Here is a 72,089-nt window from a genome sequence, read left to right on the forward strand (position 1 = left end):
AGAAATAACACCCTTTCCCCAGGCCAGTTTATGATGGTGAACGGGTTACCTTGTCCGGTACAATGATGATTCATGCAATGAGAATGGCAATCTGAGTTTCGCTGTCATGAACAGTAGCAAGATTCCAGTGAGTTTCATCAGAGAATGTGTTTTTTCTTTTATATAAAGAGCGTCATTTCCCAGCACACATGTAACTGCATTACAATTACTCTTTACAACCCAAAGAAACATAAATCCACTTTTCAAGCTTTCTGTGGCCAATGAACAGACCACCTTGCTGAACCTCAGCTGAGCATCCACACAAACAAGAGAATACAAATTTTTTTAATCCCTTCCTTACTTTATTAAATTGTAAAGAAAAAAGTCACATTTCTTCCAGAGAGAGGTAAGGTTACATAATAGACTTTATAAGCCATTGACTCAGTAAAAGAACTAATTATTAAACTCAAAATAGCTTATGAAACAACTGTAAGTTTTGGACCTGAGGAAAATATAAGAAATGTGTTTTGGACTACATACCACATGATGTACACTCTGTTCAAGTATTTCTTCAGTACTCATTTTAGATTCTGAGTAACTCCATGCTACTACCACTAACCCCATAGAAAACTTGGAGCTGCTGGACATTATTAAGACACAGGGTTTTTATTATTTTTCTCATTTCTGCCCCAACCATCTTTCTATGTCACTACTCAGTATTTTTTATGTACCACTCCACCAATGCCATTTAATGTAATAATACAATAAGATAAATTACTGCCCTATTTATGAAAGCTAGTCAATCCATTAGTTGAGTAGCTTGAGAAGATAAGAGGAAAAGGTAAAACAAACACCAGCCAAAAAAAAAATGGGACTAGGAGCACTTATCTCGACCCTGCTACTTATTCACTGTGATATTAAATAATGGTTGTCATCATGAACTTTAACTTCTTCAATCTAAAAATAGTGATAATAATAATTTCTTTGTAAAATTCTTACAATTATTTTCCATATATATAAATAAACTAGTTGTGAGAGATATGTGTAAACAGTGAAGTGCCAAGTAAATAGGTATCTCTGGGCTTCTGGAGAAGTAATTTTTACTTGAGGAGGAAGAAGACAGGCAAGAATTTCCCACCTTTATTCTTCCAAGGTTGTCTTCTAAAAATGCAATGTATCTTCAGTGTTAAAAATAAATCACCATTGTTGCTGCATCAAAGCTGATATTTGCAGAAGTCCTCTACTTTGGACTAGCCTGAGACTCCATAGCAGAGTCAGGCACCACAACATCCTGATTCCCAGGGCTCATATAAGACTGTAACTATTGTGGGATGTGTTCTACCATCCTTGTTTCTTAGTTTGCCCTGACAATGCCAATAGTGCCCAGCAGTGACTTATTTGTCCCATAGTATTCCCAGCTTTGAGTGAGTGGTTGGTTAACAATTTAAGAATTACTTTTTCTCACTGTAGATGATATTTTTCCCACAGTTATTATTTATTAAGGTGCCAGTATCACATTACATAATATTAAGCCATAGCCTTGTTTATTCCTTATTGCTTTAATCATATAGCAATTTCTATAATTCATATTTTATGAATTTAAAATAACTGAAGCATGGTTGGATTCAATTACTTGCATCAGGTTACATAGCTAATAATGCTTGAGCAGGTTTTGAATCCAAACATCATACTCCAAGTTTAAGCTCTTCTAATTGACACAGTATTCCCCATTTTCCAAGATTATCACTGATATTTAGTAAGTATGGTCTCAGATTGAGTCTACAATTGTCAGGAATAAGAAATTTGACTAAAACACTCTCCTAAAAGACATCTTCTATTTTGAAGTATGTAAGAGAATACTGTTGACTATAATCACAATGCTGTGCATTAGATCTTCAGAACTTATTTAATCTTCAAACTGCAACTCTGTAGTCTCTGACCAACTTTTCCCCAGTGTCTCCAACTTCTGGTAACCAGCATTCTACTCTGTTTTTATGAGTTCAGTTTTTTAGATTTAACACATAAATGATATCATACAGTATTTGTCTTTCTTTGTCTGACTTAGCTCACTTCACATAATACCCTCAAGTTCCATCCATGTTGATGCAAATGGCAGGATTTCCTTTTTCTCATGACTGAATAATATTCCATTCTGTATATATACTACATTTTCTTTATCCATTCATCTATTGACAGACACTTGGGTTGTGCCCAAGCCTTGGCTATTGTGAATAATACTGCAATAAATATGAGTGAAAATATCTTTTCAATATCTTGCTTTCATTTCCTTTGGATGTATACCCTGATGTAGGATTGCTGGAATATATGATAATTCTATTTTTAATTTTATGAAAAAACTTCATATTGTTTTCCATAGGGGCTGCAACAATTTACATTCCTACCAACAGTGCATAAGGGTTTCCTTTTCTCTATATCCATCTCAACACCTGTTATCTCTTGTCTTTTTTATAATATCCATTCTGACAGGCGTGAAGTAATATCTCACTTTGGCTTTGATTTGCATTTTCCTGATAATTAGTTATGTTGATCATCTTTTCATGTACCTGTAGTTCATTTGTATGGAAAAATGCCTCCTTTGGGAAAATGTCTATGTAGTTCCTCTGACCATTTGAAAAATCAGATTATTTATTTTTTTGCTATTGAGTTTTATGTTATTTTTCTTGGATATTAACTCCTTATCAGATGTATGATTTGCAAATATTTCTCTCATCCCATAGGTTGCCTTATAATTTTCTCAATGGTTTCCTTTTCTGTGCAGGAGCTTTATAGTTTGATATAGTCTTACTTGTCAATTTTTGCTTCTGTTGCTTGTGCTTTTGGTGTCATATCCCAGAAATCACTGCCAAGACCAATGTCAGAGAGTTTTTCACTATGTTTTCTTTAAAGAGTTTTACAGTTTCAGGTTTTATGTTTAAGCCTTTAGTATTTTTTGAGTGAATTTTTGTGAATGATGTAAGATAAAGGATAAGAGACTAGCTCTTACATTATCTCACTATAAAAATAAATTATAATTATATGACATGACAGAGGTTTTATGCTATGGTGATAATAATGTTGCAACATATAAATGTATCAAATCAACACATTGTACACCTTAAACTTACACAATGTTGTATGTCAATTATATCTCAGTAAAGAAAAAGATATCATCAACTTATTAATCTAACCTCATTTCTCATATTTAGGTCCTCAGTTTTCCCCTTTGTAAAATCAGATCCTTACTATTTTGTACTAACCTCTGGTAGAGTGAATGTTACCTATTTTAACAGCAACAGTAGATCAAAATCATGACTACTTCTGAAATAATAGAAAATTTAAAATAAATTTAAATTTTAGGTGTCAGTGCTGTCACAAATGAGAGACCAGAACCAGATCTTCTTAATTATGAAGCCTGATAAATGGTTCTAAATTGGAAGACTAACAGTTTGTTTCTAAATAAATTGATCACAAGATAACTCTTGAGCTGACTAAAATTCAACATTACATTATTGGAATAATTTTAGTTCTATTTCCATAGTAATAGTTTTGCACACAAGATAATGCTTTAACTATCCAATAGCTTGTATTGTTTGTTGCATGTGACAGCAGTATTGCCTATGAACAACTCATGTGTCTGAAGTACTTGAGCTTTTGAGTAAGGATCAAAGCACCATCATATATCATCATATCTATCATTCTGTTCTTGAATATGATCATTATGTAGAATCACATATAGTTAATTCATCTTTTTTTTCTTGACGTTTTTATCAGAAATTTAGTAAGCATCATCAGGCAAAAATATTCTATAGAAATGGGTATTGAAGACCAGGTGAAACAGGCAAGTATAAATACAGTACAGATAACATTTGAATTGATTAAAATATTTCACAAATAGCAGTACATTTGAAACGAAAGTGAAGACAGTATGGACAAGCTCAATATGAGGCAATAGTGAAAGATAAAATCTTTTCACTACTTTTGCCATTTTTAATGGAAGTATTCTGCTGTAAGCAAAGAATAGGAGACTCTTTCACAACTTGTACAAATCAAATATATTGCTTGAATGTGATGTTCATTTCCAGCTTCTATTCCTCACCACGTTGAAGAAAGGTAACTAAAAGAGTTAATGGTCTGAATATCTTAAAACAACTTAGAAGTTAAAGAAACTCAAAATGCATATCGTATGGCTAAAAATAAGAACAATGGGTCTGAAGAACGAGTTTCTTCAAATTATGGAGGAATTATTCTCTGTGCCTTTTGAGAACAGAAATAGACTTCATTAGTTATATGAGGTTATGTGGAAGCATCATTTTTACACCAAAAAAGAAAGAAAAACTCTGATTCTTACCTTCCTGTTCCATAAGAACTTAACTAGTTCCTTTACATAAATTATGACATTTAACACTCTAATAGTTTTATAAATATATAGTCATATTTTTATAGATAAGAAAGTTGTAGTTTAGAGACAGTAAGTAACTTTTCAAACATCACACCACATCTAATTACTGGAATTGAGTCTGTACTATCTGTGCAATGTTTTGTTTTGTTCTGTTTTAAACTGTGTCAAGCAACCTCCCTATAGACTCTTTCATAGTCTGAGGATTATTATGTGGATAATATTATTTTTTCCTGTTAGGTCTAAAAGAAAAATCAAAAGCCCTTTGGATTGCTTCAGTTTTCAAAAAAATTCCTTTGGCACTTAATTTTAGTTGTTTGAAAATATCTCACAAACATACAAATTCTCATATTGAAATTTAAAAATTTTGGGAAAAAACTCCTCAAATTTCCTTACATTGTACAGGTTTCCAACTTCTGAAACAGATGAATGAGGACACTAGTTGAAGCCCATTAGACTCTCCCTGATTCTACAGTAGGTACTGTGTTTCATTAAATTATGTTCATATCATGATAACTTAAGTAAAAAAAGTAACTAGCCCTATTGTCGAATATAATATATTTGTTTATTATTAGTATGTTCTTTCTTTAAGTAGATAGCTTATATTATGCATTTTGCTTTTAGTTATCTAAGTTAAAAATCTGAGTTTATTCCTTTATTTATTTTAATTCCGAGTCTGCAACCTAATCCTGGGGACTGCCAACAATGGTTTACAAGAAGTCTATAGTCAGTATTTGCTCAAATAAAAAACCAAACAAAAACAAGTCCCAAACCCAATACAACATGCATCAGAGGGTGTTCTCCAAGGTCTCTGATTCTTCTGTTAAATATTACATGTAATATAATATGTGTGTGTATGTGTGTGTGTGTAAAATAGGGTCAAGAAAGTAAAAGGAATATAAAATCTGTTTTGATCAAAAAAGAGGACTTTAGTCAGCTTTACGCAGCTATATTCATTTTGCAATTCTTATTGTTGACTGACTAACAGGATCAACTTTCGTCGGTTCTTTGTAAAAGGGTAGCTAGGTTTGCAAACAATAATTGTCTTTAAATACATGGCTTTCTAAATACCATCTTTAAGTTTGTAATTTAGAATGAGCTCAAGTTGTTAATTCAATAACTTACTTGATCAAGGAGAGAGGAGTCTACTATAAAACTGCTCATGCAATTCCAATTAAAACAATGTGACTTAACTGTGAGAACACGGTAACTGAATCATGTGATACGTCATCCTTGCATAGGTCTGATCCAAAATGTCTTGAAAAAAATTGGACTAAAAGTAAACTAATTTAATGATTTATGAATATAGAGTCTGAATGTATATTTTTTTGCTTCTGAAATGCAAAGATACAGGAGGATCAACACTGTATACATTAAAAGCAACCTTAGATTAAGTGATGTACTTTCTGAGCATTTGTCTTGTCTTGATAAGGTATACCTCAAGGGACTAGTGTACTTCAGGAAACAAAATACATTGCATATTCTATATAAAATTAAGCTATTCTAGATAGCCTGCCAGTCACATAAGTTAAGTCACCATTTACATTTGAGTTTGTGAATAAATGATACCCATGCTTAGAGCTATGAATCCAGTAGATTGTATTATGCAAATGGAAATTGTATTATGTGATACATATATCACTTTTTAACTATCAAAGACATTAGGGTAGAGCTTATCCTGATGGTTGATATAAGGTCCACAGGTTTACTGATAAAAAAATAAAAACAGCTATTTTCATCTAAAAAGATAGTAGCCATCAAGTATAAATCCATACAAGCTATTGAAACACAAAAAAAGTTGTGTATTTAGGGCAGTATATGCTATACCTAAATGTGGATTAATAGCAAACAGTGACATAACCTGTTATAATTATTATAAGAACATATTTATACAACAAAAAATATTCTTGAAAAATCATTTGTTGATTAATTTTAGTTATCTTTACATCTAAATTAAACTATGTATGGCAATAATGTTTGGCATATTGGCAACTTTAATTGTGGTAGAATTCTTAAATGGCTCCCATGATCTATACCACCTGGTGTTTCTCCCTTGGTTGTACTACATAACACGGCAAAAAGGATTTTCCATATGTAATCAAAGTTATTTATCAATTAATCTTAAAATAGATTATCTGAGTAGGGCTGATCTAATTACATGATACCTTTCATAGCAGAGAATTTTCTCTAGCTGGTCACAGTTGAGAAAATTAAAGAAATTCAAAGCATGAGAGGCATTGCTGTGAGGGAGATTCTTTGTTTCTGAGATGGAGAGAGCCAAAGGGCAAGGACCTGAAAGCAGCCTCTAGGAGCTGAAAGAGGTCCCAGCGGACAGCTAGCAAGAAGAGGGGGACTTCAGTCCTAGAACTTCAAGGAGCTGAATTCTGCCAACAAGTTAAATGAGGTTGGCAAAGGATTCTTCCTTAGAGCTTACAGATATGAGCCCAGACTGGCAAAAACCTTGATTTAGGCTTTGTGATATGCTGAACAGAGAATCCAGCCACACCATGATGGATTTCTGGCCTACAAAACTGAATTAATAAGTGGGTTTTCTTTTTAGCCACTACGTTGTGATAATCTGTTGCACAGCAATAGAAAACTAACTCACTGACTCGTATCTACTGAGTCTCAATTAATTATAACATAATGTCTATGTTATATCTGATTATCTGAAAAGTCAACTTGCCTAATTTGTATTTTGAAAGAGATATTCAAGCAAAGTATCCTTACAATTCTGAAAGAGGAACAAAGATTAATAGAATAAGATTCATCAAGGTGGGACACTGACTTAAACTTTGAAAGAAAGAAAAAATTTAGTAGTGTAAATGACACTCTAGGGCATAGGCAAAGGCATGGTCAGGAAAGCACAGATTGTGGTCAGGGAATAAAAATCTAAAGTCTATTTTATTAGGCATTTATATAGGCAGCCTTGGGAGATAATGGTAGAAATCTTGGGTCATGATATAAAAAGCTTTTAGAAACAAGTAGAAAAGTCAATAATTGACTCTGAAAGCAATGGGGAGTCAGTGAAGATTACTTTTGATTTATTTGAGGCTGAATTAAATCTGTTTAAGAAAATCATATAATGTTTTATTTCATGGTTCAAAAATGAGACTTACCAATATCCAACCTTCTAATCTTATTTAAAAATAAAAAAATTCAAATTATTACTATCACACAAATACATAAAATAGTTATGTGTTTACTGACACTCACTAATAAATTATAAGCAACTTGGAAGAGAAAAGTATCTCATTTATATTTTATCCCCAAATAACATAGCACATTATCCCCAAATAACATAGCATAGGAGGTGACCAATTATAAATGTTTGCAGCATTAAACATTCTTCATGGTTTGACAGTCATCAAAATACTGGCATTCAACAAAATAAGCTTAACTCAGGAATGAAACTAAACCAAGTTTACACCTTTTGTAAAATTTCTCAAGGCTTTTTGATATCTTGCAGCCATCTGGGTGATAATTATAAAGATCAGTTCTCACTTATTAGACCTTAAAAATGCATATATGAGATTTTTTCTGTTTTCAATTCTTCATGCATTTGGAGCTCAGCAAGAAATCTTTGTGCAGGGTACAACTAGAGTCAGACCTGTACTTAACTAAAACTTTCAGATTTACCTTACTATGCTAGGTATTTAATTCATTTAAGATGCTTTGTATGTTTATGATTGAGCTAGACTATTCCAAGAGTTTTCTACTGAAAATACCAGCTTGCATGCTGTTTCGAAAACAGTTCGTCTGTTATCCCTAAAGGTGTTTTTTGTACTTGTTCCACTTTTGTGCATTGTTTTTCTAGCTGTTAGTAGGCTGGAAGAATGGTAATTCTGTGCATCAAAGCTTTCCAGGGAAATTGGTATCTATTTTACAGTTAACATAATTCTTAAGATATTTTCAAATCTTCTGTCCTCTTGGCTGTATTGTACAAAGGATGATACAAGACCAAAGGACACAAACAGAGAAGACAAGATCAAATACGGTAACTTGATATTTTCAGATGAAGCATAAATCCAAAGCATTAAAATAGTTCTTCAAATGCAAATTATAAAATCTTCCAGGAGTTGTGTTGCTTCATTAACTTTATTACATAATTGCCATTATCAACTAATTAAATAAATAAAGCAAGCCAACAAAACTTTATTAAGCACTTTTTATCCTGGGGAACTAGAGTACGACACATTTTCAAATATGTAGATATATATACTTTTCTTTGTTGTAGCTTAAAATTATTTTCAAATAATTATGATGACACCTCTAAATCTTTTATCTAATTTTACATCTTCTGATGGTGAAAGCTTTCATGTTTGAGAGAGTTTAGTTTAGTTTGTTGAAGATGTAGCATAGCAAAGAAAATGAAAGGTAGACTTTTTGTTTCCCTATTTATCCATTGTGTCTCCAGCACTACAGCAACAGGCCAACAAGTATGAATGAATCTCCCAAGAGGATCATGCTACCCAGTGCTGGGGTACTTTACAGAAAATACAGGAAGTTGTTCATGCCCTCAAGGTATCCACACTTAATTCTGACTCATTGCTTGTTACTTGTTTGAACTTGAATGAGACACTTAGTTCAGGGTGACCCATAACTTGTTTGAACTAGGTGCCATCAGGTCCAATATGCATATTTTACAGATGATACAACACTCATTTATAGATGGGGGTGGTAGCAGAAAAATGGGAATAAATTTAATGGCTAAAGGGTAGTCTGCTAGACATTAAGCTTCCAGCTTAGAATCTAAAGCTGTGCTCAACTTCCCACGTCACACTTCTGAGTCTGAACTCAGAAGAGAGAATATTCAGCCCCACAATGCACAGAATTACTCATTTCTAGTACATATTAAAACACACGCGTGCACATACATACATACTATTCCTTACTCACTCAAAAATGAAGTTCAAGGAAAGTCAAATCATAGTATATTCTGTATGATATAAGTAAATGCTACTGAGAAGGAATAGCCTGGAGGATTTGAGGAAGAGTGTACATTCTTTTCAGGCCTAAATTCCAACAGAGTCATCTGGCAGCTATAATGAGATCCCTATGAGAAGTACAGGGTGCTTGCATGGCATCTAGTTTGAGCTCAGTAAAAAATGAAACTTCTTGAAAGAAGCTTTTATGTCATGTTTGGAAGCCCAGTGGGTGATGGAGTCTGACAGGAGCTGTTAAGAGTAGCTGACTGTTATGAGGATTTCTGTACTGAGTTAACTTATTGCTATCATCTGCTTCCTAAACTCATTTGCAGTCACCAGCTGTCAAGGGAAGGTTTTACATTTAACAATAGGAAACATGCATCTGGACACCAGATTTCTTGGAGTTTTTACAGACATCTATCATATACCTTTATGAAGGAGAAGAATCAATTCAGTTTTAGCTGTAAAATTGTTTCAGAATATTTATTCTGAGTTTGTTTTTTAATGTATGGGCTTATATGTATGTCTGTGTATGTCTGTATATATGTATACAGTTGTGTGCCTACGATTTTAGTTTTAGATAACTCCTCCTCCAGACCATAAATTGTAATTCTTTATTTGTCCTGGAATAAAGTCACTGATTTTTTTTAAGTAAAGCTAGAGACTGTTATATATGAATGATAATAGTATAGTATATTGAGTCTTCCATTCCTGGGTAACAAGTGAATCAGCAGTTGTGAATTTTCTATGTAATTAAAGTAAATTCTTTAATATACACAATAGAGGAGTGGGTATGGCTCAGTGGGAGAACACATGCCTAGTAGCATGCATGAGGTCCTGGATTCAATCACCAGCATCTCCATTAGAAAAAATATAAAAATAAAATTTAAAATCTTCAATGTACTTTAATGTCCACAATTGCAATTTAAATTTTTTCATGGAAAATACATTATAAGAGATCCTTGATGTTCTTATGGAATAGATCTTAATACCAGTGTAAATCTTATTATTTGTTACCACATTGGTAAATAGTTAACATATCTAATGTAGTAAGGTGTACTATAAATCATTTTTCTATGCATAACAATTAAAGAACAACAGCGCAACACTGCGTGTGGATGTGGATAGTGTCTGGGCTTAGTCCCTTGCTCTGCCTCTCCCTTCACTTGTTAGTCTTGTTTACAGTACGTGTTTCAGTGAAATGCCAAACCGTTACATGGTACTGAACTTTATGCTCACCTTTAAATAATAAATTACACAAATATGAAAACTAAAGGAGTTACCTACCATGGCTGTCTCTAGTTTCTTTTCAATAATTTCTTATTTTTGAATCATGTAGAAGTTTGAGGTTACCAGGACATAGCCTTTAAAAAAGCAAACTGTTGTTAGTCCAAACACACTATGAATTGAACATTTTTCATATGGGCCATTTGGGAAAAGAAGAGCCAAGGAGTACAGTATTTTAACTATATTCCTAAATAATTAAGATGTTTTAAAGAAATTTAGTATAAGATAGTCAGATAGGTAGGTGTATTACTTAAATTATGATTATACAAAACAGTATTTCTGAGTCTTCCATAGGAGCCAAAAATAAGTTTTAAAAATGCTTGGTAATGCATCAATGAACAATTACCATATATTTATCAGGTACTTAAGTATATTTAATAAATACACGTATTAAAGTAATTTAAAATTAAGTATCTTATTTAAGTATATTTATTAAGTATATCATTAAGTGTACTCTATATACTAATTAAGTATATTTATTTAAAATATATTAAGTATATTTATTAAGTAGTGATTATGGCTCCATAACATAGTGGTTAATAAAATAGCTTTGGGTCAAATGGATATGAATTCAAATTTTGATTTTAGTACTCCCAGGCTATATAGCACAATATGTTAATTAACTTCTCTAGCTCTCAGTTTTCTTAGGCAAATATGGGGATATAATTGTACTCTCAAAATAACGTATATTGGAAAGTGTTTAGAAGTGTTTACAAAATCATATGTACCAAATTATGGTAATTTCAGAAGAAATTATTAAATAGTAGTAGAGAAGGATTCTAACCTTGAAAATCTTGCAGTTTGACAAAGGAGGTAAAATTATATAAAAGAAACAATCTACTATTTGCTTATAAGATATATGTGAAGATGATAATAAAAACTTAGCATCTGTTCTTCTGCATAACTTCCAGCCTCTTTCTTTTTAGACATAGCAATTTTCTCTTTGAAAATGGCCTTAATTCTCAGACCAAAGACATATTAAGAGAAACTTCAACAAAGGAAAGAGAATATGAGTATATGATTTCTCTACATTTTCTTCCTTTTTATTGAGTTATAACTGACATATAACATTACATTAGTTTCAGGTGTTACACATTATTTGTATGTATTTCAGATGATCACCTTAAGTCAATCTAGTCAACATCTCCAGCATACATAGTTATAAAAAATTTTCTTTCTTGTGAAGACGACTTTTAAGATCTATTCTAGCAAATTTCAAAAGTGGAATATAGTTATTATAAACTACTGTCACCACGCTGTACATTACATCCCAGTGACATTTATTTTATAACTGGAAGTTTGCACATTTTGACCCCCTTTACCAGTTTCACTCACCCACCCCCTGACCGCCCCACCTCTGGAAACCACCAGTCTGTTTACTGTATCTATGAGCTTGTGTTTCCTTTGTTTTGCTTTTTAAATTCCAATAAATTAGATAAATGAGATCATAAAGTATTTGATATTTGTTTTTCTCTGTCTGACTTCTTTCACTTAGCATAATGTCTTCAAAGCCCATCCGTGTTATTACAAATAACATTTCCTTCTTTTTCTGGGGCTGAAAAGTATTCATATATATATATATATGCCATATGTTCTTCATCCATTCACCTATCAATATACACTTAGGTGGTTTCCATACTTTGGCTTTGTAATTAATGCTGCAATGAACATGTGAGTGCATATATTGTTTCAAATAACTGTTTTTGTTTCCTTCAGATAATTACTGAGACGTGGAATTGCTGAATCTTATGGGAGTTCTATTTTTAAGTTTTTGAGGAAACTCCATAGTGGCTGCAACAATTTCCAGCCCCATCAACAGTGTACTAAGTTTCCCCTTTCTCCACATCCTCACCAACACTTATTATTTCTCGTCTATTTGATAATAATCATTTTAAGAGGTATGAGTGATGCCTCATTGTGGTTTTAATTTGTATTTCCCTGATGATTAGTGATGTGAAGCACCTTTTTATGTTCCTTTTGGCCATCTGTATACCTTCTTTGGAAAAATATCTATAAAGATCCTCTGCCCATTTCTAATCAAATTATTTTGTTTTGCTGTTGAGTTGTATGAGTTCTTTATATATTTTAAATATATGCCCCTTATCAGATATATGATTTGCAAATATTTTCTCCCATTCTGTAGGTGTTGTTTACATTTTGTTGATGGTTTCCTTTGCTGTGAAGAAGCTTTTCAGTTTGATGTAGTAATTATTTGTTTATTTTTGCTTTTGTTGCTCTTGTTTTTGTTCTTAAGTCCAAAGAAATTATTGCCAAGGTGGATGTCACAGAGCTTACTGCCTATATTTTCTTCTAGGAGTTTTATGGTTTCAAGTCTTATGTTCAAGTCTTTAATCCATTTTGATATGACTTTTGTGTTTGGTGTAAGATAACGGTCCAGTTTCATTCTTTTGCATGTTGCTGTCCAGTTTTCCTAACACCATTTATTGAAGATACTGTTCTTTCCTCATTGTATATTCTTAGCTCCTTTGTCATAAATTAAGTGAACAGCATAGTTCTGCTCATAGAGTATGTTTATAACATATGGTTGATGTTATTATTTTACTACTAAATAGACTAATTTTTTGTGTCTAACACTCTGACTCCCAGTAAGACAGAACTCTTGTTCATTACCTCACCACAATTAGTTGGAGTCCTGATCTTTTTTTATATCTCTTTCCAGGCTAATTCTGTGGATAGCTGGATTCTGGTTCCCAATGTCCTGCAATTTAATGGCATCATGTTGTTTGTGGACTTCTCACAAGGTACCATGGATGATTTTGATGGCTCTCTCCTGCCTGAACAATTTTTACCATGATGTTAAATTGAAGTTTCTCAGCTATGACAAATTACTGAACACAGGAAAGTCTTATTTTCCTCGTTTGTACCCTGAAAACAATACTATTAATAGGTCATTTTGGATGAAAGATTTATCACCCAAATATTTCACAATGTCTGACACATATGGACTACTCAAAATATGACGGCTATAATTATTTTATTATTATATATGTATGAAAATTATAATATTGCCTAAGTCAAGCTCAGGCCCCACACATCCCCTTTTTCCTCAAGCCTTAGATGATTTAGCTATCATCGCAGAGGCAAATTCAACATTTCAGTAACTTTCCTTAGGCCTTATTCTAATTGATTTTGCATATTTGGAATTGATCTATGATTCTGGTGGTACAAAAGATACTTATAATATGGTACTCCAGCACAGTAATTGCCCCACCTTGGACCAATCTGAATTTGTTAAAAAATAATTTCACTCTGAAACATACTTTAGATCTTTCATTGCCAATCAACTTTAAGTTTAAACTATATAAAAGACTCAGAATATTCTACCCATGAAATTCTAATATATTCACCTTCATGTATTCTTAAATTTTCTGTTATTTTGTAGATGACTAAATACAATCTCTGGAGTTCTGAGAGAAGTCTCATTCTGAGAAAATGTGGAAAAGAAGCAATACTTATCCACACATGTGGTTCTTCGTTTGAGCTTAGGGTAAAACATCTGAATTGTTTCAGTGTGTGTTCTATAGAGGCCTAGATTTTGAGGCAAAGGAATATATTCTTTGATCCTTTTTATGTTTCTCTTTGCCAGAATACTTGATTAAGAGCATTCATTATCTGGGGTCAGGTGTTTTCCCCAATTCATGCTGCACTGACAAAGAAGAATTAAAAATGAAATGCCTGAGAAGAATTATTTCATTCCTTCTGAGGGCATATTTTTATGACTATATTTTTTGGCACTCTTAATGAGATCATCTGCCTGTGATTGCAAACAGAAAATGAAAACAATGATAAAATTTAAACCCAAATATATTTAAAGTGACAAAAATAATTGTTTAATGTATATCTTTAGGTCTTCTTTTCATAGCTGAGTGAATTGAGCTCTCTTATACCAAATTAATATGATTGAAGACCTAAGTAGTTATTCTTATATATCACTAATTAATCAGGATCATATTAAATATGACAAATCTCACTAGTGGGATTCAATGTCAAGATACAGAGACTTCAAAAATGTTTGGATTCAATTGTTATCACCTACAATAAGGCTGGCTCTTTACAAATATATTCAGTGTGCTGAAGCTGCTCAGTGAAGTTGTAGTTTGTCAATCAAATTATGTTAATTTTATATAATATAATATTGCCTATTAAGAAAAATTTACCTAATACAAAAACCTTTATATCTTTTAAACTTTGTCCCCCTCCCGTGATGTCCAGTCCCAATTTCAAGGAAATGTGGCGAAGTGAATTAAACTGTAAATTGTATTTACATTGTTGTCACATGGGTGGTTATCACTTTAACTAACTAACAAGGTTTCCTCTGTGCATTGTCAGAACTATTCTAAAATATTCTAATTTTAAGTAATGGTAGGTCTTCAGGAACATATTCCTATATTTTATGTGTACATTTTTCAATAAAATATCCATACTACTTATTGCATATGTAGCATAATTCTTTTTCTTATAGATTGAACTATGTCTTGCCAAAAAAAAAGTGCTGAACTCCTAACTCCAGTACCTCAGAACGTGACTTTATTTGTAAATAGGGTCTTTACAGAGGTAATCAAACTACAAATGAGATAGTTAGGGTGGGCCCTAATACAATATTATGGTGTCCTTATAAAAAGGAAATATCTAGACATGGACACAGATACATAGAGGGACGATGATGAAGAGACATAGGGAGAATACCGCATGAAGATTGAGGCAGAGATTGGGATTATATTTCCCCAAAACAATGAATGTCTGGGGATGCCAGAAGCTAAAACACGAAAAGATGCTTTCTTCCCTACAGTTTTTAGAGGGAGTGTGGCTTTACCAAACCTTGATTTCATAGTTCTAGCCTCTAGAATTGTGAGATAGTAAATTTCTATTGGTCTAAGCCATCAGGTTTGTGGTATTTCATTACTGCAGTCATAGGAAAATAATACACCTCTCTTCCTTCACTTCCAAGGATTCAACCAACCACAGATCATGTAGCACCATAGTATTTTCTATTAAAAACATCCACGCATGAGTAGACTCCTGCAGTTCAAACCTATGTTGTTCAAGTATCAACTGTACTACTATTTTGCCTTTTACAGATGAAGATGCAGGAGCACTCAATGATTAAAAACAACGTGCCTTAGGAAACACAAAAATTTCTTGTGTAAGCTACTTCTGTTTGCCTTTCATATTAATGTTGATTAAACTTTGCCTGATCTGTTATAGACCACTTAAGAATAAATGTGATTTGCCCGGGAGCCAGGTTGCTTGATTAAAGTGATTACGATTTCTCAGGAATGAATGTCTGAACACGGGAGTTCTGTCGTCTTATTATTGTTCACATTATCCATTTCCTCAGAAAAAGGGGCTTCTGGAAAGAACTGAAGAAGAAAAAGATCAGTCACTTTTCTCTATCCAAGAGGCTACTTCCTCCTGCCCCTACCTATGTTTTGATATATCCTGGAGATAATGGTAAGACAAGCAGTAAAAACTTCCTCAGGACTTAGTGGGTAAGTACCTTTCTTTCTATACTTTGATGTTAAATTTGATTATCAATTCAGCATAGCATGCCAAAAAGTTTCATTCATTCCATTTACTCATTTTCAATAGATGCTACAATAATTGTCATAATACACCAATGTGCTCTAATATACCCTTTTTACATAGCTGTCACACATTAATAATGATTTAAAACCAGTAGAAACTTATTACAATGAATAATTCCATTCAACCTAGATTTCCAAGTTATTGACAAATCAAAATTGTAAAGAATCTGAGATTTTACCCTATTTTCAAACAAGAATTTTGTCTACCATGTTGTTATGAACGATAGCAGAAGACATAAAACTCCTTGGTCAGAGGCAAAGGATCCTTATTTCTCCCAGAAATAACAGTAGTCTGAGTACTAACATATTCTTGCACAGATTCCCCAGGCCCCAGTTCTCACAGGGCTACATGGAAAGGACCAAGTGACAGGTGCATACACAGTGAGTTTCATTACAAGACAGGAACAGTGACTTTAGAGAAACTGAATGTTTTATAATGGGCAGTAAACATGCCTACCCTTTTGGTTCAACATATGCAAATCAATCAATGCAATACATCACATCAACAAGAGAAAGGACAAAAACCACATGATCATCTCAATCGATGCAGAAAAAGCATTTGATAAAATTCAACACTCATTTATGATAAAAACTCTCGCCAAAGTGGGTATAGAGGGTGGGTAACATATCTCAACATAATAAAAGCTATATATGACAAACCTACAGCCAGCATAGGACTCAACGGTGAAAAATCAAAAGCTTCCCGCTAAAATCTGGGACAAGACAAGGATGCCCACTATCACCACTCCTATTCAACGTAGTCTTGGAAGTCCTAGCCACAGCAATCAGGCAAGAGAGAGAAATAAAAGGGATCCAAATTGGAAAAGAAGAGTTAAAAGTGTCACTATATGCAGATGATATGATACTATATATAGAAAACCCTAAAAGGTCCATACAAAAACTCCTAGAAATAATTGAAGAATTCAGCAAGGTAGCAGGTTACAAGATTAACGTTCAAAAATCAGTTGCATTTCTTTACACTAACGATGAATCAACAGAAAAAGAAAGTAAAGAAGCAATCCCCTTTAAAATAGCACCCAAAGTAATAAAATACCTAGAAATTAATCTAACCAAGGAGGTGAAAGAATTATACACAGAAAACTATAAACCACTGATGAAGGAAATTTAAGAAGACTTTAAAAAATGGAACGATAACCCATGCTCTTGGATTGGAAAAATCAATATTGTTAAAATGGTCACACTGCCCAAGGCAATCTACAGATTTAATGCAATCCCTATCCAATTACCCAGGACATATTTCACAGAACTAGAACAAATCATAATAAAATTTATATGGAACCATCAAAGACCTAGAATTGCCAAAGCATTACTGAAGAGAAAGAAAGAGGCTGGAGGAATAACTCTCCCAGACTTCAGACAATACTATAGAGCTACAGTCATGAAGACAGCATGGTATTGGTACCAAAACAGACATATGGACCAATGGGACAGAATAGAGAGCCCAGAAATGAACCCACAAACTTTTGGTCAACTCATCTTCGACAAAGGAGGCAAAAATATACAATGGAATAAAGACAGTCTCTTCAGCAAATGGTGTTGGGAAAACTGGACAGCAGCATGTAAAGCAGTGAAGCTAGAACACTCCCTTACACCATACACAAAAATCAACTCAAAATGGATCAAAGACTTAAATGTAAGACAAGATACAATAAACCTCCTAGAGGAAAATAATAGGCAAAACATTATCTGATATACATCTCAAAAATGTTCTCCTAGAACAGCCTACTCAAGCAATAGAAATAAAAGTAAGAATAAACAAATGGGACCTAATGAAACTTACAAGCTTCTGCACAGCAAAGGAAACCATAAGTAAAACAAAAAGACAACCTACGGAATGGGAGAAAATTTTTGCAAATGAAATCGACAAAGGCTTGATCTCCAGAATATATAAGCAGCTCATATGACTTAATAAGAAACAACCAAACAACCCAATCCAAAAATGGGCAAAAGACCTAAACAAGCAATTCTCCAAGGAAGAAATACAAATGATCAATAGGCACATGAAAAAAGGCTCAATATCACTAATTATCAGAGAAATGCCAATCAAAACTACAATGAGGTATCACCTCACACCAGTCAGAATGGCCATCATTCAAAAATCCACAAATGACAAATGCTGGAGAGGCTGTGGAGAAAGGGGAACCCTCCTACACTGCTGATGGGAATGCAGTTTGGTGCAGCCACTGTGGAAAACAGTATGGAGATTCCTCAAAAGACTAGGAATAGACTTACCATATGACCCAGGAATCCCGCTCCTGGGCATATATACAGAAGGAACCCTACTTCAAAAAGACACCTGCACCCCAATGTTCATAGAAGCACTATTTACAATAGCTAAAACATGGAAACAGCCTAAATGTCCATCAATGGATGCCTGGATAAAGAAGAGGTGGTATATTTATACAATGGAATACTACTCAGCCATAATAACTGACAACATAACACCATTTGCAGCAACATGGATGCTCCTGGAGAATGTCATTCTAAGTGAAGTAAGCCAGAAAGAGAAAGAAAAATACCATATGAGATCGCTCATATGTGGAATCTAAAAAAACCTAAAAACAAAAACAAACAAATCATAAATACAAAACAGAAACAGACTCATAGACATAGAATACAAACTTGTGGTTGCCAATGGAGTGGAGGGTGGGAAAGGATAGACGAGATCTCAAAATTGTAGAATAGATAAACAAGATTATACTGTATAGCACAGGGAAATATACACAAGATCTTATGGTAGCTCACAGAGAAAAAAAGTGTGACAATGAATATATATATGTTCATGTATAACTGAAAAATTGTGCTCTACACTGGTTTGACACAACATTGTAAAATGATTATAAATCAATACAAAATGTTAAAAAGAAAATGCCTATCCTTTGCTCTGGATATTATGTCTATCTTCCAAGACTGTAAGCAAACATGCTCTTTGCTCTAAAGGACAACATCATCTGTCTTACAAAGATAGTCTCCATGTGAACATCCTTGAAAAGACAGTCAATTAAAAAATCAGTTCCTCTGCTCACAAAACATGCAAGAACACAAAAAACTCATAATTTTCTCCCCCAAAAAGCATGAAATTAATTCATCCTCTGTAATCATTAGAAATATGCTATTTAGATAATTGATGGAGATTAAATAATATATTGATAATTCCATTAACAATTCTGGGATCAATATTAATGATGCCAATGAAGAAATACACATAATAGGAGTAAGGATGGCAAAGCGAAAAGACTACATAATAGATAAAAGATGATAAAGGAAAAGCAAATTAAATGAGCATCATCACTTCTGACCAAGGTGGAGTAATTCTCTGGCTGCAGCAAATCATATGGCCATGCCTATCTCCAAGGGTATACCTTTTAAATCATACTTTTTTTTTCTTGATCAAGACCATAATTCTAGATGAATTAAAATTCTTAGCCTTCGAGGACCTATGCCTGAACAGCAGAACATAGCCAACAGGCGTAATCAGGCCCTTAGTGCCAACTGGCAATTTTACTATATTTCCATAATTCAATGATTCTTAACTCTCCTAGACAACATTTCCTCTCTCTTCTCCAACGTCCAGTACTTCCTTTCAATGCTCATTCTCAGCTGATAAAATGTCTATCCCCCAGGACAATAATTTTTCTTTCTTTCTTTCTTTTTTTTTTTTTTTTACAAAATACAACACACATAGATAACTGTGTAAAAACCTGAAGAGTTTGTTTTCACTGGACCAATAAAAGCCTCCAGAAGACCCTCCATCATCAACCACCACATCTCCCCTATTATCTCCTTCCTTAACCACACCATCAGATTCTCTTTCCTTGAGTTTTTCTCATCTCTCCTATCCTTAGATGTTGGAGTCCTCCTAGGTGTTTTGCTCTTTTCTTTCTATGCTCCCTCCCTTGCTGATCACATCTACTCTAATTATTAAAAATAAGGTTTACATTCAGAAACATTCAAAATTTGTATTTCCAACCTGGATCTCAGCCCTGATTCCCAGACTTATGAATGCAACTGCCTATTTATCCACTCCACTTGAATTTCTAATTGATACCTTAATCCTAATACATTCAAAATTGAACTCCTTGTATACGGCCCAGATCTCTACTTCCCAACATTCTTCTATGTCTCAGTGTGAGGTAACACTTTTATTTTCAGTTCCTCAGGACAATAAAAAATTTATAGCCCCTCTTTGAATATTTTTCTGATCAACAGTCCTTCCTCTGACCCCTTTCATAACTGGCACACCCTCATCCTCTTTCCTGCTGTATTTTTATTCATACCACTTTTGCCACTGTATTTTATTTATTACTTTGTTTCAATATCTGCACTAGAATGTAAGCAAAAGAGTACGGGAAGAGAAAAGTAAAAAACTCTGAACACAGAACTACCACTTAGGGAGTTTAGTTTAATGAGCTCCTAGAATTAGGAAGTGATGTGAGGAAGGAAATAAGGCTGAAAAATGTGAAAAAGAAAAATCACATTTCTGCAGTGGTATTTTGGTTCAATACTTGTTGACTGGAGTTCCTTTTTAAAGTTATAAATCATATAAAAAATATTGGAAAAGAAAATATTAGAAAAGAAAGTAAAAACCAGTACCACAGTATGCTAATACTTAGAGTATATTTTATATAGTTACCTCCACTTTGCAATATTTATTTAGGCACAAGAAATATTAGGAAAAGCTTTCTGGCATTATAAAAAGAATATCTGTTTGGGGGGAAAAGATGACATTTTCTGTATCTGACTTCATTAACAATTCTGAAAGTAGTCTCTCATTTGAATTATTTTTATAAATTGCTACTGGGAAAAGTTCTGCTATTGTGTGTATGATTGGCAAGTAAGTATATCCCTAGATACTATACAAATGAGCAGAGTCTAATGTAAAACAAAGATGAGATGTGGCAAATGTGCCAACAGTCATGCTTAGCTGAGGGGGTTCCCACTCCTACAGTACAAGCTGGTCTATCACTTGGCGGGGAGACCTCACTTTCCTCCACACCTGGCTTTTACTTATGATAATAAGCCAGATTCTCCTCAGCAGGACAGCAACTTGCTGAGCAGCTAGAAATGAAATTGTATAGTGGGTAAATTTATCTTTGGGCTTCTAAAATACCTCAGTGTGTTTGATTATATCCTTCATTGCTACTTGGCATCCAGCTCCTAGGTCGTCTATATTTATGACATATAAAAGGACAAAGTTGGCCAAAGTTAGCATTTTTCTTCTTAAAAGTTCTGAGGAAAATAATTTAAATTCTGATGGTAAAATCTTAAGCAACAAAGTAAAAACTGTGGATCACATGGGGTCAGAGGGGAAATAGCTTCTCTTGCCCTCAAATACCACACGTCACAGATTCTTTGGGGAAAATGCAACCAAATGTCTGATTCCTCACAATGGAGTTAGCTTTTATAAGCTAAAGACCTTTATTGTGGTTATGTTATAAATTTGCAAGAAGAACTAAATGGCCATACTTTCAGGAGGAAAATTCAAGAGTGGTAATTTACGTGGCTTCTCTTATTTCCCCTAAGACCACAGATGAGAACAGAATTTAATATATGAAGTAGAAAAAATAGACTTTTCCTCACAAAAATAAGTTTCCTGAAGATGCTTAGAAAATAATAGTTTTGCTGTTAGCAGTTTCATTAAATTATATAACTAATTACTGATTATTCAGCTCTTCAAGGAATAATTTCTTTTGTATTTAGACTTCATTGGAACCTACAAAATTTAGGGGAAAACAAGGTAGGCACTGGAGTCAGAATCTTGAATTGGAATTCCTGCTTCATCATGTAACTGGTCACTCAGAAGAGGCTACATAATATCTCTGAGCCTGTTTATCTTTAAGATATAGGTAAAATATCTTAAATTTTGAACTAGCAACAGACAAAATGAATGTAATATATTTAGCACAAAGTCTGGCTCATAGATGTAGTTATCTAAGAAATAGCTATTAGCTTAAGTTAATGAATATTGGTAATAACATTCATTTGTAATTTTAATGTTATTGACTAAGAAAAAGAGTGAATGTTGACCTCCCATATTACTTTAATGGGTCATTTTTTACAAAATAAATAATACATAATAAAATGAGAAAGAATATTCTGGGAGATAACACAGGAAGCACACATTTTTGGGTACTTATTTTGTATAATGTCACAATGTCATAATTTCACCACGGCCTCGGTTGCTGATGTACTCCAGCTTTTCTTTCTGTCATCTCCACTCTCAGGTCTCTTTGATAAGTGCTGGTTATTCATCTCTTCCTTAAAATGTGATTTTTTGCAATTAATTTACCTAACATTACTATTTCAAATATAAATCATGTGCCAACACACAAAAGCAAGACAAGATACCATTATTGGTGGTTGCAAGTATGAATGAAAGAAACAAATGAAAAAACTCATAATTGAAAGCCCCATTTGAGTTGCATGTGACATGTTACATCACAATGGCTCTGACAAACCAGAGTGAACATGAGTGGTCAAAAGATTAAAAAAACTAATTTACATTTTTCTACACAACATACTTGGGAAAAATATCTTCTAGGAAATTTGGGTTGGTAGGTAGAAATCCTGGCCTCGAGGCAAAGTGTTTTATGGACAGTTTCAGCAAATTATACTGGTAATTATTTCTTTCTATTTCTCACAGTTGAGACAGAGTTGGGCTATCACAAATTTTGTACCCAGTGATCCCTAATGCATACGTATTCACTTCACATTCCAATCTTCCACAAAAACAGAATGATTTGTAAATGTTAATATGAATTTTCTGGGGACTTTATGTACAGTTTTCTAGGAGAGTGGAAGTTTGGTACATTGTGACTTTTTTTGCTCCTCTTTTTTTTTTTTTTTTTTTTTTTGGCTTTACTGAGGTGTAATTGGCAAATAAAATTGTAATATGTTTAAAGTGTGTAACGTGATGATTTGATACATGTAAACATTGTGCAAGGATTCTCACCATAGAGTTAATTAACACATCTATCACCTCATATATTTACCTTTTTGGGGAGACAAGGGGAGAACAATTAACTTATGTGCTACTAGCAAATTTCAGTTACACTGCAGTATTGTCACTAGAGTTGTTATTTTATACATTAGGTCATCAGACTTTATTCATCTTGTTATTGAGAATTTGTGCCCTTTCACCAAACTTTCCCTATTTCCCTCATCCCACCCCAGGCATGGCAACCACCATTCAATCCTGTTTCTATCAGTGCAGTTTCTTTTTTTCAGATCCCACATATAAGTGATGCCATATAGTATTTGTCTTTGTCTGGCTTAGTTCACTTAGCATAATGCTGTCCAGTTTCAAATGTTGTTGCAAATGGCAGCATTTCTTTCTTTTGTAAGTCTGAATAATATTCCATTGTGTATATATATGCATATAACACATGTTCTTTATCATTCATCCTTCAACAGATAATTAAGCTGTTTCTATACCCTGGCTATTTTGAATAATGCTGTAATAAACTGGGGGTTACAAGTAAGTCTTTGAGATAATGAGTTTGTTTCCTTTGGAAATATATCCAGAAGTTAGATTGCTTTATCATATGGTAGTCCCATTTTCAATTTCTTGAGGAATCCATACTATTTTCCATAGTTGCTATACCAGTTTACAGTCCCATCAACAGTGTACAAGTATTCCCTTTTCTCCACATCCACATCAGCATTTATCTCTCACCTTTATGATAACAGACATCCTAACAGTTTTGAAGTGATGGCCCATTGTAGTTTGATTTGCATTTCATTGATGATTGTGATGCTGAGCACCTTTCCATGTACCTTTTGGTTATTTCTAGGACTTCTTTGGAAAAATGTCCATTCAGGTCCTTTGCCCATTTTTCACTATTTTTTGAGTTGTGTGTTTATTTTATATTTGAATACTGACCCATTACCAGATACTTGACTTGCAAATAGTTTCTCCCTTTACATAGGTTGACTTTTCATTTTGTTGGTTTCCTGTTGTGTAGAAGCTTTTAGTTTGATATAATCCTTTTTGTTTATTTTTCATTTTGTGTCAAATCAAAAAAAAAAAATCATTGCCAAGATCAATGGCAAGGATCTTTACCCTTATGTTTTCTTCTAGGAGTTACATAATTTCAGGTCTTATGTTTTTTAGCCATTTTGAGATGATTTTTTGTGTATAGTGCAAAATAGAGGTTGAATTTCATTCTTTTGCAGGTGGATATACAGTTTTCCCAACATCATTTATTAAAGAGACTTCTCTCTTCATTGTATACTGTTGGGTCCTTCGAGGAAAATTAATTTACCATATACTTGTGGATTTATTTTTGGGCTCTCTGTTCTACACAATTGACCAACGTGTCTGTCTTTTATGTCAATACAATACTATTTCGATTATTATACTTTTGTAACATAGTTTGAAATCAGGGAGTACGATGTCTCTAGCTTCGTCCTTCTTCCTCAAGATTGCTTTGGCTATTTGCAGTCTTTTGTAATTTCATAAATATTTTAGGGTTTTTTTTTCCTTTTGTGTGAAAACTGCTGTTGGAATTTTGATAGGAATTGCATCGAATCTGTAGATTTGTTGGGTAGTATGAACACTTTACAATATCAATTTTTCCAATCCATGAATATACATATCTTTCCATTAATTAGTGTATTCTTTAATTTTTCATCAACATTTTAGTTTTCAGTGTACACATATTTCTACTCCTTGGTTAAATTTATTTCTAAGTATTTTATTGATTTTGATGCTAATATAAATGGGATTGTTTTTAAAATTTCTCTTTTTGATAGTTCATTTTTAGTGTATAGAAATGAAATTGATTTTGGTACATTGATTTTGTTTCCTATGAGTTTACTGAATTTGCTTATTAGTGTCAACAGATTTTTGGTGAAGTCTTTAGGGTTTTCTATGTATATCATCATATCATCTATAAGTAGAGATAATCCTATTTCTTCCTTTCGATTTATTGTCTTTTATTTCTTTCTCTTGCTTCATTACCCTGACTAGGACTTCCAGTAATATGTTGAATAAAGTGGTGAAAATAGGCATCTTTGCCTTTTTCCTGATCTTACAGAAAAAGCTTTCAGCTTTTCACCATTGAGGAAGATTTTAGCTGTGGGTTTGTTATATATGGCCTTTCTCAAGCTGAGGTATGTGCCTTCTAAACCAAATTTTTAGTTTTTATCATAAAAGGATGTTAAATACAGTCAAATGCTTTTTCTGCATCTATTTTGATGATCATATGAGCTTTACCCTTCATTTTGTTAATGTGGTGCATTGCATTGATTGATTTGTGAATATTAAACCCTCCTTGCATCCCTGGAATAAATAACACTTGTTCCTAGTATATGATCCTTTTAATAATTGTTGAATTCAGTTTGCTAATATTTTGTTGAGGATTTTTGCATTTATATTCTTCAGGGATGTTGATCTCAAGTTTTGTTTTGTAGTATCCTTGTCTGGTTTTGGTATCAGGGTAATGCAGACCTTGTAGAAGAGAACTGTTCCTTCCTCTTCAGTTTTTTGATGGTTTGAGAAGGACTGGTGTTAGTTCTTTATAAACATTTGGTAGATGCACCTGTGAAGTCATATGTTTCTGGGTTTTCCTTTGTTTGGAGGTTTTTGATTACACTTCAATATATTTAATCATTATTTATCTGTTCAAGTTTTCTGTGTCTTCATGATTCAGTTTTGGTAGGCTGTATGTTTCCAGGTATTCATCTATTTCTTTTAGATTATCTAATTTATTGACTTATAATTGTTCATAGTAGTCTCTTATGATCCTTAGTATTTCTGTGGTATCTGTTGTAATGTCTTCTCTTTTATTTCTGATTTTATTCTTTTGAATGTTCTCTGTTAGTCTAAGCAAAGCTTTGTCAATTTTATTTAAAAAAAAACCAGCTAAGTTTCATTGATCTTTTCTATTATCTTTCTAGTCTCTATTTCATTTATTTCTGATCTGATCTGTTATTTCATTCCTTCTACAAATGTCTGGCTTAGTTTGTCCTTATTCTAGTTGCTCTGAAGTAATGTTATGTTGTTTATTTGAGATCTTAAGTTTTTCCTTCATATAAGAATTTATTGTGATAAACTTCTCTCTTAGAACCTTTTTTTCCTGCATCCCATAAGTTTTGGTATTTTGTTTCCATTTCCCTTTGTTTAAAAATACTTTCTGATTTCCCTTTTCACTTCTTTGATGACTCACTGGTTGTTCAAGTAGCATTTGTTTACTCTCCATATATTTGTGAATTTTCCAGTTTTTCCCTTGCAATTTATTTATAGTTTCAAACCACTGTGGTCAGAAAAGATACTTAATATAACTTAAATTTTCTCCAAGTTATTAACACTTGTTTTTTGGCCTAATATATGATCTATCCTGAAGAATGTTCCATGTGTGCTTGAAAAGAATATGTATTCTGCCACTGTTGGAATGCTCTGCATATGTGTGTTAAGTCCATTTGATCTAACTTGTAGTTTAAGATCAGTTTTTTCTTACTGATTTTGTCTTGATGATCTATCCATTTTTGAGTGTGGGGTATTGAAATCCCCTACTATTATTGTATTTTTGTTTATTTCTCCCTTGAGAGCCATTAATATTTACTTTATATATATTTAGGTACTCCTATGTCAATCATCTAGTTCCTGAATTTCTCTCAGAGGGAATTGCTCTGTGTGTAGTTGTGTATTCAGTGGGTCCACTGGAGGAAAGAATTTCAAGACCTTCCTATGTTGTCGTCTTGACCTAGACAGATTCCATCATGGCACATATTTCCTTTAAAATTCTCAGCAAGGCACAGAATAAGACAAAGGGGAAAATCTGGACTATACTTTCAGACATATGTCTAAATAGATGGATGAAACAGTTCTTGTCAAAGCTAGGAATAACAAACTCACATGATGATTACATGTTCTGGTGTTAAAGATAGAATTCAGTCCCATTTACCCTTTATTTACAACTCCTGCTTTGTTAAATCTTTATAAATTCAGATTGGTTCTTAAAGGAAAGTCTACATATGCCAGTGAAAGTGTACATTGGTTCCAGCTCTTGCTTTATCCCGCTGTGTGGTGATAGAATATTATCTTTGGTATTTACAACTTAATTGTTGTCTCTATCAGATAAAATAACCTCTAAGATACTCCTCAGCACTTAAATTCCAGGATTCTCTGATCCTGAAAATTGGAACAGTTCAGTATCAAAGGCAGATATCTCTTGAGGCATGTGATTAGTCAGTGAGAGCAGCTGCTTCAATGCTGATGAGTGATGGGGGAAGCTGACCTACATCTGGAAGTTCAGCAGGCTCTCTCCCCAACAGAGCCCTATCTAAATGCCTGTCTGGTTGCATTTCATCTAGACTCCCTTATCAGCCTTGAACATCAAGGTGAAGAAAAGATACACTTGATCATAGACCCAGCAGATTTCACTTCCAGCAACCAAGACAAGGGAATCACTAGCAATGATAGGAGGTAGGCTTGACAGCTACAGCCTGAAGTTGTCCTAAATTACAGCTACTTCATCCTCTTCTCTCCAGTCGCAGCGTTCTCTCAATTTTGAGAAACACTCTATTCTGTTTCTTCCTGTTAGCTCTTTTATTTCATCTTATTCATTACTTTGGATATGCCACCTGGTGTCATGAGAAGGAATACCAAGACCTTAGCTAAATATATTCTAACAAATAAAGCAGGGCCACAGCATGCCCTCAGTTCACTATAAAACACTAATATGGCTATGTACATGCCAAGACTCAAGGACAAGCATACCCTGTCAGCTATAATCTCAAAATATATCTGTAACTTCACAAGTTATCACCACCTTCGATGGTACTACCCAATCCAAGCACCATCATCTCTTGCCTTCCTACATTTTATTCTCCCCATGCTCTTTCAAATTATCAGTCAGACCATATCACTCCTTTGCTCAAAATTCTTACCACTTTCCTAATTCACTCAAAGTGAAGACTAGAACTCCTCATGGACTAGAAAGCTCCCTATAAGCTGGTCCTGAGCTTCTGTTCAAACATTCTGTATTTCTCTCCACTTTACTCTCTTGTAATGCTTTAATCACCACAGTCTTTTACTATTCCACAAAGACATGAAACACTCTCTTGTCTCATGGCCTTTGCTTCACTATTTTCTCCTTCCAGGGCACTAATTCCTTCAGTCATACTTGAATTTCTGCCCCATTTTGTTCTTGTCTCTCAATGACAAAGCGGCTCAATTGTCACCTTATCAGTGTTTACCATCTATGTAATATAAAAGTTTTTCATGATATCCCTTTAAATTTTGCTTCATTTTTTTCCTTCATGATATGGTATGACATTATAATCCATATTTTCTGTTTGCTTGCTTAGTCTCCTCCACTAAATTATAAATCACTGAAGTCAGGAACTTTCTTTGCTTTTGTCACTGTATCTCAAGTGTTAAGAATAGAGCATCACACTTCTTAAGCACTGAATTTGCTACAAGAGTAAATACCTTTATTGCTTGTATTTAAGTATATTTAAGCAAATCAAAACAAAGGGATCTTGGTAAAGCAAATCATTGGCCCAAATTATAAACATGCATATTTCTCCAGCAGAGCTAGTCAACAGAAACACAAACAGTTTGGAAATGTGAAATAAAGATACAAGAAATCCAGGTAGAAAGAGCTCAAATGCTGGTTGTTAAATTTCAGATTCAATTGCATGAGTGCAGATGTCTCTCTTCATTATTTTTTATCATCACTTAAACATTCTTCTGATATGACGATGATGATGATTGATGATAATGATGTTGATTATAAAGACAAAATCCCTGAAGATGTTTTGCTCCTAAATTTAGAAACCATGTACAGCAAGATTGATTAAGAATTTTGTATCCTTTTAATTCTCTCTCAGTAACCTTACTTTAAATACATACATCCTTTCACATCCACCTACATTTGATATTTCTTGAGGTCTTTTCTCCACCAAGGAAAATCTGTGACTTCAGTGGATAAATGGACAAAACCCTGAGTTGCAAAGACTGAATCTTTTCTACCAGGATCATTTTCCTTGTATTATCAGTCACCAATGAGTCTAAAAATCTGAAATCCATATTTTCAGTTTATTAAACTGGACAGAAAACAATTTCCTTAATTATTTATGGTGTTCAGCTTTATTGAAAAAGAGATAATTAATTGCGTAATTTAATATCACATAATGAAAATGATCTGACCTGGCCCCTGAGTTCAGTCATTGAGTTCAGACAAATTTTGGTGAAAATCTATACTTAGTTACTTGCTCTCAATTATCCTAGGATTATTATCCTTACTTGTGATGCTAGAAATTTTAGCTCACCTCAAAAGTACTGTGATGGTTAATGCACTTGAATGCATAAAAGGTGTAAAATAAAGCATAACTCCCGTCTCTTTGTTATATTTAAAGTAAATAACTTTCCAACTAGAAAATTTTTCATTAATTTGTTTAAAGAGTAGAGTGATAGATACTAATAATCTCATGCCTATATGTACTCATTCCTTTTCTATACATATTAATTTTTCCTTACTTAAGAACCTGCAGTTCCTTCTATTATAAGTGATGACTCTCTCTGCCCAAGGAAACTTTCTTGGCACAGATGCAACGCAGTTCGAAGTTGCCAAGATGATGACACGTTCTCAGCCAAAGATGATACAACTTCCTCATTATTCAGATGAGAAAACTGTATATACCGTCTCCCTGGGGTCCCAAAAGAAGTTTGAGTATCAGTCATCTATGAAAGTACCATGTTCACTAGTGTACCTGTACTTGTTTCATTCCTTTCCAGATCCAAAATACCCAGTTCCTCACAGTCCTTCTTGGGATCATCACCAAAGCAAATTACCTGCACTCAAATTTATATATTGGGATCTCTTTTAGTGAGACCCAAACAAAAACAGTTGATGCAACCTGTGGTCCGAGAAATCAGATTTTTTAGAATAGGGTTATGGGATCTTGCAACAAAACACTAAGGGTTGCCACTGCTAATGGTAAGTTGCATGGTGTTAACATATGAAATAGTGTAGCAAAAAAGTTCTAAGACTCATCTCTAATGAACTGGGATGAGGTACGGTATAAGGGGGTGCATTAGCTTTTATAATGTCTCTAAAGATTACAAGATTTTAAGCCAAAGGTAATTGCCAAAGAATCCTTGAAATTAAAACAAACAAATAAACAAATAAATAACTAGCTAGCTAGCTAGCTAGCTTCAGGCCAGCCATTTAACCCAGTGCATGTTGTGCAAGACAGACCTCCCTTATAGGATTTAAGAACTTCATTTTCCCTTCCTACAGTCAAAGAGTAGAATGTGTTGAAAATCAAGATTAAAATTTATTGTTAGTTAGAATGAGGAGTTACAATGAAGCTGAACTCCTACCCCAATAAGTCACCTATGCTAAAGTCAGAGCTCTGATAGAGAAGCAATTGAGATCTTGATATCTGGCAGAGGACATTTGAGTGGATGCTTCTGAGAACCCCAGACTGGCCATAAACATAGGATTCACTTTTGTTCTAGCCTATACTTTATCACACAGAAATTTCTTTCTTAGTAGAACATTGGAAGCGTTTTCTCGAGATGAAGCTAAGTCGATAGCTTGGGAATGACACTTGTGGGGTTGGAGTTTTATGCAGAAATGGTGCTCTATCTCTGATGCTAAAGCATATGGGTCAAGGAAGCAAGTGGTGGTGGTAGTAGAAGAGACCTATCCCACTGTCATTTCCAGTGACCCTATGGATAATTTATACTTCTCTCTATAAAATCAGAAACTATGGAATTAGAGGTTCAATTTTGGAAGGAGGTTGGGCAAAGTGATATTCCTCCTAGAAGAGAAATGAATTTTGCTAAAAGAAAAAAAAAAAGTGCTATGACAACAATTTAGTCCTTTCTGTTTTCTCTTTCCAGTAGACCTGTAGGTGGCCAGAAATTAAATACTATACTACTGGAAGTAATTAATCTTTAGGAGATTGTGACATAGCAAAGACAAACATGTGTATATACTGAGTTCAGAAAATTCACTGGGGCACCTCTTGGTACATCCATGCTTGGTGATGACCTTAAATTGGCAATTGTAGAAATCAAAGACTTAAAAATTCATAGTAACCAGATGTTCATGTACCTCAGGGTTAAATATCTAAACTACTTTGTTAAGCAAGCAATCTAGATCATCAGATGTATTGATTGAGGTTGAAAACAATCTGGATGGACTCCTATATAAAAGGGAAAAATAATTCTATAGATTCTAAGCTAATTGCAATTGGAGGAAATTGGGTGAAATATGGAATGTCTATATTATTTCTTAAAACTGTGATCTTCAATTATTATTTCAAAATTAAGAGTTCATGTCTTAAATAATTAGAAAAAATGTTTAGGATTCACTATATCTTACCTCACAAATTCTCTTATAAATATGTATGTAAAATTTTGACTGGCCTTGATTTTGCAAAAGCAATGGTAAGATTGAGGAATACAATGTGAGACACAGATAGATATAAGGAGTGCAAGTGGTAGACTAGAAGAAACTGCTGGCATTCTACTTAAAAACTTTTAGCACTAATTTGTCCTGTGCCTGACGCTAATAGCTTTCTCTGTCTGGGAGAACATACTCTACCCATGCACAGGGCAGAGTGTAACTACTAAGAAATTCATACCTCTGGGAACGACCCCAAAGTATAACAATTGAAAATGTTGCATATTTATCCCAGCTTTACTGACATTTAGGACAATTCTGAATCATTACCCAGAGATCACAGTTGGTGTGTGCCCCAATTACCTACAACACTTAACATGCTCACTAAATACTATGTATGCGCTTCCTTCCTTTCCCTCTCTTATTTCACACTCAAATCCAAAGCTTCTTAGGACCACCCCCCAGACAAATTACTTGTACTCAAATATTATCGTGGGGTCTCTTTAGTGGGATTTGAACCAAAGACAATTAATGATATGAAATCCTCTGTGGTGACTTATTTTCACCTCTATACTTTAGGGAATATCTGAAATATGAGACACACATGTTTTGTTATAAAGCATATTAAGACATGAAATTAAGAAAACAACGCTATTGCTTTATTCCTGATTCCAAGCAGTACGTAAGTTGTAAGTGCACTTGCCTTTTCTATTAAATCTCCCAGTTTTACTGAAACTTTGGCAGACTCTGAAACCTAGAAGTAGCCAAAACCCTGTGATATGTACCCCAGCTGAACCATCCTCTACACTCATTCTCCTAACTTCTTAGTTATATCAAGACTGTGATATCGTTGTTTTCACTTTTGGGAAACCCACAGGCTACACAGTGATTATTCTCCCTTTGGCACACTCTGTCCTGGAAACTAACATGATTTCAAAATTATCTTCACTGATGCTGGAGGGAATAGATCCGAATTATTTTTTGCTGGTGCCATTATGTTTTCTCCTCTCTTTCTTTCATTCTGTCTAGGCTAGAAAGTTACTTATTGTCCAAAATTGTTTCTCCAGGAAATTCTTACCCGACCAGTTCTCCAACCTTAAATGTCTACATGCCTTACTGTGACATGGCCTTGTTTCAAATATTTCATCAAATCTGTAAAATTTAGATCCGAAGAGACAACTGGTCTCCCTAATATACAGATGAGGAGTGTGAAGTTTTGACTACCTAGTTTATGAAAGAAGACTAAAGTTCACATGATTTCAGTGACTTGCCTAAGGTAGCACAGTAAGTTAATGACAGAGCTAAGACCTCAGCAAATCACTGTTTTATTATGTTCTATATACAACAGAGACAGAAACATGGAAACAAAGGAATGAATGACATAGCACATGTATACCAAAATGAGGATTCACTATGAGACAATTAAGAGAATGGCTATCAATCAAGATGTTAATTTTTCAAATTGAATTGGTCATAAGATTTATACTGATTTTAAAGATATTAAAATGTAAACATGAGCATTTTAGCATTAATAGAATACCATAATGATGATCACAATAACTGACATTTATAGAATGTATTATTCAAGTGACATACATGTATTATTTAATCTTTGCAACAATTCTTTTTAGTCTGTCTGGTACAAAACTAATACCTCATCCACACCAGTAACACAATGCTAAACTATATGGGAATTTTTTTTTTACAATAGCAGTTTGCCTCTCCCAAACAGACTCTAAGTATTCTTGGTTGAACTTGAATATTCACACATTTATGCCACCCAATCTGAATAAATCTGTAATTAGGAGGTTGCTTGAATCAGTACTCAAAACCTCCCAGAAAAGAAAAGCCCAGGACCAGATGGTGCTGCTACAGAATTCTACTAGACATTTAAAGAATTAAGCTAATCCTTCTCAAATGCTTCCAAAATATTGAAAAGGAGGAAACATTTCTGCTATAGACTGAATGTGTTCCCTCAAAATTCTAATACTGAAATCCTAACCCCCAAGTTGATGGTATTAAGAGGTGGGGCTTTTAGAAGGTTATTAGGTCATGATGGTGAAATCTTCATGAATGGGGTTAGTGCCATTATAAAATAGGTCCCAGAGATCCCTTTCCCCTTCCAGCAGATGAGGGCTCAGTGAGGAGGTGCTAGCTATGAACCAGGAAAAGGGCCCTTACCAGACGCTGGATTTTCTGGCACCTTTATTTTGGCTTTTCCACTCTCCGGAACTGTGAGAAATAAATTTCTGTTGTTTACAAGCCACCCAGTTTATTTAGCCTGAATGGACTAAGACAACTTCCCAACCTTTCTTCCTATGAGGTTAGCATTTACTCTGATAAAGCCAGACAAGACACTACAAGGGGGGAAAAATGCTATAGAGCAATATTTCTCATGAATATTGATGTAAGAATCCCCAACAAAATACTGTCAAGCCAAATTCAAGAGTGTATTAAGAGGATTATTCACAATGATCAAGAAGGCTTTATTCCTGGAATGTAAGAATAGTTCAACATATGAAAAGCAAACAATGAAATGGGAGAAAATATTTGCATATCATACATATGATAAGGGATTAATATTCAAGACTATATAGAGAGTGCTCCTATAACTCAACAACAACAACAACAAAAAACCTGATTAAAAAAAAGAAAAGCCTTGAATAGTTATTTCTCCAAAGAAATGGCCAATTTGCATAAGAAAAGATGCTCAACATCACTAATTGATAGGGAAAAACAAATCAAAACCACAACGAGATACCGCTTCATACTCACTAGGGTGGATATAACAAAAAAAGAAAAAAAACAAGTTTTAGTGAGAAGATGGAGTAACTGGAACTCTTGTGCATTGCTTGAGTAAATGCAAAATGATACAGCCACTGTAGAAAACAATATGGTGGTTTCTCCAAAAATTAAACAGAATTATCACATGATCCAGCTTCTTCTCTTCCAGAGAAAAAACAGCTATGCCCAAACCCCACCATCCTGAACAGTTCTCATTTCCATGTGTGCATGTTTGATGGTGCAGAGGGGAAGGTGTGAGGGCAGAGAGGGGTTGGGGAAAGTAACTGCAAAGAAAATACTAAAATGTAAAAAATGACATGTGACTTCTGAAGATTAGAAAGCAGATCAAAAGAAAATCATAGCCTTAAAAAAAACTTGTCGAAGCATGAAATCTTCAAATGTACTTGAATTCAAAACAATACCATTGAATTATGATACTGCAAGTACTTCTTAAAAACAAATTTTGAGAACTGTTTATGATGGTGATTCATTCATCCTCTCATAGATACTTCAGGGTAGAGTAAGGAGTCTGACAGAGAGGTAAGAGATAAAGTATTGCAAGTGATGCAAGAAGTAAAAAGGGGGAGCATGACTACTGGTGTGAATGTGTGTAATTAAATGTCTCAGCAGAGAAAATGCAGCAACTGAGTAAACAAAAGAAAATTCCCAAAGAAGCTAGAAGATAATATTTTAAACTCAGAAGCAACATTTAGCAGTTTGCCTGATTTGGTTTTAACTAAGCATATTATAAACCTACCAAACAAAACTGTTGTCTGGTGTTTAGAGCAGGGGTCGGTACAGGGGAGAATTCATTAGTCATGTTGAGAGGGTTTGTAAACATTGTGTATCTTCTACTGTGTATCTTCTAACAGTGAGACAAAATGACTCAAACTGTTCAGTTTTCCTAAGAACACTAATAATTTACGGACTGTTTTTAGCTATAAATAGTTCAGCAATCATTTCTTCAAATCAGGTACATTTTGGGATTTAAGCACAGAATGAGAAAGAGATGGAAGGAATAGTGAGAGAAGCTCTAATGTAGTAAGTTTTTCAACTTTGGTATGGGAAATGGAGACTATAATGAAACTAGTATCCCTCCCTTTGACTAAAATTCTATTTGCAGCCTACACTTCTCTTTTTTTACTTAAGATGAAAATCCTTTGAGAAGTGGCTTTTTCCAGACAAGTAAACGTCTATTATTAACAAAGGTAAAAGGAGATTTTCCTGAAATATTTGCCTGAGGAAACCAGAACTGGATCCAGAAGATTTAAGCTATTTGATATAACTTCAACTTTTCAGTAGCTTCATAGAGTACAAAATGTTTTGGTTTTTTTGGTTTTTAACTTACTCAGAGCGGTCCAAAACAGCTGTCCTTACCCAGGTTGCTTGCATCCAAGTAACAAGGACCCAGGCTTCCTCCATTTTTTGTCTCTACTTTCCTCAAGATCCTCACTGTCCTCTCCATTTAGCCAACAGACAGAGAAGGATGAGAGGTGGTGTGAGGGAGGGTCGCCTGAGCCAGGCTTGGAAGTAGCATGTATCATTTCTGTCCACATCTTCTTGGCTATAGTCCAATCACATGGCCTCACCTACTCTGAAGGAGGGAGGGCAGGAAATACAGCTTAGCTGTAGGAGTTGAGCGAACAACCAACAATTTGGGCAATTTCTCTCTTCTTACGCAGATTTTTATTTCCTGAATTTATTTTCTGTGAGAACAAAACAAAATTTATATACAAAATTGTGTACCTTACCCAAATGTGTCTGCTTTTCTGGCCTGTGTGTGTGTGGAATATACACGTATGAGTTTAAATAATTTACTTTGCAATACCTTCTAAAGCAGAAGTTTGTTTTCATTTGCATTACCCTCTTTTATCATCAGCCTTCTGCCTCAGGCTACACCTCTTTTTTGACTTCAGACTTTTGATAGAATCTAGTGTTCCCATCATTATAACATAATAGCCAACACTTCCTGGTATACCAGAATTCTAAATTCCTTTTTAGATCTCCAGTCCTTTTCAAAATGGTATCTTTTGTTTCATAGTCTTATGGACTACACAGCAAGTTGATAATATAATGTATACTAAAGTCTTAATGGAAAATAGTGTAGTGTTTCTCACAAAATGATTCGTAAATTCACTCCATCATGATCAGAGACACTTGTTAAATATGCAAAATCTGAACCAGGAATTGGGAATTAGAATCTTCAACAGAGGACTGAAACTGACATTTTAAAAAACACCTCATTTACAAAACAGAAACAGACTCATTGACATCGAAAACAAATTTATGGTTGCCGAATGGGAAACGGGGGTGGAGGGATAAATTAGGAGTTTGGGATTAGGAGATACAAGCTACTATATATACAACAGATAAACAAGGTCCTACTGTATAGCACAAGGAACTATATTCAATAGCTTATAATATAACCTCTAATAAAAAAATATATATGTATAACTGAATCACTATGCTGTACACCAGAAACTAACACAACATTGTAAATCAACTATACTTCAATTAAAAAAAATACATTGGATTATATGGGGGGTTTATAACTTAAAAAAAAAAAACCCCACCTCCACATGACTCTATTGCATATCAAACTTTAAGAGCTAAAGGCTTAGCTGCACTGTCTTCCTAGATAACATATTTGGATTCTTACAGTGACTTTTCAGAAAGTGAAGATTTTTTGTGTGTGGTAACAATGACATGTAGAAAGAAACTCTGAGCATAATGGCCCAGAATTTGAATAGCTGTTTGTTTGTTTGTTTTAGGCAAAGCATCTAATCCTTAGTTATTTAGTTTATGAATGGTAACAATAATAAATTAGTTAATGCCTAAAGCATCAAGATGTTCAATACCTATAATTGACTACCATACTGTTTAAAAATTGTAAACTGACAAAAACCTGCCTATTTTCACTGAAAAGAACAATCAAGTAGGTGACAAAATCAAAACTAAGAAGGCAAATGGATAAACATTTAACTAAAGTTGCAATACTGATTTGCTTTTGTCTCTAACCTTCAAACTTTTGGGGACATTATTTACTGTAATTTGTTCAACTGCCTCTCCAGTCCAATTACAATTCTGTCCCAGTAACACATCCACACACATCTTTCCTTCAGCCACATTACCATTTTGCTGTTCCTGGACATATTCTTATTCTTTATATCCTATAACTGAAATTTTTTCTCTTTGTCTAGAATGTAGTTTACTCTAAAACTCCTTGACAAAACATACCACTTACAAAGTCCTCTCACATCCCACTATTACCAAAACATTCTCTGGATCTATTTCACCTCATGTGGAGTAAGCTCCCCATTTCACGTATTTCTATAGCTTATTTATGGTAGGTTGATTTTTAACATATTTTAGTAGGTAGAGCAAAACTATTTTATGTTATATGCCAACATCTAACAATTAGCAATAACTAAATTGGGTAATGTGGAAGGGGAGATGGGAAAAAATGGTCTGTCCTGTTTATGGCCGTTAGGGCCAAGAGCTAGAATTGACTACTGATGTCTGTTATACCAGTGGGAGCTGAGAAAGGCGATTAGTGCTAGCTTTTATACAGAACAATTTACACCTAGAGGGATCAAAGCCAATTAAAATTCAGCACACCATAATATGGCAGCAACTTTTTGTTTAAACTCAAATTATAAACCTATTGCCAGATATTCAATGATGTTTGTGATCAAAAGGTATTTGAATTGTTTGTGTTATGGTTATACCATAAAAGTGGTTAACTCACTTCTCTCAGGCCTTCATTCTTTTAGTCCAGGACATTCAAGTGGATTTTTGAAAGATCATTTCATGAAGAGAAATAAAATGTTCAAGAGACTCTGATGGTCTTCACAGAGCTATTCTCATGTTAGATATACTTAGGATTACATAGGTTAAATAAGCAAAGAGAATTAGAAAGTTATTTTCTCTTTGTTTTCCTAGATATGGGCTCTTCAGCAAAAACCATCTGCAAAGAAGCAAGTGAACCACTGCTTGACAAAGCATTAGCAGTACTAGGAGTTTGGTTTCTTATTCAGTAGCACAGGAGGAGTAAAACCAAGGAGACAGCAAGACAGATATTACATGTTAATACAAAATGTCTCAAGGGGTTAAAGAAATTGGGGACTAAAGTATGAAATTTTATGGAAATCTCTGGACGACTTGTTACAAGGATGGAGATTCTTTACCCAGATTTCTGCCAAACAAATATACTTCTGTGAAGACAGTGATGCCTGGATTTTAGATTTTCCATTTTTCTGTTTTATATTATGTATAATTTCATATACTTAACCATATAGAAAATATTAGATAAACTTCCATCGAGATTGAACAAAACAAGTACACATTTCATCACAAAACTTTAACACTGCCAAACCAAGACAAACATCCAGGAAGCAAACATCTTTTGAATTCTAAGTCAGTACTAAGTGTGAACTCTGTTCCCAATACACAATTTAAAAATGAACCAGGCTGTCACATAGTTTCTTTACAGATAAACAGGATACTTGGGTGAAAAATAGCAAACTGTTGATAGCAATCAGTACTACAAAATGAGATGAGTTTCCTGTAGATTCCAGGTGTCTTCATGATTGAAATAAATGACTCCTTAAAAAATAACACAAAATAAATTAAATTAAATTTATAAAGAGAAAATGATGCCTGACTTCACATTTTAGAATATATGTAACTGCACATATATTCAAAAAAATATTTAATGCTCAGGATAGCTAGGAAGAAAAAACAAAACACAACATCAAACAGCTCTATAACCTAAGCTTTCCAAACTGAAATTAAGTATTATTACATGTCTAATGGACAAAATTGTTTTATTGAAAAGCCATTTAACACAGATAGTTCCTTTACATTGCACTCTAGTTGTTGGGAACTAAGTTTCTAGAGATAGAGGAAATCTGTATCTCTGTATCTCAAAGGCCAGAATCATTTCATTCATTACTGGAAGAGTGATATCAACATTAGTTGTGAGGGCTATGGATGGAGGGACCCATTTCTCTCTAGCAGCACCTGGATTTCTGAGGAGAGATCTCTGTGACTGGGGAGAGGAAGAGAAAGGGAAAGGAAGCTGACAAGAAAATCAAAGTGCCATGTCTTCTGCAGTCTGCTTTGAGACTTCAGCACAGGATCCACTCATGAACGTCTGGGTGGGCCCCACTTGAAGATCCCCCTCCTGGCCCTGTGGACACCCCCAAGACCCCAGATGCTGAATCCACACCCCTCCTAACTCTGTGGTTGATTCCTTGTGCCCACTCCAGAGGGCTTCCCCAAGAGCCAGCTCCTATAGGAGAAACCACAAACCTGTGCCACTTTCTGCAATAAAAAAGGTTTCTTATAGATCCAAAGTAAAAAAAAAAAGCCTAATTAAGGAAGCTGTCTGCTATTTCAAATGCAAAAGCAGAAACACATATCCTCAAACGCCATGAAAAGTCAAAGAAATATGCTATCATAAAGAGAAAATGATAGCGCTCCAGCAACTAAATTCAAAGACACAGAATATTGTAATCTATGAACATATACTATGTTCTAAGTGCTGCTTGGCCACTTGCATTTACTTATGATGTTCCTTCTGCTTAGTGCTCATGATTATCCTTGGTGCTGCCAAAACATTTCAATTCTTAGTCCTAAACAATGACAAACAGTTTTTGTTAGCATTAGTTTTTCACAGATTTTTCTTTTCTGCCTCCAAATTTAAACTCAGATTGTCTTTATCATTTTTTTTTAATTCTCAGAACTTTATATTCAGTACAAAGCTAACATTCAAATAATTTTATTTGTTTGAAATTGAACTCAAGAGGAAGCTCTTAGGGAAGTCTTCCCTAAAATAATCCAATGAACATTTACTAACTACTTTTAAATTTGAAGACATTGGAGTGTGTTCATTTGTGGATGCAAAGATATATACGTTCTTGTAGAGAGGAATTACAGAGAGCAAATGGTTAATGACAGAATCTGTATCTGAAAAAAAAAGGCCTGATATCCATATATTGGATAATGCAGTCACTCTCACTTCCTCCAGCTAATCTACATTCCCTGCCAGTTTTATGTATGTCTGTATATATGCATGTGTGTGTATGTATGTATGCACACACACACACACACACAAATGTTCAATATTTTATGACTGAATTCCTCAACTAAATTTACCATTTCTTTCTTTTTCCCCTTATTTCTTTCTCATGTTGAAAATGGCACACTGGAACAAAGCTAGATGTTTTAGTCATCATCTAGAGTTTTCAAACAAGAAACCAGCACGTTATAACCCCAGAGTCTATTATCTTCATGGAGTAACCAAATGAAACAACCACAGAAAATGCTAAACTTCAGAAACAAATTACTTCAAATTCCTTTTTTATTTCTAGAATATCTAGCCAGGGTAATGTGAGCCTCACATATTTGGAGACTGTGGACAGGCTTGTCCCTAAAGAGAAGTATTTTCTCTCTAAGACACATGTAAAGTGTAACTTCTTGTCTACTAAGTTATATACAGAATGAAAATTTAATATACCTAATTTTAAAACGAGTATTTTAATTAATAAAATTGTCACACTTACTGTTTACGATTGGTTAAGATTAGGCCCAAAGGTTTTACAATACAATTTCATAACATGGAGACTCTATAGGATATTTTAAACAAACTCATTCATTCTTCCATAAAAATAAACCCCATTTTGATTACTCCAACTCATGTTTGTTCATCCTATGATTTTTTATAGTACATAAAAACAAATATTTGTGTACTAGGTTATACATATGTATTTTATGGTCTATTCCTTTTAAAATGTTTCTTGTGATAATCTCTTATTTCCAATAATTCTGTCACCTTCTGAAAGCATGTCTAGATTTCCCCCTTCATTTTTCTATCCTCAAACATGATTTTAGGTACGCAGTAATCAACTCATTTAAATAAGTATCAACACTTTCACATGGGTATAATCACTATAAAATGCATGATGAAATGAATTATGCATACCTTGCATAGGTGTACTTGCTAAAGTCCATCTGACAACTGAAAATTAAGAAATGCATTTGAATATGACATCTAATATCTAATTTTTGTATAATGCAGAGCTCCATGAAGATTAACCAGTTTTTTAATAAATATTTCAACAGTTATACAATTCAATTTAACAACATAGATAGAGGAATTTACACCCTCCCAAAACAACAGCTTAAAAGGCTTCAAAACAAACATAAAATATGTTGATTCCTGAGACTCCAGTTCTCAGACTTAATGCCTAGGTTATTGAGGATTTCAAGAGCAAAGTGTATCAAAACTCAAACACTAAATTCCTCAGAGCCCAATGTTCACAGTATCAAAAGGGTCATTTAAACACTAGGCTGGAAATAATAATTAAATTAGGTTATTTAATTTCACACTGTTTGTAGTTCAAAATATACACTTACTTGGCCCAAAGAGGAGACATAAGAATTGTAATATAAGAAGTTACATAATTCTAGAAGACAGGAATGGATGTGTTAAGTACAGAAAGATTCTAAAATGGTAAGACAGTTTTCTTTTCATGATGGAGTAGAATATGTGAAGTGAACTTAGTTTTATAAATTTAAACATTGTAAAGATAGAATGAGAGAGATTAGCTTTGCTGAAATAATCCAGAAGTTAACAAAAGAAATAAACAAATCCACTATCATATGGAGACTTGAACACACCTCTCTCAGAAGATACTCAAAAAACAAAAAAATTAAGTATATAGAAGATATAAAGTAAAAAAAAATAACAAGCATAATCCAATAAACATACAGAAAACATTACACATGGCAATTCTAAAACAGACATTCTTTTAAAATCCATATGAAAAAGTTTACAAAAAAAAAAAGGAATAAAACCACTCATTCAAGGTTACAGCTTTTTCCCTCGCCAAATTTCAAAGTTTTTTTTATTACATTGATGACATTTTCTGACCAAACTAGAATAAACAGAAAGGTTATCTTCTCACAAACATAGAGTAAAAAATTTCAAATTTATTTTTCTAAGAAACTCATGAATCACAGAAATAATTTTAATAAAAAATTCTATAAATCGAATGACTGAGAAATGACTAACAGAAAATCAGAAGAAATTTATAGCCTTAAACATTCATTTGCGAAAACAAAGATGCAAATATACAAGTATATTATCTGATAAAAATAGTTTACCAAAAGACCAGACCAAAACAAAACATATTCTCCACCTAAAAGCATAAGGTAGAAAATGATCCAGAAATGATTACTAATTAATGAATCAGAACAAACATACACGGCAGATCACAAACGCCAATTTTTTAATATTTGAATATTTGAAAATGAACGAAAATCTGAAAGGATGGATCAAAGTAAAAATTTGGTGAAGCACAAAAAAAGTATCAGGAACACATTAGGTCATCCTAAAACAGGCGGCAGATTTAGGTAAAAAAGATGACAACTTTATACCAATAAACTTAAAAAACTGGATATGAAAAATTACTAGAAAAAGTTGACAATACCAAGAAAATATGAAACTGAAACTAAAAAAATAAATAAATAAAATGTTTACCATAAAAGAAAGTATTTTTAAAAAGGAAAATATTATTCTTACAGAGAATAGAAAGAAAATTTTCCTATTCGTTTCACAAAGTAAGCTTAATCTTCACTTTAGGTTATCAAACAGACTTCTAGTCAAGACAGACTAATAGAGTGTTGATTGTACTGAATCACTGCCTAGTCCCCAGTCCCCTCCCCACCCCTACCCTCCACTCTTCACTGGTTTGTGCCCCTCCTTTGAATAGAAAAAAGGAAGAAAAAAAACCATCTCTGGCTGGCAGCAGGGCCTTTTCAGCAGTCTCTGTAGAATCATAACCCAGGTTTTTGTGCAAGAGATCACAAGTTCCCAGGAGTAGTTTCCCTTCTTGCACATATCTACCTTGCACAACTAACAATGAACTGGTATAGCTTTTAGGGGAGCCTAAGAGAGAGCCAAGAACAGCTGGAAGCTGAAGTCCAGCTTCTATTTAAAAGTAAGTTCCAAGTTCCAAATCCTGAGCTTGTAATTCAAGACAATTGTGGCCAATGTGAGGCTCCAGCCACATGGACAATTCAGGGGATTTAAACATAACAGATACTCAAGCCTCCCCTACTCTTTGGCCTCAGTGTGGACTGACGCATTCCACACTCCTTGAAAAAAATTTGGTTCCCAGCAGTTTTGCAGACCTCTGCTTTTGATTACTGCACGTTTGCCCAATCTCTTTCTCCTGTCCCCTGGCTTTGAGTATCTCAGGATATTATCATTCACCCCTAGCTTGGTGGGCTCCATATAAGTATCTTCTCTTCCTTCCCATAAGCCACTATGTGTGCAAAGATAGGGAAACTCCATACCATCCCAACCCATACCCCAGTCTCCCTTAATGGACACTTATTTTCTGGGACAGATATATGTATATATATTCTTGCTCTCCTTTCTGTTGCAGGCATTTTGGGGTATATGAGACTAGAAAAAAACAAACAAACAAAACAGACTGTAGGGATAAGGGAAGGAAAAATGGGGGACTGCGCATGTGGGTTGCTAGAAGGCTACAGAAGGGACCATGTGGGAGGAGGAGGATGGGCAGATTGAGGAAGCCTCTCTAAGTATTTGTATGTCCCTTGTGGAGAATATATACTCAATCCTCTCTGAGCCCCTCATTCAATAATGATGCAGGACCTCAAAGACTTCTGATACCTATCCTATTTCATATCTTAAAAATGGGGCCAACACATTTAAAAGGACAATTTGAGAGAAAACTAGAGAAAACTCAGAAAAGCAGAGCAAACCATCAGAGTGTACAAGGATCTCAATCTTCACCTCAGAGAAGGCATCCCAGTCTGAGGCAGAACAGGGAACACTGTCTCTTGAAACTCTCTTGACCAATAACAAAAGGTTCCAGTGTCTTTCTCATGGAGATATTGAGGTCCTTCTCGCACAGGAAGGTCATTTTCTTATAAGGAAAAGGAGTTTTCCACTCTCTGAGAACTGTCACTGATCTCTCTCTCTTACACAGCAGTTCCCACACTCCCAATTAGGGATGCAATCTCTTTCTCAAACAGTGCCCCACCACTGTCCACACACCCAGCAACAGACACTCAGGGGAACGGAGACTGAAAGCAACAGACACAAACACAAGAAGAAATACTAACTCAAATAGAAATACTAACTCACATAGACACAGGACAATTAGAAATACTAACTCATATAGACACAAGGCAATACAGACAGATGGGGTCTCTATATTCTCTCACTATTGCTCTGTATCTTCTTATTCTGTTTTAGATTGCTACCCTATTTTAACACACTCTGAAATCATCCTATTGACCATTTCTCTTGTTCATTTTCATTATGTTCCACATGGCCAGGGACTGGTCAGATAAACCCCCTGCTGTAGCTCCCATTCACAGCAAGGCACCTGGCACAAAACAGGCACCTGGCAAATAAACATTTGGATCAGTAATTAAAATTATTTTCCCATATCTAACCACCTGCATAAAGCATTCACCTTCTCCTTAAATTAAGCTCAGCATGTTTGTGTCATATCGATTTGGGCAAGCAACCCCTTGGGCCCCAGGTCAGGGCCTCCTCCCCCCTACACCCTCTGTATTCACACCAGTCCCAGTGCCTATGGTGTTGCTGGCCTTTGAGTGCGACTCTTCTCATCAACCTATGAAGGTAAACAGACAAACAGGCAGCTGAGAGAGTTCTAGGGCTTTTAATCAACAGAATCCAGAGTCTGCTCCAATCTGAAATGTAATAAAAAATGAGACTGTCCTCAAGGAATTTAAGTCCATCCTGCAATGTGGGTGGGGCCTGACAGCTGGGAATGAGGAAGACACATTAGCCCAGGGTAGGATGGGCAAGGGGATAATGTACTAAACTTCAACCATAAGATAAACTCCTTGCTCCTTCCCACATCTCATCCCCTACATGAACAGTGGAGCTCAGAAGCAGAGACAGGTAGACCAGAGGCCCTCCCTCCTGCCGTACCTGCAGTCCAAGGACACCATGGTCTGAGCTGGAGTCTGATCTGTTCTAGGATCCTTCCCCATGTTGTCGTTCCCCAGGAAGCCATGGCAAGCTCGCACCTCCAGCAGGCTGTGGGCCGTCAGCCTTGGGGAGACACAGTATGGACAGTGGGTAAGGCCTATCTCTCAGCTTTTCTCTCTGGCTCCCTGCCCATCTGTTCCATCTCTCATTCACCTTGGATGACACATCTCTGTCTCTCCCCATGGTGTCCCGAGTGTTCTGCTTCTGGGGCTGGGTCAGCTGCTGGGGCTTATCCTTAGGAAGATCCAGCTTTTGTGGTATCTCTGCCTCTGCCCCGGGGAACAGCAGCTTACCCTGTAGGGTGTATAGCAGCTGGAGGAAGGTCTGGTGCCTGGAAGGAGGAGGTGGGTGTGAAGAAAGGGAACTCACCTGGACCACCCCTGGTCTACAGCCCATGCTCCCAGCCTCACCTCTGCAGCTTGTCCTGCTCTTGTCCTGCCTGCTGTTTAAGAGTTCCAAGTTCCTGATACAGTCGATCAAGCTCCTGCTTAGTTCCTTTCTGACGCTCCCTCACCTCTGCAGAAACCTCTGCCAGATGCTGCAGACGCTTCTCCTACCAGGAATGGAAATGTAGACATGGTTCCTCAGATGCTGAGGTCTTAGAGTCATTCCCCCAACTCCTCCAGCTTAGACCTAGCTGGGGGTTCAGAGCCTCAGATGGAAAGAGGGGCCTTACTCACTTTAGGCAGGACAAGGGGCCTAGAGAAAAGGGTCTGAATGAATTATTTCAGCATGAGACATTCTGGAGGGAAGAGGCATAAAGATGATGATAATACTTACTTAGTCTGTTATGTGCCAGGCACTATTTTAAGCACTCCCAGTACTAATTACTTAATCATCATAACAACTCTATATGGTAGATGCTACTATTTCCTCCATTTCACAGATGAATAAACAGAAGCATAGAAAGTTAGATGACTGCCCAAGATCATACAGTGGTTAAGTGGTGATGCTGAGATTCAAGTCTGTGTTGGCACCCTATACTATAATGCCTCACAGGATGAAACAGGATGAAGGTTTTCCAGGCAGAGGACTTGGTCCATGCAATGGCATAGTGGTGGGGAAAGATATTTTCCTAGGGGAATGGACATACCTGTTGCAGCTGCCACTCCTTCTGGGCTATTCTGAGCTTTTCCATGGCCATTTGCTTCTGCAGGTAAGCAAAAGGATGGGAACAAAGAGAAGAGTGTATTTTTATGGCTGGATTTTAAAAGACAGCCAGTGGGTCCAACCCAGCATGCTCACCCTTTTCCTCCTCCTCTGTCTGCCTTTCCCTCCCCCTATCCTGGGTTCACCTTGGCCTGGAGTTGTTGAAGGGCCTCCTGGAGCTGTGCCTGCTTCCTTCGGGCCTCCTCCACCTTGGGCAGTGCCTGGGTTAGGGCACTTGTGATGGCTTCCACGTGCTCTTGGTAGGTAGCCTTCAGCTCTTTCCATTGCTCTTTGGCTTCAATTGCCTTCTGCCCTGAGAAGAGCCACATAGAATGAGGGTATAAGTGAGCCTGGCCTATCTACCTGCAACATTGGAAGCCTCAGTCTTCCCATCAGCCAAATAGCTGACCTGACTTATGTTCCCCTTTCTTCTTCACTCAGGGCAGCCCCAATCCCAACCCCCTGCCTACTCACGGCTCGTGTCTTCAGAAGCCAAGGGGTCCAGGCCCTGGGCAGTGTTCTTCTGAACCAAGAAGTTCTGCAGGAAGTCTACTACTTGAAGCTGGCTGCAGAGGAGCTTGTCTTTCTTCCGGGAGTCCTGTTTAGAGGGTAGAGGCAGGGAACATTCTTACCTCCTTGCACTATCATTGCTGCCCATGTTTTGCAATAGGAGGAAACAGGAGCAGTCCCTGGTTTCTGAAAGGCTGGATTCTATCTTGCACATACCATCACAAACTCAGCCAGGATCTGAGCAGGCAGTTCTGTCTCCTCCTGCAGACCAATAGGCTCCAGGATGTCTGCCACCTTGGCCAGGGCCCTGAAGGGTCAAGAAAACAGGGAAAACTGAAGGCCCCTGGGGTGCTAGTTCTACAGAACTTGTGTGCACATGCACATATGTGAATATTTATATTAATGCTGAATCTTGCCCTGACTAGTATCTGCAAACAGGCTTGAAGGGCCATCTAGGCCCAGGAATGGTGAGTGTACGAAGGACATACGGAGATAAGTGCCCTGAGGAAAACAGGCAAAGCAAGGGGAGGGCCATCTAGGCCCAGGAATGGTGAGTGCACGGAGGACAGACGGAGATAAGTGCCCTGAGGAAAACAGGCAAAGCAAGGGGAGTAAGGAATGTTAGGACGGAGCTGTGATTTTAAATAGGGAATGTTTCACTGAAGAGAAACCGTCTAAGTTTCTGAAAGCAGTCAGGGAGATATACAGAGAATGGAGGAGCCCTCCACGAAGAGGACACAAGCCTTGGGGCGGGCGGGGTCTCAGAATACTTAAGGAGGGGCTCAGGACAGGGCACTGGATGTCTTGGTCTAGGCTCTCCAGAGATCTTCCTTGTTAGGGGCTGGAGCGGTCCTTTAGGAGGCAGGAATGAGGATGAAATGACCCACTGAGAGAGTGTGTTGGGACATCACGGCAGAGTCGTACCCCAACAGCTGTAAAGAATAGATGGGTATCAAGAAATTTACGTGGGGGCGCGCAAGGTCCGCCCTATCTCGTCCCCGGCTGTCACCTGGCGGCGGAGACTTACTCTAGGGCTGCAGTCTCCGCCTCGGTCTCCGCCGCCTCCATCTTTCCCCGGCCGCGCTTCAGTTCTACTTTCTGTCCACTTTGGATGCACCACAGCCTGCGCGCCGAAGCAAGCGATTGGATATCCGGTCAGTGGGCGGGAATAAAGGACCATCGTAAGCTCTCATTGGTAGGCGCAGATTCGCTCGTTGGCGCGCAGCTGTTTGGCGCAGGCGCAGTTGCTGCTGAGCGCGGCGTGAGCGCAGAAGTTCTACGCCTGCGCAGTAGCCCTTGGGCCGTGCTGAAGGCTGGAGGTGCGGCTTGAGTTCGCTCCGCGGCGCGCGTCCCAGTTCTCCTCAGACTAAGCGAAAGAGGGAGGAGCGTTGTGCTGTTTGACTTTTCGGGGCAACTCTCGGCATTACCTTAAAAAAAAAAATTCTGCTGCTGTAGAAGGAGAACACTGGGTCTTTCTTTCAAGTTGCTTGACGTCAGTAACGAGTAACAGTGATCTTAGAGACCCAGAGAGCGAATGATAGCTCAAAAAGCATACTGCATTTAAACGGTTTTCCAGGATGCGGTGCAGGGAGAGAAAACCTAAGCAGAGTCCAGAGGATTACCTGCGTTGACAGGACGGAGCTGGAGTTCTGGGGGAGACCAAGGCAGGTAACGTTCTCTAGAGAGTGTAGGAGAAAGGAGAAGGTTGCTCAGAGAGAGAACTCGGAGTTCTGCAGTTTTCTCCGGTATTCTGCTGAGTACTGAGCGTCATGTGTCTGAGGAAACTACCCCGAAAGGGTTTTAAGGATTCCCAGACGTCTCTTAGGGTCAGAAATAGTAACTCTTTTCACCAGTCACACTGGAAAACTTCATAATCCGTGGGGCCTTGGTTTGAGTGCACAGATTCTGCCTTAGTAGTAGGGCATTAGCCCTAGTGCCATCTAACAAATCTTAAAGGCAAGGCCCAAATGGATCAAATGTTTAACAAAACCCAAGTATATGATAGACCAAAGTTCAATAATATTTATAGAAATACAAAAATATCCAGCAACCAGTGAGGTGTAGTTTGCAATGTCTGGCATCCGATTGGAAACTACCAAACTTGGCAAAAAGAAGTGGAAAAGAAAACCCATATTTAGGAGAAAAATCAATCACTGATCAGAATAGAAATAAATGTTATAATCAACAGACAAGGATATTGAAACAGTTTTGTTCAAAAAGATAAGCAGAGCTATAATCAAAAAGACAGAAGGATGTGGAAAAAGTGGACTGCTCATGTTGCTGGTAGGAATGTAAAGTGGTGCATCTGCTTTTGAAAAACAAGTTTGGTAGTTCCTCAAAATGTTTAACAGTGACCACATGAACCACTCCTAGGTATGTATCCAAGACAAAAATTAAGTAATAATGAACACAGAAGTTGAAATTTGATGAAAACTATAAATTCACAAATCCAAGGAGCTCAACAAACCCCAAGCACAATAAACTTAATTGCATAGCTCAAAACTATTGCTAAAAGCAGCTTGGTGGGTGGGGGAACATGTTATATATGAAGAAACAAAAGTATTGTGACTTACAGTAAGTTTCTTACTGGAAACTGCAAGGAGCATGACAGTGTTAGCAACATCTTTAAAGTACTGTTAGAGTAAAAGTCACTCTTGATTTCTACATATAGGAAACATACCTTTCAAAAATAATAATTAACTGAAGACATTTTTAGACATACAAAAACTGAAGGAATTTATCATTAGTCTATTTGTGCTACAAGAAATGTGAAAGAAGTCTATTAATCAGGAAAAAAAAGTGATATTAGATTGAAATCTAAATGTGTACAAAGGAATGAACAGTACCAGGAATGGTAACTACATGAGTAAAAACGTATGCCTTTCTTAATACTTAAATCTTTTTTTTAAAGATAATAAAGAAACTGTATTAACAAAAATAGCAATAATGTGATGTAAGTTTTATAACATAAGTGAAAGGGAAATATAGCAAAAAGTGCAGGGGAGAAGGAAGTAAATTACACATCTTTATGTAAAATTCTATATCAGATGGAAGTAGACTATGATAAATCAAAGCTGTATACAATAGTCTCAAAGCAGTGGTGCTTATACACCCCGTGGTGGCCACTTCCTTGTATAATCTTTTCCTTTTGAGTGCAGTTGGATCCTGGCACTTGTTTTTAAATGATAGAATGGTGATAGGGTATCATTGTGTTAATTAGGCTGCTTATTAGGAAAAGGTGATGGTATGTCACTCCTGATACCGTTTAGTTATATAATACTCCACAGCAAACTGGAGAGAGAGATTCTCCTGCTGGCTGTAAAAAAACAGGCATGTTATAAACTGCCTGAGGCGAGGATCATGTGGCAAGGAACTGAGGGTGGCCTCCAGGACCTGGGAATATATTTTAGCTTATTGCTAGTAAGAAGTTGAGGCCCTCAGTCAAACAACTTCAAGAGGTTGGATTCTGCAAAAAATCTGAACAAGCCTGGAAGCAGATTCTCCCCTAACTGAATCTCCAGGAAAGGATACTCCCCAGTTAATAGCTGGATTGTAACCTTGTAAGATCCTGAGTTGAATGCAAAATTCTGTCCCATGGAAACTGTGTGAAATCTTGACCTATGAAAACTGATATAACATGTGTTGTTTTAAGATGCTAAGTTGTGATGATTTGTTGTGTGGTGGTAGAAAACTAATACAAGTACATTCTAAAATAAGAAAGTAAAGAGCTATAGCTAATAAACCAATAAAAGAGATAAAGTCGAATCTAAATAATACCCAGCTAACTCAAAAGAAGGCAGTACAGGGAAGAAGGGGAACAAAGAACAGATGAGACAAATAAAAAACAAAAAGCAAAATGATGGACTTTAAGCCTAAATATATGAATAACTACATTAAGTATAAGTACCTTAAACACACAAAAGACAGAGAATATCAGATTGGATACAAAGGCAAAGTAATTATATTAAATGCATTAAATATAAAGACATAAGTAGATAAAAGTAAAAGGGTAAAATATACCATACTAATGTTAATTAACAGAATGCCTAGAATGGCTATTTTAACAAATATGTGTATATTTAGAGGAAAAATTTTGCCAGAAATAAAGATGATTTCATAATGATAAAAAGGCCGATTCATCATGTGAATTTAATAATCATAATTGTTTATACACACCTAATAAGAGATTCAAAATACATGAATCAAAATCATGAATCATAGCTGACTTGCAAGGAGACTTAAACAAATCCATAGTAATAGTTGAGATTTCAGTAAGCCATTTACAGTATTTGATACGACACTGCACCTAATGACAGAATATTCATTCTTTTCCAGTGCACATCAGTCAAACAAACCCATATTATGGGACATAAAATGAATCTTAAATATAAATGACTAGAACCATACTAAGTAGGTTTTCTGTCTGTAAAGGATTTAAATAATCTCCTCTATATATTTTGAATATAATGATGTACTCCAAGGAAGGAGTCCTTTTAACGTTTTAAAATATAATTAACTCTTCATCTTTCCATATTTTTCTGCTCAGTTTTTTTCAGACATTGATCAAGGCTTCCTTCACCTACGTGCCTAGCTAGATCAAGCCTCTTTATCATAGGATCACAAAGCTCTATGGACTTCTAAATCCTGGTCATAACTGCATTTTTATATTTGTAGAATTATTTGATTAATATCTCATTTTCTAATCAGCAAGCTTATTGAGGGCAAGAATTTGGTATACTTTTGCTCGTAACTAATAGTCAGCAATGAATAATAATATGCTTTAAGTAATTATTTGATAATTTAAATAATAATTTCCTTTAAGCAATTAATATTTTGCTCATTACTAATAGTAAGCTATTAATAAAAATTTTATTAGTAAATAATTATTAATAATAATTTCTTATATAAGGGGTAGTTTATATGAGCTCTTAGTAGGCCATTTTAAGGATGCTAGTTTTATCATAAGAGTAATAGAGAGCTATGGAAGGTTTCTCATTACTAGATGACAAGTCAAATTTCAGTAGTCCAATTAAGCCTGTATTCTGGATGGAAAGAAAAAAAGTCTAGGAAGTAATATTATTTCAGTAGTCTTAGTGAAAGATGAGAACAGTTTTGGATTGTGCGATTCTATTTGGTGAAGTGGCAGTGAAGGTAGAAATAACTTGAAGTATTTAGGTAGGATCATTTATAGATTTTGTGATTTAGTGGATCTGATAAATTGGAGTTGCTAAACTGATCACCAAATAAGATACTTAGGCTTCTGACTGTGCAACTGCATGAATTGTGTTGCACTTTATTCAAATAGTGATTCCTGGAAGAGAATTCTGTCTGTGAAAGATCCTTAACTTGTTTCTTCTGACCTACTAATTAGATGTGTTTCTATCAAAGTGGGCATTGAAAAAAAGACACATGGACAAGTAGGTTTTGAGTTTAAAGAAGGTGAGAATTGGAAATACACACTTGATAATTATAAACAAATAGGCAGTTGAAACCATGGAGATGGATGCCATTTCCTAGGTTGAGAGTGTAGAGTGAAAAAGAGCAGATGGCTGGAACCAGTATAGTTGTCATCTTACGGATTTACAGGGAAAAGTTAGGCTTTTAATAAGAGAGAAAATTCTACAGTGATATAGAGAAAAGCAATTGAGTGTGATATGATGTAGATAAGGGACAAGAAAATTTTCAAAAATTTGAGAGCTCACTATGCCAGATCACACTGAGAGGTCAAGTAAGATTGAATGAAAATTACTAATTGAATTTAGCAACATGTCTATTATTAGTATTCATTGTGAGAGATGTTCAATAAAGTGATTAGAACACAGAAGACAGATTATATAGAGTGAATATAAAGTAGATTATATAGAAGCATTAAAGCAAAGAAATGGAGATATGTGAAATAGAAAGTTCTTAGGACCCATTAGCTACATTTGAGTGCCCAATAGCAATGTATGCCTAAAGGCTGCCATAGTGGACAGTGCAAATTTTAGAACATTTCCACCAACAGAAAGTTCAATTGGAGAGTGATGATTCAAGTAAACGTTTAGGTACATTATATATGTATGTCCTGTACTTTATGTACAAATATTTACGTTTGCTTTAATTTCAACAAAACTAATGGTAAAAAATCCATAATTTTAAGGAAGAGTTATATTTGTAGTATAGAAGTTGCAAATATATAAATTGTATGTAATTATAAATTTAAAGAGGTCTAGTTTACAGCTTGTCAAAGTATAATACCCTCCATAGGTTATATATAAAAATTTTTTGTTGCTCATCATCTTCCCCTGTTGCAGAAAATCAATAGCACAACCAGCAAGTAAGTAAAGCAAATTCCTTTAAGCATATAGTTGATATGGGCATTATATTTTCATTATTAAAATGGAAACATCTCTTCAGTCATTGAACAAGTGGAAAATTTTAAAAAGAAGCATATGTTCCTAGAAATAGAAAATTTCCTTAGTCATTTTGAAGCTTTTATTGTGTAGAACATATGAAATGGTTCTGAAAATTGTACTTACGTTATCACTCAAATGAAATATCAACTGTTTTATTGGGATGCATGAAATGATTATGGGGGCAGATTCATCTCATATCCATAGAGTATTTAAGTAATATAAGTAATGAGATAAGGCATATGTTTGCAATTGTCTATAGAAAAAAAAAACCTCCTGTACTTTATAAAAGATGCAAAACAAAATGCTATGCTTTGGAGACAGATTTCTAATTGTACAGAAGTTTCTGTTTGGTATATCCAGTTCTCCCAGCATTGTTTTAGGAGTTGAAGTTGTATTTCCAGATCTTCTCTGCCCTTTTGCAAGATCATCTAAATGAATCATGGGAAATTTAATGAATAAAACATTATATATAATAGGTATGTATATTCATATATACATATACATCTATATATCTCTGCACATATGTTCATACTTGTGTTTGGATATCGTACACTATAAACTTTAGCTAAAAAGTAATATTTTAAAATCCATTTAATTTTCTCCTGGTATTTTAACATTAGCCATTCTTCTCTATAGCATCACTGATTTTTTGCTTTCCATGTCACAATCACTCACAGGTTACTAAAATGTAATTCCATTGTGATACTTATTAATTCAGAGGCTAAAGCAATAACAGTTCAGGTAAATAAAACACATGTACTAGGACATTTTCAAAAGATGCTTAAAAGTATTAAAATTTTATTCATTATTATGGTAAAACTGTCAAAAAAAATCTCCTCTTTGCTACCTTCCTAAACATCAGAATATTTCTATGTTTATATCACTTTAGACCATTAGCTGATGGGTGATTTTTCTGTATTTCAACTATTCTCCAAACAAGACCCTAGAACTTAAATAATTTAGTCAGCTGAATTTAAAAAAGAAAGCTATTTTTGATAATAGTAATTCTTTAGAATATGATACAAAATGTATTATGAAATTTTTATTTAAAAATTTGACAATAACTATTCCTTTGGTGTACACGTTTTAATGCATTAAGGCAAATTGCGTATCTGATTGAAATATCTATGAAGTAAGGTAAACATGTGGCAAACAATACAAATAATTAATTAAAAAGTGTTCATAGGGACTCAAACTCTTAATGAAGAAAATACTTTTGCTTTTATCAACTAGTGAGTATATCCTCTGGTGTGTGTGTGTGTGTGTGTGTGTGTGTGTGTGTGTGTGTGTGTGTGTGTGTGTTTTCAGTCTTGCTGTCAGAAAAAGAAATTCCCATTGGTTTACTTAATTTTTAAAGCAGCTTTATTGAAGTGTGGATTACATGGCATAAAATTCATCCATTATAAATGCAAAATTCAATGATTTTATTATATTTATATAGAGTTGTGCAGTCAGTTTTAGAACATTTCCATCACCTCTAAGAGATCCATTTTGCCTATTTGCAGTGAATCCCTGATCCTATCCCCAAGCCCAGACCAGCACTGATGTATTTTTTGTCTCTGTAGACTAGCCTTTTCTGGACATTCCAGAAACATGCAATATCTAGGTTTTTTGTTTTTTGGTTTTTTTAATCTAGCTTCCTTGCCTTAGCATAGTGTTTTGAGAATCATCCATGTTGTAGCATGCATTAGTAATTTGTTCATTTTTATTGATGAATACATTGTAATGTGTTGGTATAACAAAAACAATTTATCAATTCACTAGTTGATGGAAATTGGACTGTTTTGTGATAGATTTATTACTTTTTTTCCCCATTTGTATTTGAAGTATAGTCAGTTTACAATGTTGTGTCAGTTTGTTTCTAGTGATTGACTTATGAATAATGCTGCTAGTGAACATTCCCAGAAAATATTTTTTTAAGAATGATTTATCTTTTTTTAATTGAAGTATAGTTGATTTAGCAATGTTGTGTTATTTTCTGGTGTACAGCATAGTGATTCATTTATACACACATACTGTATTTTTTCATTATAGGCCATTCCAAGATATTGAGTAAGTTTCCTGTCCCAGTAGGATTTTACTGCTTATCTATTTTATATATAGTAGTTAGTATTTACAAATCCTGAACTCCCAATTTATCTCTTCCCACTCCCATTACCCACTGGAAACCGTAAGTTCATAAGTTTGTTTTCTATGTCTATGAGTCTGTCTCTGTTTTGTAAATAAGTTCATTTGTATCCTTTTTTTTAGATTACACATGTAAGTGATATTGTATGGTATTTTTCTTTCTCTTTTTGACTTACTTCACTTAGTATGATGATCTCCAGGTCCATCCATGTTGCTGCAAATGGCATTATTTTATTATTTTTTATGGTTGAGTAGTATTCCATTGTATATGTGTGTGGTATATATATGTGTGTGTGTGTGTGTGTATATATATATATATATATATATATATATGACATCTTCTGTTTTTTCCTTGTTTTTTTCTCAAAGCTTTTTAGTTTTAATTCTTATATTTATGATTCATTTGAGTTATTTTTTTTGTGTGTACAATGTGAGATAAGAGTCTAAGTTCATCTTTCTATATATGAACATCCAATTGTTTTAGCACTACTTGTTAAAAAAAGTATTCTTTCCTCATTTAATTTTCTTGGCACTTCTTTTCAAAAAAATCAATTGGTTAAAAACATACTGTGTTTCCAAGGCTCTCAATTCTGTTTAAGTGATCAATATTCTTATTCTTATAGCAGCACCACATTGTTTTGATTATTGCATCTTTTATAGTACCTTTAAAAACTGGGAAGTGTCCATCTTCCACATTTTTCTTCTTTCACAGATATTACTCAGCTATTCTGGATCTTTTGCATTTCCATGTACATTTTAGGAATAGCTTATCAATTTCTACCAAAATGCCTACTGGGATTTTTAATGAATTACATTGTATTAGGTGGGAAGTTATGGATTATGGTTTTTGTTTGTCTCTTTTTTAAATTTATTTTAATTTTTACTACTGTGTGTTATTACAGACTTGGCTGCCAATAATTTTCAGAGAATACTTGGCATACTTATGTATAAGTCAGTGAACCAGCCAAGTGTCCCCAGGAATTCTCTGGAACTGATGACACCGAATTCAGTAAATATCTTAAATACAGATGTAGAGGTAGACCAGTTAGCTTTCTTTCCCATTTAATATTCAAGTCAATGAATTTGACACAATAACTTTACCTTGTTTAAAGGAAAGCAGGCAAGAAGATTAAATACTTCATTAGTAGAATACAGTAATACTATATTGGCAAAGCTAGATAATTTGCTCTGACACAGTTAGGTATTTTTTCCTTCAAAAATATAAGAAAACCTTCCCTCTGAAAATTTCAGGTGCTAATCATTTTAGTGTTTTGAAAAAAGCAATGGCAAATTCTAAACTGATGTGCAAATTTTAAAATTAGGAAAAGAAGATGGATTAAGTCCTCCTTTAACCTGGCATCTGTGTGAATTTTGTCCTGAATGGATGAAATTCACATTTATTAATCCAAGCCACTCAACTAGATATTAAAAAATAAACATTCTCTCCTTTAACTGCCACATAGAAACTCTCTGAACTAGCTTTTATTTTTCCAAACTAATAGAAAGGAAACAGAAGTTCGAGAAAGCCTAACCAAGTAATTTTACCAAGGTCACAGAGCTAGTAAGGTCCAAAGCTAAATTTGAAACAAATACGTCTGACATCAGTTAGATCTTTCTATTACATGAACTAATTGGAGTAGGCCTGAGAGGTATGCAGCAGTAAAATTCAGCCTTTGTTGAAGACCTGTTTTTCCTATGTCATCACCATCTTATTCTCTATTTGGTTCTCAGTAAATGTTTTTAAAATTGACTTGAAATTGCTTTGTTATTTTGTTTTTCTTCTGTTTTACCTACATGTGATAGTAGTGCTTTACCTCCAAAATATATATGCCTTATATTTATGATTTCTGAAATTATAAAAACTTTTATTTATTGAGAATTTCAGACACTAAAACAGGTGAGAGAGGTCATATCTTAGGACAAATAGATTTTTAGATACTCTTCAATTACAGCATTACAATGACCAGCATTTTCAACATAGTACATCTTCAGCTATATTTTCTATAAATGTTTTGCAGGGAAAGTGAGTGGGATAGGGAATGCATTTGAGATGATCAAAGCCTAAACTTAGCTAAGAGAGATATATTTCAACAGGCGAAATCAGTTGTTCACTGCAGATGCTGAAATTCATGTTTCTTATAGCACAATTCATGACAAAAGGTGAAGAACATGGTTTTTGTAATAGAGATTTGGGTTCATTCTCGGTTCCACTACCTTGGACAATTTAAATGAAATCAAGAATTCTGTTTTCTCATTTATTAAATAGGAATAATGATGAGCAGGTTTCTGTGAAAAAACAGGTAAAAGAATTTTTGGAAAATATTTTGATCTATGTTCAACACAGAGGATATTATTAACATTTTAGTTCCCACTTCCATCAGCTGCTTTTGGGATTCATATTTAAATAAAGCCAGAACATGAGTAACTGCAAATAACTTAGTAAATGCTTAAATGTATACAACACGGATTAGACTTTTTCCAATAAACTATATCTCATCTAGTTGCATTAATGTTTAACATGATTTACAATTTTTACCTTTCACAGTTTCCTATTATTTGTTTTTCAATGCCAACTTGGTCAATAAACTTAAAAGTCTAATTTTGGGTTTCAGTAGAACAACAACTGAGAAATGACCTTCCAAAGGCTTAACATTTAGTACATAAAGCTATTACTACTTTTCCATAACTCTCAGAATCATCAGTGATAGTCTGATGTTAGCTACAGCTGTGCTTTGCTGGAATTTTCAGATCAACATACTACATCTCGTTTCAGGAAGAATCTTCATGTTTAGCATCTAAATTGCAGATCATAAGGCAATTCTTGCTTTGGTTTGCTAGTTCCAGATGGATAGATTCTGTCTTACACCCTGCTCAATTCCCTATTTCAGTCTCATTCCTCTTACAATGCTCAGCAACCATGCAATTTGGATACGGACCATCAGAACTAAATTGAAAGATCCTCATGAGAAAGAATATCTCACTAGGAGTAAATGCCCATTAAAGCCTTTTGAATCTGTTCTAATCACTGTCTAACCCTCCAGCTTCTTACTTTTTGTTTTCTGACAGTAATGAACCAAAACACCATGATAAAAGCCTGAAAGCTAAAGGGATTATTTTTAATTCTCAAACTTATTGTTATGTATCTGTTGCACTTATAATAGTGTTTAGATTATTCCCATTGCTTTCCTCTAATTTTGAAGGCTGATAATTTCACCTTATCTATATAAATCTTTCCCTTTCAGTTCAAGAAGAGTTAGCTGTTTCTCTTCATAGACTAGACTAAGTGCTAAATTTGTTTTTTACCATGCAGTAGGCATGGAGATTCACCCAGGGACAGCTAGTGTCTCATTGGTGCACAGAGTGGGTGACTTGGAAAAGCAAGGGGAAGAACAAAGGCATATTCTAGGGATTCCCCCTCATTTCATCCATATCCATCTACCCTACAATATTGCTATAGAAATTACTCATCTATTTGACATGTTTTTCTGTTTAAACATGATGAGAAAAAAGTCATAAATCTTCAGGTAACTTTATATTTCCATTAAATGAATGCATTAAAAAATAAAACTCAACTAACTTCTGGTATTTTCCTCATTTACATGTCTCTTTATATCACATAATTAAACTATGTTCAAAACCAGTGACTTAGTTATTTTAGTTTCCAAGTAAATAAATTTTTTGAATCACTGATTACAATACAGGTTTTTATTTTTTCAGTGTCACAAGGTTCTATGACATTTTAAAATTAGTGATTTACTGGTATTTTTGTCAGTTATTTTGTCAATATTAAATATTCAGATATCAATATTTTTATTAAGATATACAAATACTTATTTCCTGTGTTGAATTTTTCAATCAAATGTACACAAAAAATCCTCCACTCATTAAAATTTTTCCAAGTTTATTGTATTATTTTAATTATATTTTTCTTAGTTTCTAATAAGATTAAGCATCTTTTATTAATTCAATTAATACTTTATGCATTCCAAAATGCTAGTTATAGGCTCTATCAAATCATGGGCCTTCTCAATGAAGTAGTCTTAGTGTGAGAATTTAGGGAAAATTAGTATCTTAAGAAGGGCAAAAATAGAATCTCCTTTGTGAAATGTCTGATGAAATATTTTGTCCACTTAGAAAAACTGAGTTTGACTTCCTATTATTGAGTTGTAAGTATTCTTTACCTTTTCTGAACTCAAGAAAAACTTTTGTCAGATATATGTTTTGTAAAAAATTTTCCTTCGTTTGTCATTAATCTTTGCAGTTTCTTCATAGCGTTTACAAAGGGCAAATTTAAAAACAAAAAACAAAACGAAACAAAAGTCTTGATCTTAGTCCAGTTTATCAATGTTTTATTTTATGATTTATACTTTCATATATCTCATCTCAGAAATATTTGCCTAAGCCAATGACTCAAGGATTGTTACTTTATTCAAAGATTTTCTCCATTTCATCTAAGTTATCTAAATTATTGGCATAAAATGTTTAATAGTCTTCGTTATCATATTTTAATGTCTTGAGGATCTGTAATGTTGTCTCTGCTCCCCCTTGATTAGTCCAGCTGGAGTTTTATCAGTATGTAGATTATTATTTTCAGAATTTGGGTTTATTGATTTTTCTTTGTAGATTTTATTTTCAATACCATGCATTATGCTCTTATTTTTATTATTTCCTGGAGTATTCTATAAATGTCAAATAGAACCTCTTGGTTGATAGTGTTCAGATCTCCTATGTTCTTGCTAATTTAATGTCATGTCATTCTATCAGTTGCTAAAGGTAGAATTGTGAAGGCTCCAGCTGTACTTGTTTTGTCTATTTCCTCTCTCAGTTCTATCAATTTTTTCCTTGTTGTTGGTGCATACACATTTGGGATTGCTTCTTCTTATTAGTGGATTTATATTTTTATCATTATGTAATGTCCATCTTGTTCCTAGCAATTTTATTTGCTCTGAGGACTGTTTCTTATAATACTCATACAGGCACTGCTGTAATTTTTATTAGCATGTTCATTGTTTTTCCCAATTTTTTTTTTTTTTTTTTACTTTTGATCTGTTTTGTTACATCTGGAGTGAGTTTCTTGTATAGAGTATAGTTGAGTCATGAATTGGATCTTCTCTGCCAATCTCTGCCTTTTGATTTGTGTATTTAGACATTTTAGCATATGAAGTAATTATGTCTATGTTGGAGCTTAATTTTGTTATTATTTGTTTCTATTTGTTCCTGTGTTTCTTGTTTCTTTCTTTCTTCTTGCTTTTCTTTAGATTACTTAAACATCTTTTAGAGTTACATTTTTATTTATTTTGATGGTTTTGAGTATATTGATTTGTATAATTTTCTACCTTTGTTATGGGTATTGCTATACACATATATAGCTTACCACAAGTTATTGATGTCATTGTTTTACAACATAGAATGAAGTGTAGAACGTTTGCTTCTCTTTCGGTCTCTTTACCCTCTCCACTTTAAAAATATAATTGTCTTAAATATTTCTCTACATACAGTTAGCACCACATCAGAAATTTATAACTTTTATTTTAATCAGAATATTTACTAAAAGAAACTCATGTGATGAAGAATAGTCTACTATATTTACTTATGTGTTTATCAAGGAGAACAATGTCTTGTGTTACCATTTTGTTTGTGTTTAGAGGGCTTTCTTTAGTCATTTTTAAGAGTAGGTTTGCTAGCACAAATTATCTTAAGTGTTCTTTTGACTGATGGATTGCTATATCACTGGATATAGAGTTTCTGATTCTTATAATTAACAGTTCTTTTCTTTCAGCACCTTAAAAAAAAAATGCTGTGCCACTTCCTTCTTTCCTGCATGGTTTCAGATAGGAAAGTCCTCTGTAATTCAAATTGGTATTCCTTTATAGGTGATGCATTCTTTTTCTCTGGCTAGTTTTAAGACTTTTTTCTTTTTATTTAACTTCTCAATTTTTAATTATGTCATGTTTTGGTATAGATTTCTTTTAGGTTGTTTTAGGTTCTCACATGTTTGAATATGTAGTTTTGTGTCTTTTGCCAAATTTGGCAAGTTTTTAGCCATTGTTTCTTCAAATACTTTTTCAGTACCACACTCTTTTTCTTCTTCTGTATTCTGATAATATGAATTTTTGCTCTTTTTACATTTTTCTATGGAAACTTCTGTTTGGTGTGACTTGAAGTTCAGTGATTCTACCCTTTTTATCAACCCTCAATGGAGTATAACTAGTGAATTTAAAAAAATTCAGTTTTTGTAGTTCTTAATTCTAAAATTTCCTTTTAGTTATTTTATATAACTTCTATTTCTGTGTCAATTTTCTGTTTTCATGTGTTTCAAGGAAAATTTTAATTGATTTCTAAAGCATTTTTTAAGATAATTACTTTTAAAATTCTTGTCAGATAATTTCAGTATCAGATTAATTTCCATATCGGCATTGGTTGATTGTCTTTTCTCATTAAATTCAGTTCTCCAGTTTCTTAGTATAATGAGTGTTTTTAAATTGTATCTTGAACATTTTGTTTATTTTGTTAAGGGGCTCTTGTTCTTATCTAAGTATTCTATTTTAGCAGACAGTTGCCCTGTTTAAGTTTAGTGTGTAAGTTGTAGTCTACTTCTCTGAGCTTTAATTCCTATGAAAGTTTATTTTCTGAGCCTTTGCAGTCTTAGTCTTGTCTGCTTTGTTTTTTGGTGCTGCTGGGACTCCTGCTCAGTCCCTACTGGTGCCATTTGTATATTCTGGATTGAGGCAGGAAACTACTGGAACTGGTCCCTTTATACCACAGGGAGTCACAGGGCTTTCCACTGCAGTAGATATGAGAAGATGGGACCACTCTCTGGGCCCTGGTTCTGGACTAAGTGATAGGATGGCTAGAAGTTGATTCTGCAACCACTGGGAGAGCACACCACTCATCTGGCCTGAGTTATGGAGCAGGGGCTGGGATGGCTGAGGCTTCACTTTTGCCACTGCTGTTGGTGAGCTGGATAATCAACAGAGACCCCATTTATGGAGAAGTACTTGGGGTTCTTCACTAGGTTTCTGTTGGATTTCTACTTTCCTAGACCTTTGGTTAGAAAGAATAGTCTGTCTTTCTTTTTCCCTCTCTCCCTCCTTTCCTCTCCTTCCTCTCCTTCCTTCCTTCCTTCCTTTTTCTTTTTTCTTCTATGCCTGTTGGTCATTTCTTGTGGCAGTCCTATTCATTGTCCAGTCCAAAGTATATAGGAGATGGAAAGAAAACCTAGGGAAGTTACCACGTTGTTATTGCTCAAATCCTGCATGCTCTGGCCTGTACACATTCTTCTCTTCAGCTTTCAGATGTCTCAACTGTGTAGTATTTTCCAGGGTATGTAATTAGAGAGAAGGAACATGGAAAAGTGAGTCTGTATCATCTTATTCCTGAAGCCTTAGCTATTATTTTTATACCTGTGGTTATAACTTACATTTTTACATACTTAGCACTAAGCATTGATCTTGGAACATACTAGGTGCTTGACAAAAAAGGGTGACTAAATGAATTAGCAAATGAGTGGCTGCCTAAATAAAAGGAAGGAAGGATTAAAAAAGGGCATGAAGAAAGAAATGAAGGAAAGAAAGAATGAAGGAAGGAAAAAGAAAAGGAAAGGAAAGGAAGAATACTATTGTCAATGGACTACTCTAATAACAACATTATATATTGGATAGAACACCAGTCTTACTTGTGTAACTAACCATTGTAGAATTATTGGCTGTCTATTTAAATTCCATAAACTTACATTTTCTTATTTATAAAATAAAAGGCTTTGCTTAAAATTTATGATCCCTTCCAGTCATGTATGCTGTGGCTCTCCAACAGTTTTTCTGAAAGTCACAATTGATGCTCTACTTTAAATTTTTCTGCTATAAAGCTTATAGTTGTAATCCCTGAGGCAAAATGCAAACTCTTTAATACAGCTGTGCAGTAGTGAGAAACAGCAGCAAGTCGATTGAATTAGTGTAAAACAATAGGGGATTCTGTACATTTCCCCAATCAATGGCATATGCAGGGCATGAGTCAAAGAGGTTGAGCTGCCAAAAATGAAGAGCTCAATAGTGCTTTCACCTGTGAGCAGCTGGTCACACACTTGTGGTTTTCCAAATATGTTCATATATTAAGAGAAAACCATCCACTGGCTATTATCTTTGAACATCAAGGACAAACATGTCATGGATAATGCCCATCCAACTGTTAATGCAGTCTGTGCCTTTGTTGGAACTTCTGTTCCCAGTCTAATGGATATTTCATTTAACTGATAACTCTGCCTTATTGATATAACATTAACGCCTAAACTTTTAATGCAAGAAGTAACTAGGAATGTGCTGAGGGTGCATGTGTTTACTCTCTTTGCCCCAACTCACTAATGGCCTTATATATGAGTGCTATACAAATCTTGGAAGTAAGAATAAAACTGTCAACAGAGGAGAAATGTATAAATACATCATTAAAATACAATTATACTAGCATCATAAACGTATTTGATACACATGCATGCAGACATTCAGCTATAGTTTTCGATATATATATATTAGCCTTGACAGGTGTGTAGTATGCATTATAATATACTTGGCATTATGGTTGTTCTTTTCATATGCAAGTACAGAGACTGTTCAGAATTAATGTTATGATAACCTTTTTCAATCTCATTTCCCAAATATAAGTAGACATTCTAAAATAAAAATCTAATCATATATTTACATTACCACAGTAAGTCTTTCAGTGTATCCTTATTGAATATTTAAAACATGCAGCATATGGTATATGATGTGGAGAGCATTTTTCAGGGTGTGAATAAAACAAATATGAAAATTCAGTCTATTAGATGAATGCTTGGGTGACCAGACTCTTTAAGTATTTTATTAGTCCCTGCATGATACAGACACTGATTACAAATTTTTGCTAGTTTTTTTTTCTTTTTATTCTCTCCTTCTCACTTCACCATTCCCTCCACCCCATATCTTCTCACTACAAGTTAAAACTTACTTTGTGTTGCCTTTAATCTTTCCTACATGCTCTTCCTTTTGACTGAAATAAATACTACCTCATGTTCTAAACCTGCATGTTCACGTGGAAAGGGCCACTAGTATTTTATCCCTAGCTTTCGTTCTTCTGGAACGCCTTTCCTAATAATCCTGACAGGCATGGATGTTAGCTAAGTGCTTCTCCTCTATTCTCCCTTATCGCTGTATACTGTCCTATAATAGCTCTTATTACATTATTTTAAACAATAGTGTATAGTCTTATTTAACTGTTCAAAGCCCAGATGGATCCTGAGCGTCTTTTTTTAATTCCTTTTTTTAAAATTATGGTAAAAAAATATATAACATGAAATCTACCTTTAGATACCTTATATAAAATCAATAAAGTAATCTCTTAGAAGCAAAATGTAGAGTGTTGGTTGCCAGCGGTGGGGGAGAGGGAGAAATTGGAGTTGACCATTGGGTATAAAGTTTCAATTAAGGAAGATGAATAAGATCTAGAGATTTGCTTTACAATGATGTGCACATAGTTAACAATACGGTACTACTTTCTTTAAGGTCAGTTTCTGGGGATGTATTTTGTTCTTTTGATTGAGCCATATTTCCCTGTTTCTTCATGTGTTTTATAATTTTGCGTTGGGATCCGCATATTTGAAAAAAAGATAGGCACCTCTCCCAGTCTTATGGACTGACTTCATGTAGGGGAAAACCTTCACCAGTCAACTCAGCTAGATTTTGAGGTTTTTTCAAACTTTTTCTGAGGATGCACCTTCTCTAGGCTTGTGCATGTAATTTCCCAGTTAGAAAGGTTTGCTGTTTTTCTCTGCCTCTGCCTCTGCCTCTGCCTCAAGCCACTGAACTCTCTGCATCCCCCAGGTATCCAAGCTAGAACTCTTCTGTCAGTGTGCCACATCAGATGAGACGGAAACCAGTCCCTCAGGTTGTACCCGCAAAAGCCAGAACATTAGACTCATGCATTACTCTTTTCTTTTTCTCTCCAGGGAAAGACACAAACTGGGTGCTCACTCCTGATCGTGGTGAACCATGGTGGTTTCTGTCTGCAGTATTGCAAGTTCTCTAGTGCTGCCACAAGCTGCTGAATTCTCTTTTGTTCTCTGCAGCCCCTTGGCACCCAAGGTATGTCAGTTCCCTGTCAGTGCTCTGAGTCAGGTGAGACATTGAATGTGCATTCTGTACTTCTCTTTCCTTCCCAAAGGAGAAGCTACGAGTTGGGCTTTTCCTCCCAATTGTAAACTGTACAATTTAGGGAGCAGCTGATATGGTTGAAATGAAGCAACTTTTCTTACCTGTTTCATTGTGGCTGTTCTTAAATTTGAGCTTGTCTGAGTGCTGCGTTTTCCAAACTGGTTTCTAGGGTTCTTGTAGAGGCTTTTTGGGCTATAGATGTTAAGTTGATGTTTCTATAGTGCTCTGAGGTCTCAGGCTTTCTATTCTATCGTTTTGCTGATGTTACTCTTCCAGATTTTGAGCATCTTGAGTGACATTGTTTTCTTAGCATCCATCACACTGCCTGGCACAGAATTGGTGCTCAACAAGTATCTGTAGAATCTGAATGAAGTATTCCTAGTTCAGGGTTACAACTTCAGACTTGTTTCTAAGTGATATAAAAATACTTGGCTTTATATAGACATTGATACCTTAGCAGGTTTGCTCTTTTCTTTTCAAGACAGTGGATTTCAGGACATGGTCTTAGTGCAAACTCAGTGTGTAAACAGCAAGACCTAGAGCAGTGCTTTCCAAAAGTAATGTATACACTAATGGAAATGTTTTTTTCTGCTATCTGAAAATGTTGCCAAAAGCCATATGTGACTTTTGAGCATGTGAAATATGGCTAATGTGTGGGATAGAATTTTAAAATTTATTTAAATTTAATTATTTTAAATCGCCACATGTAGCTGGTTATCATGTTGGACAGTGCGGCTCTAGAGGACTTTAGAGCTGGCATGGGTCTCTAAAAATGCAATTTGAAAATATTGCAACATTTTATGTTTTTTCTTTTCTATAAAAAAGAACCTATAGAGATGAAATGTTGTCTTAATCTTAGCCATAAGTTTCTATCTACTACCAGAACCAGTCATCTTTGTTTGCTTGTTTTCCTTGTTTTTTTTTTTTTAAATTTTCTTGGCCATATATAAACATTAGAAAAACAGACAAAGATTTTATCTTTCTGTTATTATTCCATGGTATTTAAAATTTATATCAAAGCAAAGATGTATGTTTATTTAGGTCAAATACTACTACAAAGCTTAAAAAATAAATAAGATATTTTCCTAACAAGTACTTTGCTCCACCCAAGTTATGCTCCTTTGAAGCAAGTTCTCTGAACTCTTCAGCTATTTCTTCTGGTTTTTCCCTTCATATAGTAAAATATGCTTAAATTTGATTTTTCTGTTTTAAAAATCATCCTAAATCCATTTATGGCAGATGAAGATGCAACTCTCTTATATGACCTGACCTAAAAACACAGACACAGACACACACACACACACACACACACATACAGCGTAGCCCTTTCCTCATCTCTTTAATGTAATTCCTGTGTAATTCTGGCTAAATGAAATTTCGGCATTTATGTAAATATAAATCTGTGTAAATTGTGCTTATTACAGAGGCAGGATTTTGAAGAAAACATGCCTATTATCTGCACTTGATGCTCCCTTTCATGTGAGCACTACTGGCTTCTTTCTCCTTCTCACACACTTCACTTTAAGGGAGATAGGATTATCATCTAAATGGTGAGTTTAGAAAGAAAAACAGAGGATATTTGGCCCTGCCCCTTCCTTTCACTTCTTCTCATAAGAGTGAACTTGCTCATGGAGTGACCTCCATGCCATCTGGTTTATGGTTCTAGGCCCTATCCCTGCAAAATAGGGGAGGTCTGTAATTTTATGGGGTAAAACTCACATTTAGGGAAGCAGAACACATGTAGTACTCGAGGAATTAATTTGTCCAGGGCTTGTGGATTTTGGATTTTAGTGGGTGGAGAGGGCACTGTAAATGCTTGTAGAGGAATGTGCCATATCATGTGTATTTGACTTTTAACTGCTGGATCTGAAAGAGAATTTAAACTGTGATGCTTTGACCTTTGATGGTTTTAACAAGTAAGTGACTTATCCTATAGAAATTGAGCTTTACATTTTGGATTTTGATCAGTTAAATAGGGGCCAAGGGCTTATCAAAGTTTTAGGGTCTGGGCAAACTCTAACAGGTGCATAGGCCATAGAGAAGCAGAGGTGGTACTTTTGACAAGGGATTTAACTTCTCTAAGCATCATTATTTTCTTCTATAAATCAATGAACGTAATTCTACTTCAAAGAATTGATACACTTGTTAGGAAAATTAAATAAGATGATAAATATAAATAAATTAGCAGAGTGCCTGGCACACAGTGTGTTCGTAATATTAGATATTGATGTTATTATCTGCATATCAGTTAACAGTTCAGATTCCTTCATGCTATACTGTTCATATACTCAGAATGCCATGACAATGTTAGGCAGACATATATAGATTAAAATAGGTGGGAGGATGGACAATAACAATTACATGCATATGGATAGTCCAAGAGTACTGGCTCCAAATGCAAATTGTAATCACTGCTCTTGATACATAGTGTACAAAACTTTATAAGGATTTTTATTAAGACCATACTATTATGGATTCCATTGTGTCTCCCCCAGATTTATATGTTGAAACTCAATCCCCCCAATATGACCTTTCAGGAGGTGTTTAAGGTTAAATAGGGTCATAAAGGTAGGCCCTAATCCAATAGGACTGCTATCCTTATAAGAAGAGGAAGAAACACCAGGAGTGTCACATAGAGAGAAAGGGGCATGTGAGGGCACAGCAAGAAGGCGACTATCTGCAAGCCCAGGAGAGAGGCCTCACAAAAACACGGTCTCGCTGGTGTTTAGATCTTGAATTTCCAGGTTCCAGAACTATGAGAAATAAATTTCTGTTGTTTAAGCCACTCGAGTCTGTGGTGTTTTATTATGGCAGCCCGAGTTGACCAACACCCATGCTTAGGAAATTTGAAACAGAATGTGATTCTATAGCTTTGGACCATCTACAGTTATCTAACCATAGCCCCAAAGGCCACATTTCTTTAACTATTTAATAATTGATCAGGTCAGTTTATTGTTCCTACAACCTCTTTTTACCATGCTTTATTTATTCTCTGAAAATGAAATTGTATTTCCTGTTATAGGTAATTGGAATGCTTATAACTAACTGCCCAGTCCAGAAAAATGGATCATGGAAGGACACTAAAAGTAAAAATAATATAAACAAAGAATAGTTTGTGTTTTAAGACTGAGGATTTTTAACTTGAGTTAAAAACTTCCCCCTACTTAGTAACTGCTTCTTTTTATTAAACACACACATTCAGTTATTCAATGGAGGAGAAGGAAGGCAATTGGATGTATGTTTCTACATACAGGGGATATATAAATAGAAAAACGTGGAAACAACATATTTTAATTTAAATTTAAATATATATGTAATGGTACAGTTAATACTTATGAAGCTTTATATGTTTCTCATGGAAAATATATCTAGTTGTGCAAAATAAATATAATTATCCCCAAATTAATGAAGAAATGGAATGAGGAATGTATTCAGGCATTTCTCTCACTGAACAGTTTTCAAGTTGAAATTCAGTATGTAATTATTCACTTTCCACTAATGAAATTATATCCCTACCATATCTGTCTTGTATTTTTTTGAGAGTAGGTCACATTCTAACCTGTCATAATTGTAGATTCCTAGTCAATGGAAACACAATGAAAATATAAACAAAGTGAAGGGAAAACAAGGGCAAAATATTTTGAAATTCAAATAACAGAGGAGGAGAAGGTAATCTGCTTCTGGACAAATCAAACTTTGTAAGGAATGAAAAGTGGGGGATGTAGTGCTTCTACTGATATCTTTGATGATCTTCTTAGTGCTTTGTTAAATTAAATAGATTTTTTTTTCCTTAACAAGAATGAGAACTGGATCCATAATTAAGAGACTGGTACCTAGTCTTGGATCCACCTTCACCCAGCTCCATGATTTTGAATGAGCTGCACCTCCACATGCTGAAATGCCTTCAAGTACGAAAAGAAGGAAGCAGATTCAGTGGCCTTTAAAGAACTTTAGACTCTAACAACTGATAATGTTATTACTCTTCATTTGTCCTCTATTCTGACAGTGTTTCCCCTTTAAAGTTTCAAAGGAGTACCTAGTGAGTGTAATGAGAAACACATTCTAAAACTGTAGTGGAGTTGCTATAGAACTTGAGCCAGACAGTATAAAATTGTCTACTGAAAAATTTGTCCACTAGCAAAGCAACATCAAATAAAAATTTTAGTGCCTCTAATTTTCATCTTTGTGCAAAAGCAATTTCTTATTTGTGTTCAGAATAAATTATTCCTATTAAATCAATGCAAAGCTCAGGGAAAATCTTCAATTAACACTGTAATCATCAGTCATCTGTAAAAAATAAAGCCATCAGCACAAAGGAACGTGGATAATGAGTTAATTATGCTGGGGATGTCATAAGTAAACTTTGGACATTTTCAAAAATATGAACACTGATACAGGGTGTCATTTTGTTTATTAATTTATTTTTGTTCTCCATCCTATTGTTTACTACTCTTCCTGAGAGGAAGGACGGATATAAAGAGAAAAAGGCTTTTGAATCCTAATTTCACCTCTAATTGTTTTGAAGTTTCCACCCTATGTGCAATTTATGCCAATAGTAATCTCCCTCACAAATATATAATAGAGATTAATGAAGTGTACTTAATTTCTCACATGTTGGACTATTGGACTTGTCTCTAGAGATGCTATAAGCCTTATCAAATAGAAATAATATTGTATATGGTAAAAGGAAGGATTTTATTCATTAGAAATTTCTTACTAATTAATAGCTGACCATGTCCCTTAGAAATGGTGAAAATTTGCCACGTTTATTCCCTTTTGGAAAAGATGGAACACTTCAAAAATAATGTGATTAATACAACTTTCATAAGTGTCTATTCAGCATAACTACTACCCAAAGCTCCCAAATAGGATTAACACATCTGAACAAACAATGAAGTAGAAAAAATAACTCACTGAATAAGCAATAAAATGAAAAGAAGAAAAAACCCAAAACCAGGTATTCTATATCCCAAGTGATGACTTATTAGCTGTGTTCCCACATCTGAGTCACTTGATATCTCTGGCTCTTCCCTCTAAAATAGGAATCTTAATTCTTTATTAGACTAAATGTAGGGGATTATACTATATGTTCTTCTGAGGTGTCAGGTAGTTCTGAGAGCCAACATTCTTACATTAAAGGTGATTCAGTGCATCAAAATGAATTGCCTATCTGTGGTTTTTCACAGATTTGTATTACATTGAGATGGACTTGAGTTCACTTTCAGCAGTGATGCTGAGAATACCCTTTGGATTGCTAATTCAGTCATTTGACAAATATATATTCAGGGCCTAAATTTTGTTGTTGATATTTCATATCAGGCTTCTCTCTCTCTCTTTTTTTTTTTTTTTGTGAAGTTCTCCATCCCTCATGATCCATATTACAAGATTTGAACTCAACTTTTAAAGTAGATTCATACATTATAGTTTTGACTTCTTGACTAGATTTGAATTTCTCTGTAATTGTGAGAAATTTACTTCTTTGAATTCTCCCAACAGAATGGCAGAAACTACTGGATTCCTCTACATGTCCTATCTCTGCTTTTTGTTAATTAAACAAAATATTGGAGACATTGCCACCACAATAAAAGGATATCCTTCATAGCATCTCTTGCAGTGGCTGGCTGTTGAAGTGTAAATAGAAATTCTTTATAGTAACATGAAGTTTCCTTAGAAGGGAAGAGGAACTGTCCCTTTTACCTATTGCTTAGAATGTTGATGTGATTGCTAAAGCTCTAATAGCCAGCCTGGACTACATGGAGACTTTTCCAGGGAGCAAGAGAGAATAATGTTTCCATCCTGGCAATATCTACTCCAAATTATCAAATTTTCTTTTATAGAAAAATTAATTAGTCTAGTTTGGCTAAGACACTACTTTTCAAATCTTTGCTACTCACAATCAAATGTAATCCTAACCAGTAGAAGTTTGAAAAATGTCAGGTCTGTACTAAAAATGTTAATAAATCCATATTGAATAATTAACCCTATTTTGTGTATTATAAATGTATCCAAGTAGTGTGTGTATGTGTGTATGTATATATGTTCCATCATATTTTGTCAAATATGAGAAATTCCTATAGGAATAAATGTCAGAGTCCGCATTTTAGGTTTATTTAACTGTAAATTTAAATTAACAAAAACTCATAGTTATTTGAAACATCACAGAAATAAGAAAGACAAAATGATGAAAAATATAAAAAAAACTGATATAAAAATTACCCTAATACAATAATAAAAAGATAAGTTCTAATATAGTACTATACAAATACAACCGATAATAATGTAAGAGTGAGGGATGATGCCTCAGT

At 34.7% G+C, this 72,089-nt stretch overlaps 1 protein-coding gene across 8 annotated transcripts; it reads right to left on the reverse strand.

Annotated features, from left to right (window-relative positions):
* Positions 1-36,839: 36,839 nt before the first annotated feature.
* Positions 36,840-48,208, reverse strand: ZWINT (ZW10 interacting kinetochore protein). Of its 8 annotated transcripts, XR_004323932.1 has the most exons (10): positions 48,112-48,208; positions 47,301-47,391; positions 47,049-47,172; positions 46,721-46,887; positions 46,519-46,575; positions 45,836-45,978; positions 45,579-45,756; positions 45,366-45,488; positions 41,349-41,384; positions 36,840-38,968 (listed from the first exon to the last, which is right to left on the reverse strand). XR_004323932.1 is itself a non-coding variant. In XM_014566615.2 (9 exons), the coding sequence occupies exons 1-8, from the start codon at positions 48,150-48,152 to the stop codon at positions 45,411-45,413; spliced, it is 879 nt and encodes a 292-aa protein (XP_014422101.1). In that variant the 5' UTR covers positions 48,153-48,208; the 3' UTR covers positions 36,840-38,968; positions 45,366-45,410. The 8 variants fall into 8 exon arrangements, 7 of the variants coding, with proteins under 7 accessions (XP_014422101.1, XP_014422103.1, XP_014422100.1 ...); XM_014566615.2 differs by lacking the exon at positions 41,349-41,384; XM_014566617.2 differs by lacking the exons at positions 36,840-38,968; positions 41,349-41,384 and adding an exon at positions 41,391-44,808.
* Positions 48,209-72,089: the final 23,881 nt, after the last annotated feature.

This window comes from Camelus ferus, chromosome 11 (assembly GCF_009834535.1).
Source record: "Camelus ferus isolate YT-003-E chromosome 11, BCGSAC_Cfer_1.0, whole genome shotgun sequence".
In the NCBI taxonomy this organism is placed as follows: Eukaryota; Metazoa; Chordata; class Mammalia; order Artiodactyla; family Camelidae; genus Camelus; species Camelus ferus.

Coding starts and splice junctions, on each gene's coding strand:
- ZWINT (XM_014566615.2), bottom strand. CDS start 48,152: ATGGAGGCGGCGGAGACCGAGGCGGAGACTGCAGCCCTAGA. Junction 45,979..46,518: donor AGGAGTGGCAGCTGCAACAG/GTATGTCCATTC, acceptor CATTCCTGGTAG/GAGAAGCGTCTGCAGCATCT. Junction 45,489..45,578: donor ACAGAGATGTGTCATCCAAG/GTGAATGAGAGA, acceptor TGTCTCCCCAAG/GCTGACGGCCCACAGCCTGC.